Source organism: Meriones unguiculatus, chromosome 21 (assembly GCF_030254825.1).
Source record: "Meriones unguiculatus strain TT.TT164.6M chromosome 21, Bangor_MerUng_6.1, whole genome shotgun sequence".
In the NCBI taxonomy this organism is placed as follows: domain Eukaryota; kingdom Metazoa; phylum Chordata; class Mammalia; order Rodentia; family Muridae; genus Meriones; species Meriones unguiculatus.
Window position 1 is genome coordinate 35772796 of NC_083368.1, and position 72089 is coordinate 35844884.

Genomic DNA, 72089 nt, shown 5'->3' on the forward strand with positions numbered 1-72089 from the left:
AAGGACCCTCAGTGAAGCCTCCCTTCTTTAGAGCAATGTTTAAAAATGTTTCCTGTGTACATTAACATTTTTTTTCAAGATTGCATGCGTTTCTCTGGTAGAATAGCACCTGCCCTGTACCTTTAGCATGAATCCTGAGCAGTAGGGGATCTATGGTGTCTCCTTCTCCCAATTTCCTTTACTCTTAGCCATTTGAGCTTTACCTTTGTCAATGAAAGTACTGATCCCATGAGGATTCAGTGATTCCTTGTCAAATCCGTCACTGATTTCCAGCTCTTGTGCCTTTGGGTTTGGCTCATTCAGATCCATCAGGAAGATTCTCCCTGGTTTGTCTGGTGCAAAGTTTGGCATGCCTGGATATTTTAATCCCTTTAGAAATAGAGAATCAGTCTATACACACATGCATATTTAAATGACATTTTCATACAGAAGCCAAAATCTCAAAACCAAACAAAAATGTTCCAGGTTCTGCATTTCATTTTGATCTGGGGGATTTTTCACTTTGTCAGCTACAGCCATTATCTGATATGGTGAGCAGAGGTGGTCAGCAATGTCATTCCTTAGCTGTGGATACAGGAATATGTTTGAGATAAGAAGGCAGTTTTAATTTAGAAAGAATTAAGCCACAGAATGCAAAGGCAGGAGACAAGCTGTGTTACTTTTTTAGAGGCCTTTGGTCTGCCTAGGCCTTGGGGTACTCGTCTATAAAATGAAGCAACTAAAACTTATGATGGCTAAGATTCTTTCCAACCTTGATACACAATAGTTTCCTTTTCCAAAGCATAGAGAAGGGGGGTGTAGTTTAAATCCTATTGTTCTTATTCCCACACTGGTTACGTTGTCATAAACAGGATCAAGTTGGCACAGGCTGTGAGCATCATAAGGATTTCTGACATATTTTGTCCTATAGGCATATCTGAATGTTCTAACTTGAACCATTACTCCAAAGAGTACAAAAAGTTCATTCTAGTACTTTGGACAGTTACCCCTTTTACCAATGGGACCACGTTTTTATCAGTCAAAAACAGACATCCACAAGGTACGAACCTTCAACACACCCTTGCTCACTGTGTCAAACCTTGAGGTTGGTTTATTCTATACCAAGTAGTACACTATATTTCATTCTCACGTCTCTTCCCCATCGCTCCTGATTAACTCAAAATAGAGCAGCTTTTTCTTCCTTCTCTATAGCTGATTTAAATTTTCTCCTTACTACTCTGCTGTCTATCCCTGGGTCTCTTTTTGCTCTTACCCTTGCAAATGCATATACTTTTTGACCCTTCCATTGCCCCCTCACTTTGGGATGGTCAGTAATCTCTGTACATCCCCGTCCACATCTTCAAGGTTTTTTTTTTTTTTTTAAGATCTATTCATTCTTATTTTATGTATATGAGTGTTTGAGTGCATACATGCATGCATGGCTCCCACAGGGAGCCTGATGGCCTTGGAGATCAGAAGAGAGTACAGAATATCAGGAAAGTATTAGAGAAATGGGAGCTGCCATGCTGGCGCTGAGCACTGAAACAGGCTCTCTGTAAAAAGCACTGAGTGATCTTAAAGCTAAGCCGTCTCTCCAGCCTTCTTCAAGGTTTTCTTAAAATCCTCCTCCTCCAAACCTTGTGCCTCAGTGCTGTTGGGAGGAGGTTGCTGATGCCATCAGAGGAAGTGCCATTCATTCTTTAATTTTCCCCTGAAGGAGGGATGGGCTGAGCCTGACTCTCAGATTCTGTTTCTGAGCCACATCCTCTCTCCCCAAGTAAAGAACCTCTCTAAAGAGGCTATACCATTTGCTTCTATAATGGATCCTTTCTCTGTCCTTTCTTTGTCCGGCCACATCCTCCATCTATCCTATACACACCTGATTCCTCCTGTTTCCATCCCCACCTGCACCCAGTCTACAGAGACAACTGGGATTGGGATGGGGCATTTTAGTTTTCCTTAAGACCATGGCCTCTGGTAGGTCAACCAAGCTTCAGGAGATGATCGTCCCACACCAGTGAGTATATGGGCAGCACAAATTGAAAACTCTGTGTGTTATTAAAAAGAGGAAAGAGGTGGGAAGTTGGGAAGGGGTATGGATAAGGGGATTCATCTGGGAAGAATTAAGGGAGAATAGCAAGGGTGAATATGATGGAAATAAATTGTATGGAATTCTCAACATATTATTTTAAAGACTACAGGGAGACACCATCACATATGCTATGATGACTATGAAGACATGAGTGGGGCTTCTAAAGTCATTTTGAAGAATTCTTAGTACATATGTCCCAACCTCATCTTCATAGTCAACATTGGCCACTGCATTGCTTTTTCATTGACATAGACAATTCTATTTTCCACACACATATCCTAAATGCATTTCATCTCATAAAGTTTATATCCCACTGTGCTTCACTCTGAACTATAGTTTACCTCCCACTTCTCTGGAAACACTATAGCAACTTGTGTAAATTGCCTCTGATTCCTTTCTGTGAATGGCCCTTCAGTTCTTCTCTCCGGCCTCTTTTCTTGAGGATGAGACACGCTTCTGCTGTTCTACTAAATCTTTTGCCTCTTTTCCTGATTCCCTCTTCCACAGCACACCAACCCTCCATCTTGTTTTATTCTTGAATTTTTCACTAATAACATTTTTTCTGTAGCTTGGAATTTGGCTCCTTTTTCTCATTCCTCGAAATAAATATTTCCCTAACTTTACTTCATGTATGTGTTTATCTTTTTGGTTCACCTGAAGTTTCTCAGAAACATCACCCCACCTCATTACCTGATATACTACAACTCTCCTTTCTCTGGAATCAACAGTCTAACCTCTGGGATTTTGTGGACGCACATGTCAAAGCGCCTTCCTCGACAGCACTTTCTCTGGGTCCAGCTCTGCAGCCCTGGACCCTCCTTCCTTCATGTCAAAAAGTCAGAAGTAGAGTTCCAAGGCAGAATGTCTGTGTCTCTTCCTGCCTCTTGGATTTTTCTCCCTTCTGTCCTCATACCCCTTTCCTCCCTGATGCTCTTTCCTTGTAGCTTTCGTTCATACAACTTTAGTTATTTCATGCGCCCCAGTGATCCTCACATGAGCATGCTTACACACAACCTCTGGTGCTGTAGCTCACACTCCCCATCTCCTCCGCAGGTCATCTTCATGTAAACTTGTCAAAACAAGTCAAACTTTGTCCATCCAGACCCTCCATCTAGTGTATACTTATTCTTCTCAAGGCCATAAAAATCAGTTCTCAGTTCCTCTCTCTACAGCTAATCTGTCAGTAAGGTCTTCGGCTCCAAGAATAGCAATGCTAAAGGAGAAAATATTAGGGAAATGAAGCCATTTGCATGAATCATTCATTAAACAGCCTCCCACACCATAAATAGGTCTGTGTGCTGCCTTGAGCCACACACGCCATTAAAAAAAAAAAAAAAAAAAAAAAGGTGTGCGTGTGTCTCAAGGCTGCACATCTCTACCGGCACCTTGGTGTCCTGGAGACAGATGAGGACACTGCCATTCAAACAAAGAAACCGGAAGTTCTAAATACAGAGCAAGATTTGACAGAAGCAACTGAGCTTAGAGAGAAAGTGCTAAGGAAAGACTTTTGGGAAAAGGTTTAGGTTTCTGTTCATGGCATTCTGTTGGGTTAGAATTGGTGACAGTAATCCTACTGGATGCCAATAACAGCAAGCAATTCCATTTATGCCACTCATCACTGGAAGTAGCGACAGTCACTTTGAGGTGCAAGCTTCTGATTTTCCCCTATATATATTTATATTATATAAATTATATATATACATCTTGCAGGTGTGTGTGTATATTCATTGAAACCCTCTACAGTCCCCACTCATCCTCAGATTTCATATGTTCAGTATTGTGCTGGGTGCCTGGAGCGTTAATGAACACATCCGAGTCTCCAACTCATGGAGCTTAAAGTCACATGATGTTAGAACAAGAACATATCAGGAAAGGGTGGTACCCATGACAGCCCATCCATATCTCACAACAGAACCAGAGGAGGCTTGCTGGGGAATCTGAGTACCTCCACGGGGATGCTTCGCTGAGAATACAAGTTAACTGGCAAAGTGGGAGGATGGGAGAAATCTTGTAGGCAAGAAGCATGCCAAATCTCAGGGCTGGGGGTGGGGGGAGGGGAGGATCCTCTTTGTCACTTTACAAAGGCTAAGGGTATCTATTTGCATAGAATCCCCCATACTGAATCTGCAGCTTTTGAACGTTGTCCAGGGAGGCAAGAAGGTCACAGGAGAGGCCAAGGAGAACAAGACAATGAAAGCGTGAAGATTAGAAACGGGGCAAAGAGCATGGTCCTAAGCTCCACGTAGGAGTTGCTAAGTGTACAGCAGGATGAAAAGAGAGGGAATGCTTACATCTCACACAGCGCCTGGGATGAGAATGTTTCCTTCCCTTTTAGCTATATCTGAACCTCTGCTGCCAGCGGTGGCATGCAGCAGGAACAACAGACACTTCCTAACAGGAATGACATTTCCTGACTGTACGGAATAATCACTTTCGCAGGTCTGTTTGGCATAGCCCTGAAAATCAAACTTGACAACAGAAAATTGAGGTCAAGGAAAAAGAGACTTTTCCAGACAGTTTTGTTTTATCTTTGAGTTTGATGGAAAAGTAAAGAAAGACAACCTTGCCTCCCACCATTTAAAATTCAGCTGAGAGACCTCTGTACTGTATTCTGCATACTTAAGAACCTGGAAATTCAGATCAGGCTTCCTAATAGGATGCCTTGCTTCGAGCCAAAAACAAATAGACTGAAAACTCATGTATGTTAGTGGCATGGGAAAAAAAAAAACACAGAATATTTCACATGCAATTCTAGCAACAACAACAGCAACAAAATAATAATAGTAATTCTGAAATGTGGTAAATCTACTTTTTCAAACGGTTGGACCCCAAGCTCTGGACTTAGCTAGGTGGTAGAGTTCATGACTGAAATGCACACGTTCCTGGTATCAGTTTCTAAAAAAAAAAAAAACCACCACAAAAACAAAACCAACAAATCTCAGGCCCTATTCCAATAGCACACTATTGTCTTGATAGAAGCAAAGCTGTCTTCAACATGGAATAAACACATTGTTCTTTTGTTTACTGACTTGGGCGGGGTGGGGGCGTTGCTAACCTAACTTCATGGTCATTTAAGACTTGTCGAGGTAGTCCAGAGAACCAAATACAGTTTTATCTCTACTCATGGAAACACACTGAAGGAATAATGAGGAGCCCCAACTATTGATTTGAAACTCATTAGCATTTACAGAGTTCCACACGTAAGCAGGTATGGCAAGAATATTGGCTAGTGAGAAGACTACCAGCCACAGAAGTACCATCCAATAAGGCAGTGTTGGAGCTGGGAAGCAACAAGACAGATCTGGAGACCAGCCTGAGGGCCAAATGGACATCAATACACATTGACGGAGACCCTTGCCGAGCATGCAGATGACCACGGGGAGCTGCTCGCGAGAGGCAGCCAGTGTGAGGGGTGCCTGCGGTGTTCTAATTAGCCCTCCAGATTGCAGGTTGGCTTTTGTAGTTGACTGGTCTACCCAGAGGTGGGACGGACATGTAGGGGTCCATCTGGCACCTCAAGCTGGAAACTTTAATGCACTGTCCACACAGCAATTGATGTGAGCATCAGAGCAGTTGGCAAGTACTCACAGTCGAGATAAAAGCCAGCCCACTGGGGAGTATATCAATATCTTCAGAGCCATTCTCTGCAAAACACAAAACAGAAAATAATCAAAAAGACGCGCGTGCAGAGCCTTCAAAGAAGAAGTTCAATAGCCCAGACTTTTGAGTTATTTTTGCAAAATGCATTGACTATTTCAGCAATTTACTTGGGAAACTATGGTCGCTCTCAGAAACCCACAGACATAGCCACTCTATTAGAACACTTGAGTCTGTCTCTAAGCACTAAGCTCTTCTTTAGAATTCCGTTTTCAGGACGAAAGTGAACAGCAAACTGCCATATTAAACTAAATTCGTATCCTAAGTGTATTCTTTAAATTGCAGCTTGCAGGACATGGCCTGAGAAAACCTGTGTTATTCCTCACAGAGAGATTGCTCCTCACGTACTGAATGAGAATATTCAGTCAACATTGAGAAGCTTCCCTGGGAGTCTCCCAACCAAGTGTGCCCCATTCCACAACCTGCCAAGCCTAAACCTGTTCAACCACACTGAGAAATTACTGAATAGGTGTTCCGTGTGATCATCCTTGGGATAAGCTGTGGCCAATAAATTAATTAGAAAGAGTCGGGCCGGATCCCTTCCTCCTTAAGAGCCTTGAGCATATTTCTGTGTGTGTGTGTGGGGGGGGAGAATATAATGAGTGAGCACTGATGGAGGAGAGGATGGTTTCTATAGAGAGACATCCTCCTAAAATGTGGGAGTGGGGCCACTCCTGGAGATGATGGTGATATAATATGGCCAAGTAAACATCAGAGCTCAGCCAATGCTCCTCTGAGGGTGTGAGGGTGCACTCTTCCCCTTAAGCCTGGGACAACTTTGAAGTTGTCCTGACAAATGAAATGGGGTGTCCACAAAGCCATGTGACTTCTGAGGTTAACTGCCATAACTATGGCCGCCCTGGTGTCCTTCTTTTTGTCCTTCTTTTCCCCTGTGTGTTCCTTCTTCCCTCCTCTTCCTCCCCCTCTCTTTCCTATCTCACTCCCTTCTCCCCACTCTCAAAGATGTACTTTAGGAGCCACAAAGTGAACTACAGAAGTCTGGTTATTCAAAGATACAGAGCACTGGATGCAGAGAAGACGAAGGATGGTGAGAAAAGCCAGAGGATCCCAGGTGGCTTGTTACCAACCTCTAAAGACATCTTTGCTAATGCTAATGGAACAATTGGATTTTCTTCACTTAGCCCTGTCACTATTGTAAGGAAAATAACTAGAATTTTCTTTTTTCTTTTTGAGACAGGGTCTCCCTAGGTAGCCCAGAAGGGCCTAGAACTCATGAACCCTGCCTCATCCTCCTAGGTGCTAGAATTACAGGGGTGTGTCACTAGGTCAAGCATTGATGTTCGAAGTCACTAATGTGGGGCTGTCTGTTACAATAATTGGAGCACATGGGAAATGGTTACCTGGGGAAATGGATTACCAAGTTATCACTAGGCAACTGGGAGAGAATGTGGGTGGATTTGGAAAAGAAAATCAGGACAAAGCCAAAGAAAATATAAAGTTGAACCAACAGAAAGGTGAGTAACAGGTGCTGACAACCAGAGATCAGGGGAGAAACGAAGCCCCAACTAGTAATTTGAAAACCAAAGTTAAGTTAACCAGAGTTCCCCGGTCCCGAAGCATTTTGGTTCATCAACATTTACCTATCTGTGGTGCCCAGATGGCTTGAAAAACTTGATGCTATTTCCATATGGAGTGAGATACACACTGGGAAAACCCACACACCGAATCAAGTGATTTCTAGCGTCACAGGCTGGTTACTCCTCTGATATTTCTCCCACCTCTCTGATCACCCCTTCTTGGTTTCCTGTTGCCTCTCTCTCTCTTTCTCTCTCTCTCTCTCTCTCTCTCTCTCTCTCTCTGTGTGTGTGTGTGTGTGTGTGTGTGTGTGTGTGTGTGTTTGTGTGTGTGTTCTGAATACAGATAAGGTCTTTCTGCCCTTGCCTGTTTGTCAAGCAACAGCGCAGTCCCACGCTCTCGGTCTCTGCCCACCTGCTCTCGATTCTCTAATCTGCATCAAGTCCTTCCTGCAAGTTCAGACTTTGTGCACTCACCCAGTGCTGAACATTCCACCTGGTTTCTCATGCTCAACGGGGTCTGAACAGATCTGTTTGTTTCTTTTCCGTTTTCCGATGACAATGAATGACTCTTCTATCCTCAGGTACCCAGAGGAGGGAACTTAGAGCTATGGTTGCCACCTCCCTTTTGTTTCATTCCCAAAGCCTTCACTCGTTTGTCAGACAGCTACTCTCAAGTTTCTACAATAGTTTCTTCATTGGCCAGCTTCGCCCTCCTATCCCATTGTCTGTGCTGACAGTCAGGTTTCCAAATTGACAAGTTGCCCCTATTGTGCCCCTACTTAAAGCCTCCTAGAGGCTCGCTAGAGCTACTTGTATAAATCTTACAATCCTTGGTGTAGATCCAAATCCATCCACTTGGGCCCAGGCTCAATCCCCCTTGAGCCTACCCTCCAGGGTCCATTCTAGTTATGCTTCAGGACAGGTACATCCTTGACGAGTTTATGAACCATGATAGAGTCATTCATTTGTACACATGCACGCACACACACACACACACACACACACACACACACACACGGTCCTCCTCTCCTTCCTGGTTTAGGCTTTTCTCACATCACCCTTACCCCTAATGGGCCGGCCGCTGGGCACAGGGCCACTGCTTCAGCTTTTCAAAGCTCTCACAAGTTTACCATCTGTCTTTATATGTAAGTACTGTTGCCTGTGGGTAACTCCACTGTGACATTTTTCACACTGTGCTCTGTGTCTGCTGGTTAATTTCCTATTAGCTTGAAAGCTTTCTGGGAACAAGGCCTGGGTTTCATTCCATGTTGGATTCTGCATAATACCTGGCTTTTCATTGTGGACACTCTTAATGCAAGCTGTTTAACTGAACAAGAAACCATGTTAGTAATTTGAAGTTTGTCTCACTTTGGAGTGAAATGATAGGAGTTTAATATCCGAGTACAGATGTACTAGTAATTTGATTGGTAATTTGATTAGGAGATTTCAACTTCACAATGACATGAAAACACGTTTGGGAGGAATGTTACCCTTGATTCTGACTTCTGATCTTCACAGCTCTCTTTTGAGCCCTGTCAGCAATGGTTGCTTCCAGTGGTGAGGAGAAATGTGGACTCTCTGGAGAGGATGCTCTGAGCAGCCCACCTAGGAATGCCCCGTGAGTTAGGAGTGTGAAATGCATTTTTGCCTTACAGTATTTTCAACACAGGGGGCCACAACCCACATGGCAGTTCAGCTTCTTGGTTAACAGCTATACCAGAAATTCTGAGTTGTATGCTTTCTGCTTTGGCTCCTTTTCTCTCCCAAATACCATTTTACATACCTCCCATGACAGCATCACCCTCACCTAACATGCAGTGTTCAGGGGTCCTGTTGTTTTGTTGTTGTTGTTTTGTTTTGCATCCTTCCCCACCTCCAAAAGCACATAGGAGCTGGGGCTTTGTCCTCCAAGGTTGAAAAGCAGCATCAGCTGGACTGACAGCACTTCCACCCTCCTGCAGCCCTGACTATATGGAGTCTATATGACCAGTAGACTGAGCATCTCAACAGCAAGGAAAGCAGTGAGAGTGTGAGCTACAGGGCCCTGTGTTCTGAGTGCCCCCTCATCTATCTCCCGTCAGTCTGCACACAGCTGGTCAAAACTCCCAGCCACCTCTCTCTGTACGAAGTACCGATAATGTTTCAACCAATCAACCCCACTCTGACTTGCCATCACATTGATAATTTCTTCCTTTCCTCAATCATTTCCTGTAAGAACCCCGAGACAGTGTCACTCCAGAGGTTTACTGTATGTAATACCATTATTACCATGTCATCCCTTGGGGGTGAGTTTCTGACTTCTAGCTAGATGAAGTTCACCATGAAGTGACAGCAGAGCTTAGAGTCTGGGAAGGTACAGAAAGAAAGAAAAGCTGAAAGGTAGCAAATACAAACCTGCAAACTCGATAATCCTGCTCTCAGCGAGCCAGAATGCAGCAAACTCGTATTTCAAGTGGAGCTTTAGTTAGATGCCAAAAGATGCTTCATTAACTTCCTTGTTAAAATTATTCTCAGTCCTCATAAGCTTGGGAAAAGGGCAAAGTTAGTACAAAAGGAGCGAAGCAAGGAAGCATTTCTGAAGGAAGAATGATTTTACCTTTCAATCTTTCCTGTAAGAAACCTGCAGAGCACACTTAAACCTCAGCACTTGGGAATATGAGGCAGGAGGATTGCCATGAGTTAAGGGCCAGCCATGGCTATACAGCAAGACTGTATATAAACAAGATCAAAGGAGGAAGGAAAGGAAAAATAAACATACAAAAAGGAAGAGGTTTTGTTTTTGTTTTTGTTTTTTCCCACTGACAAATTAACTTCAAAACTTTGATCTTAGTTTAGGCTGGTAGCACAGGCCTATAATCCCAGTTACTTTCAGGGCCCAGGCAGGAAGGTGACAAACTCAGGGCATGACTGAGCTATAAATTGAGTTCAAAGCTAGTGTTTAAGGCTAGCCTGAGCAACTTTACAAGACCCTGAGTTCTAAAAAATAGTGAGCTAAAGATATAGCTTAAGCATAGGGTGCTTGCCTAAATATGCATGAGGCTTGGGTTTGAGCTCCAGCAAACCAAACGTGTACACACATACACACACACACACACACACACACACACACACACAAATAAACAGGTCAAATAATTTATATAACAAAGAACAAACAAAATCCCATCTACTTGTCAAGAAAATAGCTTCCCTTGGCTATGAACCTGCTCTACTCGGCTGAACATCCTCCAGTGCCCCTCCATTGTTATATAAAACCTTCTCCCATCAAACAGTTAGGGCTCATGACTTCATGTCTTCTCAGCTATCTCTATTTAAGTATCTAGTTGCCTTCTTTTGGTCAATTAGTAATATCCTAGCTTTTTGCATTTTCCGTTGCAATAGGACTTTTCTGGAATGATATGTCTGTAATATATGTGCTGTCAGTGGATAAGAAATTACATAACAGCATTATCAACAGAGACTGCAGATACATGGAAGAAAACCATCCCAACCCCAATCTAGGTAAACATCTGGGCCGTTGGGCAACTTACTTTATCCTCCTATGCAAAGTGCATACTTTAGAGATCTGTGACTATAGAGTAGGTGCTTGCAAAGGAGGTACCATCACTCTCCTAGGCTCACGCCTTTGAAATGGGAACTTCAGAGGGTTTGTTGTTGCTGCCTCTGCTTGTTTTGCTTTGGTTTTTGGCTTTACATAATCACCAGCATTTGTCTTATTAACAAATGACCTGCAATCATCCTAACAGGGTCAGTTCTTCCAATATAAAATATAAACATGTGACAGATGCAAAACATGTCATTTTTCTTTCATCTCTTCTAAGCCTATTATACTACGTGGGTAATCAGGGTATTGACCTATGGCATACAATATTAACACTAGCTTTAGTTTTTCAAATTTAGTTGACTTATATAATTTGAGAATTGGACCAGACATCAAAAATCCTGTAATCTAATTATTCATCTAAACTGCTTGGCAGGCTTATGTTTTAAGAGATATAGGTGCAGTGAGCATGAGGTGATTCTTAATCTGTGGGTCACAGCCCTGTTGACAAACCTCTATCTCCAAAAATATTTATATTACAAGTCATAACAGTAGAAAAAAATGCAGCTATGAAGCAGCAACAAAAACAATTTTATTGGTGGAGGTCACCACAACAAGAATTATATTAAGAGTCTCAGCATTGGGAAGGTTGCGAAACCCTGCTTTAAATAGTAAACAAGTGAATGTCACATTGCCTTATTTTTAATATTAAATTTAAGTCTGGCTCATTTTAAACAATGTTTTTGTTTTAGTTTGCTGTTGGCTTGTGTGTGTGTGTGTGTGTGTGTGTGTGTGTGTCTTTGGTTGTTGATTAGGACTTGAATGGAGGGCCTCCTTTTATAATACTCGGAAACTGAACCTGAGTTACTATTGTCTGTTAAGTCTTTTACCATATCCTAAGTGGTTTGTCTTGAAATGAAGCAGAATGGAACCTCCCACAAATTCCCTGTAGCCCCTTTACATATTGAAGATTCTGTCATTCCTGAGTCACACACAAGGCCCTTGCTTAAGCTGGTCCAGGCGCAGCTTCTCTGAAGATTCCTTGTGAGCCTCTATCTGATGCGTGCTCCTTCCCAGAATGCTGTGAGGTGGTGGACAGGGCCCGCTAATCTCAGAAATCCTCCCCACTCCCAGCACAATTTCTTGAACACTAGTTTCTAAGATACCCAGGTTAACTAGGGGTTGTTTCATTCTTCTGGTCTCCACCAGGCAGCATAAACCCTTTCCAAGCATGTGGCACAGGGCTGGCGATACAGCTCAGTTGATACAGTACTTGCCTAGCCTTACTGAAGCCTGGAGTTCTATTCCAGGTGTCACCACACAAACTGGATGCCACAGAGTACCCCTATGATCCCAGTGCTTGGGAAGTAGAAGCAAGAGGATAAGAAGTTTGGGTTCATTTTTTGCCGTGTATGGTGTTCAAAGCCAGCCTGAAATACTTGAGAAACTGTCTCAAAGCAAAAACAAAAACAAAAACAAAACAAAAAACAACAACAAAGAAAAGACAAATTAGGAGGTAAAAGAGTAAAAAAAGAAAGAAAAAAACCAAGGGAGTTCTTTTCTGTTTTTTTTTTTTTTCAATATTGTAGCAAAAAAGAAAACACAAATTCACATCAGAAAATAAGCTCTTATCTCATGTCAATAAACAAAGTCTTTGACCCTAGGGAGTTTACAATCTGATAAGGAAAGAGAACTGCCAGTTCAGAAATAAATTATGTGGTAGGTGTGGAGTCAATGTGAGTTTCAGAGTGCTGTGGGAGTGAGGAGGAGAGAGATGAAACTGTGGCTGACTCCGGGGAGCACCCATGGGGGAGAAAATGGCCTAACAAAGATGAGAGAGACAGTCCTTTCCCATCCCTCCGGACAGTGAGCAGACTCTAGCTGGCTTTTCATTTTACGTTCTAAAGGTAAAACTGCAGGCTCGCAGCCCAAGCACAACACTGTGGCAGGGCCAACCAGGTGAAGTCAGCAGGCACAGCTGCCCGCTGGTCTCCCGTGGAAGCAGGAGGGACAAAAAGGAAACCGATGGTCCTAAGAGTTTTAACTAAGCCCCCAGAGCATGATGGGCCTCGCTGGAGGAAAGGCCGGGGGTTGGGGAACACCAGAGGAAATGGCAGGGGTCTGAAGTCAAGGTCTGCCCCTACATGAGCAAAACTGGCCTCAGGGATGGGGAGAGAAGACCTCCAGTTTGAGAAGCTGGAGATGGCCTGCAGAGTTGAGATGAATAGTTTTGAAAGACAGGTGGGCTGAAAGTCTGAATATATAGGAGAAGTGCTTGCCAGAAAATGTTGAAGGAAAGGGTACTCAAAGCCAAGATTGTCAAGAAAGGGAGGGAGAGAGAGAGAGAGAGAGAGGCAGTCATCAAGTAGTAAGTGAAATCCATCAGCTAATGGAGAAACGGGCTGCTGAGAAGAGCCTTCGAGATGCTGGTCTGTGGAAGCTCCATGGAGACTATGCTCGGAGACTCTGGCCACAGTCATGTGAGGAAGCCACACCACGGCGTAACGGGGGTTAAATAAATTTGGTAGACTCAGGGGAACGATGACCAAGACATGTGCTGTTGCCTCCTCTTGGTCCTGTCACATACTTACCGAGTCCCTCGATCAGGTGGCAGTTCTGCGGTTCTGTAGGCTTTAGTCCTCGAGATGTAGTAACTCTGTCTCTGTAGAAGATACAAGTCAATGTGAGGAAACCAACATGGAGGTGAAAGCACCCACACCCTCTTGGTAAGCGTCTGAACAGACATGAAGTTTGCGGTCACTTTCCTGTTGTGAAAATTCTGATGCCTCTTTTTATGTACGGCATAACAGATAGGTAGGCAGCGCCTTTGGCTTCTAGTTATGTAATAGGTTTCATATGAGCACTGTGCCCACACAGGCTAACTGCGCAGTTATTGCTGGAAGAACAAAGCATAATTCCATACCCAAGATAAGACCTCACTTAATGCTAGGTGGAACTGAACAATACTGTTAATTTATAAGAACAAAGCAGCATTACGCCATTCTCTTAAGTATTATCTAACTCTGCCCTTTTCCTCTTCATCTCTTGTTTTCTTTTGACCTCCTGCCTCCAGCAGGGAGAGGGAAAAAAAAAATCCAAATTTCTGTGATGTCTTCAAAGAGCTAAACTGTTAACTTTTGTTCTCTCTTTGTTCTTGTAAACAAAGCTTACGCTGATGACATACCTTACAAATATGTACTTCATCGACCCGAGCACCATTAAAGCCATTAGCCCTAACTACTCTTCAGCACAGCATTCTAATTTTTGCAGTGGAACAGTCTTCTAAATACCGGGTAGAACTTAAAACGTCTATCACACTATATTCAAGAAGACTATGGTTAGGCTTCTCCTTGGACCATTTATCAGGAAGGACTCTTGGGGGCTGCAGCTAGAACTCAGCAAAGGGCCGTTTGTCACCCTAGCTGCGCCAGACCCAGCCAGGTGTGTGTAGCGCCCACCCTGAAATTTACTATTTGACGATTCTGTCACTTGTTTGGGGAACAACGAGCCCCCTCAAGCTGGACTAGAAAGCGTTGCCAACAGACATCAAGCATCTGAACAGATTGCAGCACCAAACCTCTGAGACCAGTCTCTCCTTAGAGAAAGAATAAAAACAACACTATGACAAGCAAAGGCCTTAGCCCCACCTAGGAATAAAGCTTAAAAAAAATATATGAAAACTTTTTTTTTTTTTTAAGTTCTTTCAGACCAGACTGACTTTGTTTCAGACAATTCTGGGGCGGATGTCCCTGTTGGATCTTCTACTTCAAAGTGTCAACCGCTGCCCAAGCCAATTCCTGTTCACGGGCTGTAACCCAGCACTTCAGTGTCTGACTCAGCTACAAACATACAGCTGCTACTTTGGTCCCCTCCCCCAAGTTCAGCACTTACAGAGGACTTTGGTATTTCACAAGGGCAACATAGCGGAAGACCTGGAAAACGTACACAACCTTGTGGGTTTCCTACCCTGGCAGTCTAGAGAAGCAAGCAACTGTCCCCCTTCCTAATGAGTGGAGGGGGGAAGTTCGCTGGGTGGCACTAAGATTGAAGTTCCAAAACTGCCTCTTTCCAGCCGCTAGGAAACTGGGAGCGGATTGTCCCTGACCTAAGTTGGACGAGAAAGGAAAGAAGGCAGAAGACATCTCCACGGAGATGTCCACTCACCTAAAAGTCAGCAGTCTCTCTCCTATTAAGGCCAAGGTGGCCCCCAGCAAGGTCAGCGCCACTAGCTTCCCCATGCTGCCTGGGTCCCCTGACGCAGGGAGCCCAACCCTTAGCTGGGGCTGTTTCCCCGGGGCGGATGCAGCGGCCCCGCCCACTGATCAGTCCCATGCGCCCCGCCCGCCTGCAACTCCTGGCAGGTACTCCGTACCCTCGTACCCTCGTACACAGTGTTGGGGGCGGGGGTCTCCGCTCTCTTGCTCCAAGGCTCAAAGCCACTTGTCTGCTTGACTGTCAAGGAAATGTGTTGCTCTTTGGATTCAAGTTTTGCTCTTTGGATTCAAGCCCACCTTTACGGGCCGTGGTTCAAGGCCACTTTAGAGTGCAGATTCCAAGGCTGCCTCTACGCCTGGAGTTCAAGGACACATTTCTGCCTAGGATTCAGACCTCATAAGGCGCTAGTCCAGATCAAGACCGCTGACCTCTGGCTAAGGTCAGCCGAGCTCTGAGCTGCTGCGGTTTGAGCTCACAAGTTGGTTTCTTAAAGCCACAGATCTTAACAAATCTCAGCTCCACCAGCTGACAGAGGTGGGAGAGCTTTTGGGTTCTGGCAGGCTAGATGCAGGAGGAGAAACTGCTCCTGAAACGTCCCAAAGGAGAGAAAACGCTGAAAGCCAAGCTCTTCGATTCATCCTGCCCCAGGAATTGGAGCTCTGGACTTTGGCTCCAGATCTCCTTGGTGCCTTCAAGGTGCTGGACCTGGTTGAGAATTCAAGTCCATCTCTCTGGCAACTTGAAGGATGAGGTGAATGAAATAAAAGGGACGTAGTTTTCCATGGGAGATTCTTGCTCTTCTTTCCTGAGGACTTCAGGTCCTTCTGGTAAGAGCACACTTTCCTCTCAGGTAAACAATAGTGTTGAAGAGTCTGAAGATGGCGGGACACTTGAGGTGAGAGAACATTGCACCTTCAAGTGTCATCTATTTTTATTTACTAACAAGAAGTAGTAGCAGTAGAATTTAATTTTGTTTTTGTTTTTTTTAAAGAGACTTTTTTAAAATATGGAGGTTTTTTTGTTATTGTTTTGGTTTGGTTTTTGTTTTTTTTTCTAGACAGGATTTTCTGTGTAGCCTTGACTATCCTGGACTCAGTTTATAGACCAGGCTGGCCTCGAACTCACAGAGATCCTCCTGCCTCTGCCTATTCCAAGTGCTGGGATTACAGTCATGCGCAATCTCGCCTGGCTGAAATATGAAGATTTTATAGGGTGAAGAATATCAAGGGAAGTATCCCTTGACCTACAGAATACCTAAATACAACATTGGGTGCTGAATAGATGGCTCAGCAGTGGTAACGAACACTCACTGTTCTTGCAGAGGAACTGGGTGCCAGAAAAATGTTATGACATGAGTTTTTTTTTCTCAAAAAATAGCTTAGTACCAGGCAATGCTCATTTTGCCCAGCATACAGTGAGCCAATCACTTTAAGTCTTTCAAGAGAATATTCTCAAGCAAGCCAAAAAGAGAAAAGACAGACCCAGGTCTTGAACCCACCTTCCTGAGGCGAGGACTTGAGGCTGTTTATAGGATAAAGAAGCAGGTGGAAGCCACTTGGAAGTAAGACCATCAATAGTCAATGCATGGATCTGTCCTTATGACCCTCTATGGAGCACATGACATTGCAGTCTTTAGCAGCGTCTGAGGGTGGAGTTCAGGGCTGCCCCCAGCAGAAGTTCTGAAGACTTGATGTCCAGCTCGTGATTAGGACAACCATTTTCATCAGAGATGTCACCCACAAAAATATTCTTGGTATCCAGGCGGTTTTCAGTGTTAGTGAGTTATAGCATCATCTTGGGGAAGTCAGCTGAGCACTCATGTGGTTAGGATTGGAGGACTGAACGTTCAAAGCCAGGCTGGGACTAGATATGAGTAAGATCCTGCTTTTCGTTTTTGCTTTTAAGTGAAGCTCGTGGATTTGAGGGGAGCAGCAGCATTCTCTCGGATCCCATCCTCTCAATATGTTGGCTGTCTAAAGTTTTATTTTGCTTTCTGCTCTAGTAAGAGGCACAGTTCCTTGAGCTATCAAGCTCTACTGAGAATTATAGACCTGGGAGCAAAGGTCACTAATGGAGCACTTGCCTAGAGTACACGAGGCCCTAAGTTCCATCTCTAATACATTAAAAAAAAAAAAAAAAAAACAAACCTGAAAATGTTTACTATTAAAAATTTGCAATGGAAAAAAATTATGTTTTATACAGGCTAAGAATTCCAGGTCTGGAGTGATTATTCAGCAGTTAAGAGTACACACAGTTCTTGCATAGGACCCTGGTTTGATGCCCAGCACCAAAAGGCAGCTTACAACCCTCTGTAACTCCAGGCCAGGGGGATCCGATGTTTTTTTCTGGTCTCCATAGACACTGTATACCTCTGGTACACATATATACATGCACAAAACACACACACACATTTTTAAACAAAAAGAATTCCTACTCATAAGAAAAAAGCGAACATCCTTCAAGAAGACTAAAAACAAGAAAATCCAGTGAAACAATAGAACTCCTTTACATATCTAAGAGGGTGCTTTTATATAATTGAGTAAATTATAATTATATAATTATACAATATATTGTATTATATAATTAATTAATATAAAATCTCAATGTTTATTCCTGGCTGGCCTGGAACTCACAGACAGCCACCTGCCTCTGCCTCGCAATTGCCAAGATTAAAAAAGTGCCCCACAACACCCAGCTAACAAGGAGTTTAAATTCACTTGTAATAAGAGAATGAAAATTAAACGCATTGGAAGAAGCAAAAGCAAAAAGCTAAGAGTATTAATGTCACACACACACACACACACACACACACACACGCTCCACCCAGGCTTCCTCTTCTCACAGGCAGAGATTCTCTCATGAAAACTGTCAGGAATGAAGAAGGGGAGAAGCCATGGGAAGGCAGGTGAGGTGGAGTTGCTCCTCTAACTTCTTCACTGCTCTCCTGCACAGTACTCAGCAGACTAGGAAGGTGCTTGCTTCAGGACAGGACAGACTGAGCAAATCACAATCTACTGAAAAGACTTTCTTTAGATTAGTTACCAGGAGTAATTAAGCCATGTAAAACAAAACAATAATACTGCATAGCTTATTTGATTTTCCTTGCTCCCCATATTAAGTACTCAGGTGTCATTAAGCAGCTAAGGTTTTATTGAAAGGGATGAGGAATAGAAGTATAGGCTAAAGAGACAGCTGGGTGGACAGTGTTTGAAAGAGTTTCCAAACTGGAATATCCACCCCACATAAAAACTGGGCATGGCTGCATGCTCCCGTAGCCCCAGTGCTAGCGGAAACACAGACCTTCAGATTCATGAAGACACCGTCTTAGGGCAAGGAAATGGAGAATAGAGGAAGGCACCTAAATGTCCTCCTCTAACCTCTGCGGATACACGCATGGAAACACACACACACACCACACACACCACACACACACACACACACACAAAGACAGTGCTGCCCTTAGTAATGCCAAACCCCAACTGTAGTTTCTGTCATTTGGGGCAATGAAGACCAAATGACCCCATCATTCCGCTCAGCATATGATCATAAAAACGTCGTCATAAATTATTACACATTGTACTTGCTGTTTGATAAGACAATCTCTCCTACCTATTTTAATACCTCAAATCAGGGTTTATTGAATCATTCCTTGCTTGCCTAAGGTAAACAAGGCATGCACTTATTAATGCTCACCCCTTTTGGCATGATTGGAATTTTGAATAAGTGTAACGAACAACAACTTTGCTTGATGCCTATTGTAGTCTGGTATTTCTTACGAATGTGCCTTTTTAGATAGCTAGCCATTGGTAACATCTCCTAAAATTGAAAACATCCCCTTCTCTAGATTGTACCCTTAAGTAAACAATATTTAATCTTGCCTTATTCGTCTGTGACCTAACATTTTCCCCTTGGATAATAGAAACAGCAGGAAACATTAATTTCCTTGGTCCTGAAGCACACCCCCAGTTCATTCTTAACAGAATGAATTGAAAAAATCGAAAACAATAAGTAACAGAAAAAGTATAAACACAAATACAGGCTAAATGAACCAGAGCCCAAGTTTAAGAATACTGCTGCAATTTCCATTTTAAAGCCATTAAATCATTCAACAAAACACAGAACTCAAATTGGAATATTAGAAACACACACACACACACACACACACACACACACAAAACAGAATACAGTGTTTACCACAGGAAAAAGGGTAACTATGAAGCTCAGGTTCTTTGGCTGCAGCTTCATGTAATTGCTAGTGGCCTAGGGTCCAGCATTAGAAACAGATTGATAGTCAACCCTTAGGAGGTGTGTGACCTTGACCGACTGTGAAATGTTAACAATGATACAATATTGACGTCTGCTCCCTCTAGGCTGCAATTAAGATTAAGTGAATAATGAGAGGACCACTTCCCAATTGCTGGACTTTTGATAACTAACTGCCAAGAGTCTTAATGGTAACCGTGGAAGATGCGGGGGAGGGGAGTGAAACAAAAAGCTTTGATAAGTGACAATGGCGATTTATGTGGAAGTCCTTTGTCATTAAAAAAAAAAAGACACAGGTGACAACAGAAAGGAACATGTAAGTCTCTCTTAGGACTCAAAAAGGCTTTTTGGAGATGGAGTGAAAAGAGCCTCCTGTGGTTTTGGCACCTGGACCCTGACCCTGCAGCTGCCGCCTGACCAGGCAGGCCTGGACAGCTGGCTGACCACATCTCTCCTGGATTTTGGTCACAGCTGCGTTCACAGAGCAGGTAAGACATAAGATGCCAACTCCAAGCCTTTACCTCCTCTCTGTAGCGAAGGTGGGCTTCTATTTAGGAACAGAACCTATGGGAGATGCCTTAAGGATTGAAAGTTTGAAGGCTGTGTGATGTAGGTGGGTGGGTGTCTCTGAATTTGAGGTCACCTTGGTCTACAGAGCGAGTTCCAGGGCAGCCAGTTGAGCATAATGAGATTCTATGTCAAATGAAAGAATAAATAAAAATGTGAGCTGTTATTTTATTTCATTTCATTTTATTCAGTTGTTTTACTTTATTTTTCCAACAAAGAGCCCCTTTCCATTGAGCTTTTCTGAGAAATTAACATGGCTATTCCTTCCTGTCCAACTGAATCCCCTGGGAGTCACCTCCCTCCCGATCTCCTCCTGAGAATCTCCTTCACGTATTAAACCCCAACAAAAACCTGGATTTCTATTAGTCTTTAATACAATTCTAAGTTATAAAACAGTAAACAAAGGTGGAAGTACAAAACATTGAAATGCCGTCTATCAGTAGTCCTGAACACACACAGTGGTCACATCCCTGGGACTGAGGCCGCTGACATTTTCATAACATGATCTGTTTCAATGGACTCCGACATGGTGGAGGCACTGAGGTAAAAGCCCCTCTGTGCAAAATGCATTCACTTCGAAGGAAAGCAGCTTTCTTCTTTCTCTCCGGATCAGTGTTAAATAAAATAAAATTTTCTTCTGCTGCTAAAAGTGCATCAGAATTATGGGGCCTTTTCTTATTGAAGTAAAAGTGAGCTATGTATATGGTACATTCCTAGGTCATTACTGATGGTTAAATTCCCTCAGAATTAGCAATTCATCAAAAGATTATTTTGTTAGAACTTATTGCACTTGTGGTGCCAAAACAAACAAATAAAAACGCCAATTCAGAGGTCACAGTACAAGGCTCTCTGGTATAAAGTGCCTACAAGAAGTTTCCTGTCATAGACGGTTGCCACGGAACTTCCCTGGAGGACAGACCCGTTGTTGATATACACTGTAGTCACTGATGGCCTCTCCGATAGAATGTTCTGGATTCGAAGAACCTACGCAAGAGATACAAAGTGTTAATAAAGAACCCACACACCCACGCCGCCCAGGCCCCAGGAATTCCGTGTCTTCCTCAATGACACCTGATTAAGAAGGCATGCTGCTGCGAGCAGCAGTCACCAATCTCCTTAATGCTTAAATTAAAGTGCTTTCTCCAGCCTTCAAAGGGAGGACCTTTTAAGGCGCCTCGTCAAGCCATGCCAACACAGGATTTTGTGTGATTACAGCAATTCAACATCAATGGAAACAGGCTCCCACTACTGTGCCCACTTTGACGCTGTCTCAACGCGTGTACAAAACTCATGCCATGTGGAGAGTTGACAATAAACCAGGTATTTTTAAGATCGCCGCGATACCACAGGAACAGGACCCGAGTCTTTATCAGAATTACTTCTGACTAGTTATCACCATAATTTAATGCACCAAAAGATTGCTTTTCTCAAAGCATTTGAACAATGTAATACTCTGCCAATTATTGGCTTAAAGCAATTACAAAACCACCTCGCAGGTTTATTGTATTATCGGTCTAAAAGAACTAACAAATCATCCTAGTGACAGTTTATTCCATTATTAGTTCAAGGGACTTGAATAATTAAGGTTGAAAAACTCAAAATATAAAAACCTCTGACGAGGGAGGATGGTTCGGGTCATACACGAAGAGCTTCTGGCCATTAGGGTGACAGCCGACCCAGATGTCGCCCGACGAAGGATCAATGGATATATTGTCTACAAGCGTGCCTAACTGCAGAACCTTGGAAAGAAATAATGTCAATATCTATGATGCAAGCAACTTGATTAAATAATTTAGAGCTAACCTTTCCTGCTCCCATGCATGTGGGGACATTACACCCCCCTGCACCTGCCCTTTCAACACCGACATTGCTCAAAATAAATTTAATGAACTGGCGTGGGGTCATTCTTCATCTTCTCTGAAAGTAAGAAAACTAGGGTGTAATCCAGCTGTCCAAATGATGATGATGATAATAATAATAATAATAATAATAAACCCCTTTTGTTTTAAAAGATTCCCAACCATCACTTAGCTTAAGGAAGTCCATCAAAGCAAGACAGGAAATTCTTAACTTAGTAAGTATTTTGTTGGCAGAAAATAATAATGAAGGGCAACCCAATTTCTACCTTCATTTATTATTGAAAAAAAAATGAATGTTCATAAATCTTCATTTGAAAACTCAACTCTTTTCCATTGTGAAAAGTCTTCCTGGGATTCATTAGATGTCCTCAGTACATCAGGGAACAGTCCTAAACCTGATGCTAATATCACTCAGTCCACTGCTGGCTGCAAGCTCTGTCCATCCTAGTGACAGATGCCAATGAAGTTGTCTTGTTGGACAGGTGAGATCTAAGAACATGGACTAGCTGCTCTGTCTGGGCCCAGGTTATGTTTTCAGTGTGATAGTCTTATAGTTAGCCTCACTATAATACTGCAAAGAGCCATCAATTAACATCCACACAGGAAACTAAATATTTACCTTTAATTGAGTTAAATTCATATTAGGTTGTTTTTCCAAAACATGGATTTCATGAGCTAATAGGTCAGCAACATAGACATACCTGTTCAGAAAGGACACTGGTTAGCACATTCTGCCAACACAAATGACTTAACACAGCAGAAAAGAGAAAGTCCTGAAACCTGTTTAGGAATTCATAGAGATGCCCTGGAGAAATGCCTGAGAAAGGACAACTTTTAATTAAAAAAAAAAAAAAATAAGCCTTCAAAATCAGTTCAGTGGTACTATAACAATCATGGGTATTAAATTTGTTTTCAAGTGATTTGTAAAAAAAGAAAAAAAAAACAATTGAGTATAAAGTTCACAATATTTGCCATTGAAATAACAAAAGAATATAATTTAATATTTTTAACATGTTCATATAAAATTATATGGGATGAAATACTTTAAATATTTCTTAGTTTGCATTGATATTTAGTAAAATATTAGTACACAGAGAGTCTTAGTATTAAGATAAGTATTTATCCAAAATTGTGTGTCTATATACCTAAGGGGAAGTGAGTGAGGTTAACTCAGGAAATTGGAAGCCAGTATTCCATTGAAGCTGTGTCACTGAGCAGTCTTCCTCTGTGAGGCCAGAATACCAGACTGTGTAAGAGCCACACAGGGAAGGGACACAACTTTGCTCTTAAAACATTTCCAACACATGCACCAGTTCAAACTGGTTTGTGCACATGAACCACCTGAGTCAGTACCATTCCTAGCACCATGAAAAACACTTCAGGTGTAGAGACTGGAGAAATGGCAGGGTGCTAAAATGCTCTCAAAGAACGGGGCGCTTGCACAAGAACAGGAGAATGAAGCTTTCTGAAAGCAAGTGAGCCAAGGCAAAGGGGTATGAGCAACAGAGGGGTGTCAGCAACCTAAAGCGATCTTGTCTTATGGCAAGTGTGGAAACAGGAAAGGGAGGGTGGAACTTCTCCATTACAGCAAGTCTGACCTTTCCTCCCCTGACCTGACAGGGACCTGGATTCTACTACACGCTGGGAATAAAGAAAGCAACTTGATGACTGAGCTCCTGATGAATGGGTTGGCTGAGTTCAGCTGACTGGGGCTGTTCTTTCCAGCTGGTGCTGTGGTGGGCACCTGGAGCCAGATATTGGGATGGCATAACTGGCCACAAAAGGACATCAGTGTCCAGAGTACAAAAGATGGAGGTAGGTTGCTAGCAAACTGCAACAAACACAAAAATATGCTAGAAGTGGGAAAAATACAGCTCTAACTGGATAGGGCTGACTGGGCCAGTTGGACAATGGGGTTTGAATGATCAATATTTGTTTTCTGTACTAAAAAGGAAAGGGACAATTTGCATCTAAAAACAAGGAAGCTTATCAAAGAAGGTCAAATTCATAACACATTATATTTGTGGTAGTTTCACTCATTCAGTTCAGTAAGGCAGAAAAAAAAAACAACCTAAGAATATAATAACCTTTCTTCTCCGTCGTGATTGTGCACATAAAAATAAGAAAAGGATTTTGTAAACAACTCAGCAACGTATTTTAAGGCTATCATCAAAAGGATTCACAACGTGTCTATTCATATGGGTTCATTCTACAGAAATTTTAGGCAAGCATTCAAATGAAGTAATGGTTATCTTTCCTGGGACTTGAACCCAGATCTATAGAAGTCCAAACTCCTCAAGTTAAACCATTGTGCATTGATGCTGGCTTAGGGAGTTCTTACTTTAGAATGTTAACTGGGCATATTGTGGTGGAAAATGAGAAGCAGAAAATGTTTTGAGACAGGAGGTAAATAAGCAAATTACAAATTCATCAACAGAGAAACGGTTAAGCCAGTTCAAAGTCATCCTTATGATGGAACAATACAGTCAACAGAATGACATTAATTAATAATTTAAGATTTTGTTTTGAAGGAGGAGTTTTAAAACCTGGCATTTTTGCTTTTTGTCCTATACATAAAATGTCAACTCAGTCTATCCTAGTGTTATTTAGTATGCAAACTAAATCGTTATACTTAAATTAAAAATGGTGTATCAAAACTGCCTGGATTTGTTTATCAAGACAGTTTACTTAGGCGTGCAGATACTACATGAGGGACTGTGTACTTTTTGTCGGGTGAAATATTGATCCCATTGGCTGAATCGAATCCTTCTGCCACCAGCTTGACTTCTTCCGGGCTGTAGTACACAACATTTGCCCAGCGTAGGTTCAAGTATGTCTCCAAATACTTCAAGAAAGGATCCGTGAAGTAGTGGTCATTGGTGGCGTAGAAGTGGGACGGCCCAACGGCTACGATGTCATTCACACTGAAAGAGAAAAATATCACCGGAGAGGGAATCAACAGCCTTATTGTCTCCATGTAGATTAGGTGAGTGTTCACAGCCTTCCCCCGCCCCCAAGAAAAGGGACACCCTAACCAGGTGATGATGCCGAACCACAGGCAATGTGCTACAGAGGCAACTGCAAGAGTACCAAGCAATCAGAGGGCAAGGCCTTTTGGCAATTGTGGCAGGATCCTTTTTTAGGAGGAAAGAGATCTAGCCAGATGCAGTGGCACACACAGAAATCCCGGAACTTGGGAAGCAGAGGAAGGAAGAACCTGAGTTCAAGCTCAACCAGAACTACACACACACGCAAACACACATACACACACATTGTGTGTATGTGTATATACAAATTTGGTCACAGCATCTTCTGTTGGCCAGGCTGGCTTGGGATTCACTGTGTAGCTGATGGCAACCTTGAATTCCTCATTCCCTGCCTCTATCACCCAAGTCCCGCTAATACAGGTGTGGGCCATCATGACCAGCTAAATGCATGTTTTCCGATGCAAGCATTACAGGCTTTAACAGCTGCCTATAAAGACAGAGCTGCTCGGGTGTGGAACTGGACAGGGCCCAGCTGTCACGAGGCTGTCAGTCACACTTAGCCCGCCTTCATTTATTCTGCTGCCGGACTTTCCCGAGGTCCCTTGCTTAGTCATTAGTCAAACTAAGGTTGACTGTTCAATTTCTACCTGACTCAAAAAGCTGCCAACCTGGGAATGAACAGGCATTCAATAAACACTTGCAGAGAGACAGGTGATGGAATGGTCAGAGAACACAGTGCTTCCAGTGAGAGATTGATATGCTAAAAAACAATTACCATTTCCAACCAGTTAGGCAAAGCTGTTATTAAATTGAAATTCCAATTATCTTATGCAAAAATTTCTGAAAGAGCTGCTTTCTTCTCTGTCAAATGAAAAATTCAGAGCTACAAGAAAGGCTTTTTTTTTTTATTTCTGAAAAAGCTCCACAATTCAGAAGGTGCCTGACTGGCATTCCGTGCTCCTGTTTATTATGAAGAGCATTTTGGGGAAGAATGATTGGACATTACATGCTTATAACCTAGACGGGGAAGTAAAGATTAAAAAATATCTATCAAGTTTAAGCTTAAAGCGGCAGTCTAGTGCAAGCTGGGCTGGAAGGGATCCAGGAGTCTCCTTTAATTTTGTACTCTCCCTCACTGTCATTTGTGTAGTAGTGGTCCGCTTCCATATTGGATGTTCAATTCTGCAGGGATATTAGCCCACCGCCATCATGAGTGTGCTTTGTATAAAGCATGTAAGCCCCACAAAAGACAAGCTATTCGTCCAGGGAAGGCCAGGTACTTGAGTGCTAAGTTATTTGAGATGACAATGAAGGCCATAAAAAGTGGTAGGGTTTATCTTCTGGTCTCAAAGCGGGCCTGAAGAGGGATACCTTGAAGGCTGGTGTTTCATCATTTCTCAAGAAAGTTGGTTCAAAACACTGATTATTATAATGAGTGTCATTGGCCATACTTCTGATCTACACAGAAACTACACACGCACACACACACACACACACACACACCACACAGACACTCCTACTACATATGTACGTGGAAATGCCAGAGATAACCAGGCAAATGAGATCAAAGAGGAAAGTACCTTGGGAGGAGCTCGTGCTTAATTGTCTTCAGGTGCAACAGAGAATTTTCTTCTTCTTCAAATTTAAAAATTTCCACTGTATTCTTGAATTCTGGGTGGTTGACAACAAAGAGATAAACCGTATCATCTGAAAGATGGAGAGAACACAGAGTTACTTCGTAAGATACACACTGGACCTGTGGGCAGGCAGTGACACGTGAATACCAAGGGCATGTGAAGGTTGAAGGCCTAAGCTGTTCAACGACCTAACACATTCTTCTTGCTGGCGCTTCCCACGACCATTGACCTGGTGTTAATTCTGATCACTGGTCCCCTGACATTTAAGAAGGAGTGGTCCCCACTCCACTTACAGAACTCGTACATTTACAGAATCGTTTGGAGATATTACTTTTGTGTGTGTGTGTGTTCAGTGATCACAGGTATATGAAAAGGGCAGGAAATCTAAGCATCCCTTTGATTGTTAACCGTTACACATTTCAAAATGCAGCTTGGGAGACATGTGTAGAAGCTGTTGGTAGGAAGAACACAGGCTTGTTTCACTAGGTCACTGTCTCCTTCAGGTGTGTGTGTGTGTGTGTGTGTGTGTGTGTGTGTGTGCGCACGCGTGCTATTTTCCACAGCCACCCATGAGGCACTGTGTGTTTCTGCCCCTCAGCAGCTCACCAGCTCTTACCGCCATCTATGAACGTGCTAATGCCATGTGGGTTAAATGAAGCCAAATCAAAGCCCCAGCTAACTCTTAACTCCAGTGCCCTTGGTCTTTCTTCTCTGAGATCCATCATCAGTATCCCTCCAGGCTTATCTGGTGCAAAGCTGTGGAGCCCTGGAAACTTGAGGCCCTTTGGAAAGAGTTGGAGGAAAAAAAAAATTAAACACAAAGGCTTCAGTACCTTCCTGAATGGTGTCTACAGTACATGAATGATTAGTAGCCACTTAGTTAAAGTTGGTCCCATTGAGCCACAAATACAAAGAAAAAGGTGGGAAAGACAGCTGGGAATGCAAAAGACACAGAACAAAAGAAGAAATGAGAGTTGGGAGCTGGAAATTGAACAATAATCTTTGTTGAGCTCTGACAGATGATGGAGGCGTTTGTTCTCTTGAAGGGATACCAAAGGGGTGGTAGACTGAGAAATCCCAGGCAAAGCTGAGGATGAGGAGAAGGGACAGTCATCTATGATATGTGGAAACCCTCACAACCCAGGCCTGCACTCTGCTAGAGTCTGCAAGGCTTGAAAACTGCTCAGCAAAACCGGTTGGTGTTCCCTCCAAAGGACATCCTTCGCACAGACAGCGATGGGTACTGCAGTCCATTTCTCCATGGCCGCCCCCATTGACATTCAGGGCCAGGAAAACAGCTCTTTTGCTTCCGCCCTTCCTTCCTGATCATCCATGTTCCCTCTGCATCCAGCCTTTGGCAGATTGTGACACACCTTTAACCACAACCCTTATGCTTCCCAACTCAGTCTGATTTACAAGGGGAGATTTAGGATGGCTTGAAGGCCCTGTGTGATGGGCCTTTCCCATCCTTCCTCCATCCCATGCCCATCTCTCTCCTCACCCCATGCCTTTCTTCCATGCCTACAATGGCTTAAGCAACCTGGTTTCATGATCCTCCATGATGAGCTAATGTGTTCTTCAGCCAGGGTTTACTCCCAGACCTACCTGCCCAGAAATGCTTCCCTCCAGAGATGCAGGGCTCGTACCTTCCCAGCAAGTCCCCCTGCAAGTGCAGTAGCCATCTGACCTGACCTATCCTATCCATCTCTCTCTCTCTCTAGCTTACCTTCCTCCATCACCCCTTTACCACTCAAATACAATACATACTGATACCTCAGTGAGAACTATTTTGTAGGCAGCACTGCACAGGCCAAGGTAAATTCCATTAGGCTGCTGAGGAGGCCACCACTGCCCTCTGCCCAGCTGTGCACTGTTCTTGCTTGTCCACAAGTCTTTTCTCAACACATGGGCAAGACTCACACTCTCACCCGAACTAGAGAGATCTCATTTCCGTTTCCAAATGACAGCCTGATGCCACACACAACAGAATCATTATTCTCCACTGCCCCATCTCTATGTCACCATCAGACACATCTTGACCAGACTGGTGGGAACACAAGCTAGGACTCCTGTCTATTTTCTACTAGATCCCAGGATCTGGAGCATGGCAAACAACCCATCCTTTCTCCCATCTAACTATGGTGCCTCTTTTACCTTGTCCTGGGGCATCACTTTCATACTAGTCTCTATTTTGTTCCTTTGATGTCTCACATATATTCAGGTACCAATGTCTTCCCTCTAACATGCTACTCCTCAGTCACCACTGGAGTCCCTGTGTCTGAGTGCAGCCCAGTTAATTACTTGGTCTTTCGTACAGTATGGGGAAAGCCCTGGATTTGATATGTTCACTTTGAACCCAAATCTTCTCTTACCAGTGTTAGCATTTAGGCAGCCTGCTTCTCAGTTGCCTAGTAACCTGTGATGTCATCGTGTGTCGCCCATCAGGTGTGTGGCAGATGCATACACACCTGGCACTGTTCAGCTGCGCAGGAGCAATAAATGGACCCCTGCCTCTTACCTCTTGTTCTTTTGCTCTCTCCTTCTCTCCTGATCTCCGTCCTTTCTCTGTCAGGACGCCCCCTCCCACAACATGTCTCTCTCTTTTCCCCTCCTTCCCTCTCTCTCTCCATCCAATAAACCTCTTTCATATAATAACTGTTGTGTTCATCATTTTTTAAAAATAATAACAACCAGCACAGCTCTTAGTTGACTCTCTAGGCTGTTTGAAAAACCAGAGGCCCACATTAAATGAAAACAACAATCATTTTTGTCTTCTGACTTCTACTTTACATTCCTTTTCTTTTATTGCATTAGGTTATTAGGAATTCCGGGGGACTGGCAATATTTGCGGGGCATAGAGCCTCCCCATCTCATTAACATTAATGGGAACATAGCTCATGTTTTGCCATTAAGAGTGATGTTTGGCGAACTCAGTGGCTGGCTCTTTGATCACTTCCTCCTGGGGTGGGGGAAGCCTTACCAGGCCACAAAGGAAGCCAATGCAGACAGTCCTGATGAGACCTGATAGGCTAGGGTCAGATGGAAGGAGAGGGGGACTTCCCCTATCAGTGTACTGGGGAAGGGTCATGGGAAGAGATGGGGGGGAGGAGGGAGCTACAGCTGGGATACAGAGTGAATAAACTGTAATAAATAAAAAAAAAATTTTTAAAGGATGATGTTTGGTGGTAGTTACTGTGAATTCCTCTTATTTCTAGTTTGCTTGGAACTTTTAATCAAGAGTGAGTATTGAATTATTTTTAAGAGCTTTCATGGCATTTGCAGAGATGACCTGGATTGTCTGGCTAACTATAAAATGCAGAATCCTCCTTTTTTTTTCTTAAGGTGATAATAAACTTTATGTGAGTTCACTGCTGCATTCAGTTTACTATATTTTGTGTAAATTTAAGGACGCAATAAAAACGGGAAGACATGCTATGCAAAAAAAAAAATGGACGTAAGAGGAAAATCTTAATTTCTAACAACTGTCGACTTTCACGCTGGATGGCCCAATGAGTAGAATGAACCACAGCTAGGACAGTGCTTCATGACAGCCCTGGATCAGCAGTTAATAATCCTCTTTCTTTACATATGTCTCTCACCAATAGTGCGGCTCCATCACCAGGCAGCACTGCTTGAGGGCGCTCCCTATTTCAGTATTTCTCTGCTTCAAATTTTTGTTTTGTTTTTAATTGCATCAAAACACAAATAACATACAACTCACCGCCGTCGTGATTTTAAGGACGCAGTCCGGCAATGCTCCATACACTCACCTTGCTGTTTAAACCCCTGCTCTGATCTACTCTGTGTCATCTTGTTAGTGATCAAGTAGGACGTTAGTTTTGTGATGCCTCCTAAGCCCATTCCTTGGGAATAGGGTGGTCTAGGATAGTTCCAGTGTTAGGAATCAATGCTAGCCACCCTCAGTCCCGAGATGTAAGACCTACCCATTTAGAAGGGTGTGTATATACTGGAGAGTGTTAGATACTGTGCTTCAGCACAAATCAAATAACCAAATGGCTGATAACCGAAAAAAAACTGTTGCCATGGATCCCTCATAAGCCTATCAGCTTAAATGATGGGGATCTGAGTGTTTAGGATGTCTTATTGCTCCTTATTCAAATTCATTCATTAAATAGCTAAGTTCTAAATTTCCAAGAACACCTCATTACAAAAACAGACACACCTCACCACCATCACCAAAACCCACAATGCCACTCTCTCCTTTATACGGGATCTTGGCATCTCTAACAATAAGGAGTTCTGGCCAGCCTTCCTGTGTTCCTTCTCTATAGACACATGCTTCATAACAAACTGAGAGTTCTACTGTGCACGCACCCTGATCCATCTCTGCACAGGCGATTAAAAGTTTCCTTTAAAACTGTCTAATTTTAGAATTAGATATAAATGCTACGGTTCCTCCTGAAGACCACAGCAGTTATTTTTGCACTGGTGATCACATCTAACTCCCTAGAGGCCTTCCTATGAGAACCATCAGGAACCTGAGGAGTGCCCAGCCCTTGGTCTTTTCCATGTTGAACTCTCTCACCTTTCTATTAAGTCTGGTAACTGTTTTTATTAGTGTTGTGACTCTCTTCTAACATATTTCCAAGTTTCTCCATCTCCCTCCTGAGTCTCAGAGCCCGGCATAAGTGGCTGCTGAGAAGGGACAAAATAACTACAGGCGGGCTGTGGAGTCAGGTCGTCAAGAGAAACAATAAGGACAAGGTGAAAGGCCCTGACTATTGCCCAAGCCAGGAAAATGGGGTCAGAGGCAGTCAATCGCCTTCCATCTATACACCCTCTGTGCCAGGATCACACAGGCAATGAGTCTGAAAGCCTTTCTACTGGACACTCAGAAGGTCGGTTATTCAACAGCATATAGAAATTCTTAGCAAAAAGAGAAGTCTATGAATAAACCTAGTTGCTAAGTTTTCACTTGTGATGGGCTACTCAGAGGCAAGCATGGGCCTTCGTTTGGGAAAATTGGTATATATGAAATTAAGTAGCACTTATCACTATGAAACTGAATTGCCTAAAATGGAACATATAGTGGGAAGGAAGGACTCTGTATTGTCAGAGGGCAATTTGTGAAGTAAGCTCTCTGTGGGCTCTAGAGATTAAACTCACTTCATGCTGTCAGGCTTGGAGACAAGAGCCTTTAGCTCCTGGGCCATCTTTCCAGGCCTCACCACTTTATTTTATTTTTGAGCAAGGATCTCTCAGTGAACTTGGAGTTCATTGACCTGTGAGCCTCTCCAGTTCTGTCATTACAAACACCCACTGCTGTGTTCTTTTTTGGTTTTGTTTTGGACACAGGTTCAGGGGATGGAAATCCAGAATGTCATGCTTGCGTAATTAGTACCATACCAACTAAGCCACCTCACCAAGCCTCAGATACCTTTTAAAATAACACCTTAAAAAGAAAAAAAAAAAAACACAAACAAAAAAACAATTTGAACTGGGACATTCTAGGGCTACTTAACTGGGAGGGAAGGGATTCAGTTTGCAAAAACTCTTAATCTCTACACTCAGAAAAGCTCAAGGACATTTCCCGATCCATCCCGGCCTGTCTTTTTCTGAGAATTTACTTGGAGAAGTGAGGAATTTAAAATCTGTTTCTACTTACTGAGCTTAAATGAATGGCCTGGTCTGTCCCTGGCTGCACGCAGGATGGTACTTACCACACTAAAGAAAGCCAGGCCATTGGGAAGAATGTCAATGTCCTCAGCGCCAGTTTCTGCAAGTTCAAGGGATAGATAAATGTCACTATCAAACTCTGCTATTGGTTTAAGACAGCATAACTGTGGCTTTGTTTACTTTATCTGAGTGTCTATTTCTTCAGGGATGGATCCAATTTCTTTTTCAAGGCACCATTGTTTTTAATAAACGTCAGTCTAAACCCTTTCCTACAGTGAACTTCTGACTTTAAATGCTAGATATTTTGTGTTTACTCAAATCAAAGTCAAGTTATCACCACATTTCCAAGCACGACACCGAACAAGCTGACATCTGCACACTTCTAGGGTAAACATCCAGATGTCTGTGTAGAAGTAATTGACAACAGGGGAATATTACTTCCACAAGGAAGGGCCCACAGTCATTTAACCATGCAAATCTTCCATCTCCCTCTCTGCTCATTCAGTCTGAAGCAAAAAGACATTTTTCTCATTAACAGTGAGAAAACACCTGGGATTACATATTCCCTCTCCAAAAAAGAAAAAGAAAACGAAAAGAAACAGTGGCTATTTGTTCTCATAAGCAAACAAAACTTCCAAATTAATCTTAGAAGTATAGAAAAACTAGCAAAAAAAAAATCAATGAAAAATACCATACCATGGACCTATGGCCACTGTAGCTCCTGACGCCAGTCTCTGGGCCAAGCTACAATTACTATTGATTGTTATCGACTGTCCGTGGCACTGTCCACACAGCATAGCAAATAATTAGGCGGGAGACCTTCCCCACGGCCTCACTGTACACATTTTGCAGACAGATAATAGAGATCCAAACACAAGAAAAGGATAAAAATGGCTTATATTAAGCCAAATCATGACACATTCTTTCAGTCCACGAGATCCAATCTTCCTCCTTAAGACCACTCCAAAGGTTATGGCTGAGAATATTTCTATGCTGTCAAAACCAAAAAGCGTTTATGTCATCACTTGGTCTTAATTCATAACTCTGCCTGTGGGTGTTTTTTTTACCCCTAAAGCCCTTGTTCTGTCAGACAGAGAGCACAACATAACTAAGACTACAAGGATGTTTACTTCATAACAGTAGCCATTCTGCCGGGTCGTCAGAAGGGAGGCCTGTCCAGAGATGCTAAAGCGTGTTCTGGTGGTGGGGAGGATTCCTGGGTCCCTGGAGGGCCACAGACGGGTTCAAAGAACCTGTGAACCCGCTGAAGTTCGATGTTCTGAAAAATGTCTTGTGTACTTAAAGAGGAGAACTTTTTTGTGACAAGAGTTCCTGGTTTGCGGCAGACCCATGAAAGGAACTGTGCTGACCCCAAATGTTTAAGAATCACCAGATGTCCTGGTATGTTCAACTTCTGACACTGGATGCCATGTTATCATTACCATCTACAAAGTCCGTGCTTGAGTAGAAAAAAAACAGCAACAACAAAAAGCAAAACAAACAAAAAGAAACCTCTTACAATGTTTAAATAAATTTAGGAGTTCAGAAGTTAGTTGTCATTGGCCACAGGTGGCCCACAACCATGTCACACAGACACACACAGACACACACACAATGCTAGCCTGGGTATTGCTTCCTGGGTCCATGTAGTAGAAACTCAATTAATTAAATTTGTCCCTTAAAAATTATTTAATAAAATTTAAATTGAACATGTACATATAAAAAAAGGGTAGCAATAACATCACCAGTTTCTTGAGAGGGAGAATGATGAGTGACTTTTGTTTTCTACTTTCTTCTTTATGCTTTTCACATTTTCTATAGGCTACAGGGATAGCTTTATAAGAGCCTATTCATGCCTGGTTGTGTCGGCCTAAATGGCATGCATAGGTAAACAAACAAATAACTCATAAGAAAGATATAATTTTCTACAAATAACAGTATCGTATTAATAACTAAGAAGGCAACTTTAAAAGATACTTCATTTCAGCCACATTGTGCTCCCCTCCCCCTCTTTTTTTCTGTTTAATCCTATGGTCCAACTCTAGTGAGGAAATTGAATTTCATGTCTTGCTCATTTTGGAATGTTGTCAAGATCTGCGTACCGAGGTTCATGTCTATAGCTAATATCACAGCAGGCTTTCATCATCGCCCATCACCCTTCAGTGACTCCAAGCGCAATCATTTCTGCAGGAAGAAGCTTTCTCCCTCCTCTGGTTGAACAGCAGTATCAGTAGTACCAGCTGCTAATGTGACCCAGTGCTTACAAACTGTGAGCTATTTATAAGTAATTTTCATTATTTCACAACAATGAGAAGTAGAATTGTTTCCTCACACGCTAGGTATTAAAGAAAGGAGCCTTTGAAAGGTTAAGCAAATTGCAAATAAATCAATCAGTCTCTGCTTGGGAAGGTGAGACTGAAGGCTTTTGGTCTGTCCTACAAGTATTAGCCTATCATTTCCTGAACTTTCTGTTAGAACCACAGAATGGTTCTCCCTGGAAGCAACACACTTGGACATCAAGATCTCTCAAGTGGTTAGAGCTTGCCACACAGCCTAACTATCTGGGTCTGAGTCCTGGGACCAACAGAACCTACTCCCCAAAGTTGTCTTTTCACTTCCAGACAGTGATAAATTAATATGAATGAATGAATGAATAATGAATGAATACATTTCACTTTGTAAATTCAGTCGTGGACAGTTTCAAATTTGGGTTTTACTCCCAAAATTTTTGCTTTAGTGTCTTTCACTAAAATCATCAACAATTCAAATCTTGAACCTTTCTCTAAAACCGCCTTTAAAACCCTTTCTCGAGAAATTCTTCTCATTGGTCACCTCTGCTTTTGACCCTTCGTCTTACTTCAGCAATTGTCTATCTACGTGAGAGAAGGCCAGCTGTTCCCTGGTCTTACACTCCCCGGTTCTTGTTATTTCAGCAACTGTCTATCATCTGTGTCAGGGAAGGCCGGTGGTTTTATGCTCCCCACACTCTCCTCCTCCCTTCAGAGGGAGAGACACATGCAACACGGCTGCCACAATTTCTTGCGACATTAATGACCACGTATATAAGTTCAGGTCAACAGGACATGAGGATAAAAGATCTACAGAACTACTGGGAAAAAGTAAGATAAAAAAAATCTGTGTGCACTCTTTCCCACCCTATCCTGTGTTGAAATGGCAATAAATGGGGTTGTAATCTTGGACAAAAATGGAAGCAATGTGTTGGAGACAGTCTTATTACTTCATTAACCTTTGCTCCTGGATAACGACATGAAAACAGTCATGTGATCACTCTGAGCCTTTTGCTAGACACTTTTTTCACTCAGGTTCATCTGAAATTCTCAAAATAGACCTTGAATTTATGGTGTTCCTTCTGCCTCTGCCTCCCGTTTCTGGATTACAGGCCTATACCATCACACCTTAACTCTTTCTAAATTTTTGATTCACTACTCTGGCACATATGTCAATTAGTCAGAAAAAAAAGATAACACATTAAAAATAATTTACAAGTTATCTGAACTCTTTGGGCTTCAGATTCTCATGTGTCATAAAGAGAAAAAAGGAAATGTCAATCTGTGTCTCATGGATTTGGGCTTGCTTGTGTGTGTGTGTGTGTGTGTGTGTGTGTCTATATATATATATTAGAATGTAGATTAGATGGTAAAAGTTCTAGACCTGAAACTAACTCAGAAGAGAGGGGAAGAGCAGGGTGGTGGGAAAGCAGCTGAGAAATTAAAAACTTTGTCTTAGTCCATAATTCTGAATGCCTAGCATTTTAAAAATAAAATTGTTTTGAATCGTAAGCCAAGCTCAACCTAACCAGTTCTCGGCATCATACTTTTTATTATGTAGATGCTGCTATTGTACTAAATTGTCAGTCTGTGAAAGCCTGCCTATCATATAAACCGGGGGGGGGGGGGGGAGGGGATTTAAAAATACAATAAGTCGTAAACTAATTTCCTTCACCACAGAAAAGATGCATATTGTCTGCTAAGGAGTTAACGTCTATTACCGATTAAGCCAGAAAACCATTATAATATGAGAACACTGAAAAGTTACCAAGAGTTCGTTCGCTTCCAGTGATGACAAAGGCAGCACTGTAGTGTGTGTATGTGTGTGTGTGTGTGTGAGAGAGAGACACACAGAGAGAGATCATGTGTAGGATGTCCAGAGCACTAGCAGGAGTGACTCTCCGCTCTTGAACAACTTAGTATCATGTGTCAAGTGCACAACCACTAAAATTTCTCCAAGTAGCTCATCCTTACCCTTGTGTGTGCCGAGAAAAAGGCGAATTTGTGTATGTGGGGGCGCTGGTCCAGCACACTTTTTCTTGTAATCAAAGACTACTGGGTAAGCAACAGCTGTCAATATTTATATCCACAAGTTTTATTAACCATTAGAGGCTGCAAACATGGCACTCAACAAATGTTCATATGGTATGTTCTAACCACAGGGCAAAAGCAGAACAGAACGGGGGAAGGAAAGCACAACTGTAATTAGACCTAAAAAATGTATCCCAAATGTGCTTCTAATCACTCATCTTCTCCGCTCTGTTGGCTGCCGAAGAGCCTCCAAGGCACTGAACACTTCAGGAGAGGGGGCAGAGGTGACATTTCTCCTCCTTCTCTCCAGTTCCAGACAGCAGCTCACACATATCACAACAGAAAGGTCGCAAACACAGACAGACGCCTGTTCAGAATACAAATGCTCCTGGGTTTGTTTTCTTCAGAGGCACGCTCCATCCCAGTGAGCCGCAACAGCAGTACATTTGGCAGTTTGTCCAGTAATGTGTCTGAGTGTGCCCTATTATCTTCCCTGAGACTGAAAACCACAGAAGGTGGTCTGCAGAGAGCCAAGGGCTGTTTAATAATGTGACAATTATTAACTCGATAGCAAAAGTAACCAAAGAGTTCAGTGACCCAGCCTCCCACTCTTGTCTAACACCCTTCAGAGACGTCTCTTGGCTGTAGCCACACCAGTTCTGAGGCCCTTTTTTATTTTCCTGTCAGGAGGCAGGATAGATTAAGTTGCTGGATTACTTGGCACTTCACCAAAACCTTCATTTCTAGAAATGGCTGCAGAAAAAAAAAAAAAAAAAAGCAGAAATCAAGTTAACCTGGCTTTTAAGCCTGAGTCTGGGTGCTCCTCTTAAATGTCTAGAGGACTGTAAGAAGAAAGAAGGAGGAGGAGGAGGAGGAGGAGGAAGAGGAAGAGGAAGAGGAAGAAGAAGAAGAAGAAGAAGAAGAAGAAGAAGAAGAAGAAGAAGAAGAAGAAGAAGCTCCATAAGAACCATCCAGGTAGAAGGAGCTAGGACTAGGAAAATACAAAACGCCAATGAAGAAAAGGGAAAGGGACAGAACTCATGAGACAGATAGAAAGAACAGAGGGCTGGCAGGAGATCTGCAGAGAAACTCTTTGGTAAGCCAGATAATCTGCTTTTGCTCAAGTAACCTTTTGTTGTTCGCACTAAGTGCAGTTATAAATAGGTGGAGTTATCAATCTTGCCAACCTGATGGTAATTCAGTGATGATTCCTCTCTGTTAAGGATCTATTCAAAGACATGCAAATGCAAGAGCAATGGTAATCACTGATTTGTCTAAGATACCCATCAGTGAAATGAAGAGAAAACCCAAAACACAGGAAAACCTGTGTAGTGACTGTTCATCCGACAAGGGGTTAATATGCAGAACTCGTAAGTAACTCAGATAAACCAACAGCAACACCCAACCAAACACCAAAATACAGTCCAACTGAAAAACGGGCAAATGTCCCAAATAAACATATATCCAAAAAAAAAAAAAAAAAAGACATGCAAAGACATGCAAAGAGCCAACCAAAAAGTTGAATATCTAATTATTAGAGAAGGACAGTAGGATAGAGCTCACCCATTAGAATGACTATAACTAAAAAGACCAAAAGCTTACAAATGTTGGTAAGGATGTGGAAAGGGGGGAAATCTTACCTCCTGTTGCTGCTGTGGGGTGTGTGTGTGTGTGTGTGTGTGTGTGTGTGTGTGTTGGGTGTAAACAGTATAGTCATTGTAGATACAGGGAATCTTAACACTGAATCAAACTACCTACGATCTAGCAATCCCTCTACTGGGTAGATATGCAAGATGCAAGGAGATAACGTCATTAAATCAGAGGAATACCTGCATGACTGTGCTTATTGCAGCACTATTCGCAACAGTGAAGCCAGAATCAACCAAGATGTCCACCCATGGATAACTAGACATGAAATAAATTGGCAGTCCCCATTTGTAGTTATATTAGAATATCATTCTGCTATAAAAGGGTGAAATTTTGAGCCAACTGCGGGGTCGCTTACTTTAGAATCACAGCACTCAAGAGGCTGAGGCAGGAAGATTCTGAGTTTGAGGACAGATTGAGCTATACCACAACTGCAAGGCCAACGTTAGCTACACCATGAGATGTTTCCAAAAGCAAAAGTAAACAAAAAACTCCTATACAACAGCAACAACAACAAAAAGCGAAGAACAATAGCCTCTCGCTTGCAGCAACATGGCTAGATTGGACAATATTATATTGTCAGAACTACCAGGCTCAGAAGAATATATGGAAACCTGTTCTTACTCAGTTGTGGGAGCTTAAAAAATGTTTGCCACACAGTAACAGAGAGTAGAACAGAGGTGACTAGATGCCAGGAAAGTCTGAAGATGCTCAGCATCTATTAGAAACAGTATCTGAGTAGAGGGAAACCTGACTCATTTAATTATTACGCGTTGCATATATCAAATTATATGCATGCCTATACACATTACACCGATCAAATTATAATACTGTACTCAAATAAAACATATTTAGTATTTAAACATGAAAAGAAAATAATCAGAACTCTATATGTTTGATATAGTTAACAAACAAGGTTTTGTTTGATGTTTCTTATATGTTCTAAAGCAGGAGAAAGTTAGTTATATTACTTGAAGTTTGTGTTTCATTGTGTTTCACTAGGCTCTGCTACTTATATGTGGCATATTAAAAATTAATGAGTTTTTTTTAAAAATTGTGTTTTTAAAAAATAAACTACAGTCACCCAGCTTTAACACTGATAGACTGTACTGTGCTTCCTGCTGCTAAGAGTGTTAATGGCTTTCATGTAAATATTTACAAATGTGGCATAACTTTGCAGACAGAGGTAGCTCTATAATATCTTTGATATAAAAAGAATGGAAAGCTCATGCACAATTCCCCTTGTGGGGAGGTTGGAAGGTCAGTCAGTTACCTGTTTTCCCAATTTGGTCTTTAGTTCAATATTTGTTCAATCACTATAGTTCAATATTTGTTCAATTTAGTCCAATATTTAGTCTAATATTTGTTTCATTTTTCTCCCCTCCCTATTTCTCTTTCCCTCTTTTTTTATTCTCCCTTTTCCCTTCTTTTTTTTCCTTTTCTCTCTTCTGCTCAAATAAACAAAAACAAGCAAACAACAACAACAACAAAAACAAAACAGAAACCCTCACAGACAAAAAAGACCTTGCCTGTAGCAGCACTCACATGGCAGTTGAGTATTTTTCACTCCTACCATATTTATGTTGATATATTCCGGACACTCTATGATGACTATACCAGTGGACAAGCCCTTTCCTATGTCCTGACCATGCGCTGTGCTGTTCAACATCAGCCACTCTTTCAATTCTAAACTATTAGGTGCCTCAAGCAAAATAAATACCCCAGGCCTTTTTGGCTTCTGAGGTAGTATATGGAATGGCCTCTACTAAATTAATATGATCGAGATGAGATTCTTCTGGGAAATGCTCTGTAATCTGGACCAGAAATTATAAGGTAGGAGATTCTAATTAGCAACTGAGTGGGTAGACAACTGTGGCACCTTCTACAACAGACACTTTTTGAGCCTTAAAGCTCATCATACTTGTAGTACAAGCACTCTTGAGGTAGAAGCAGATTTCTCTAAATTCAGGGTCAGCCTGAACTACACAGGAAGTTCTAGCTTAGCCTGGCATGCACTGTAAGTCATCGCTAATGTTTTCCTTTTTATTTATTCCTCTCTCATATATTACATCTCAGCTTCAGTGCTTGCTCATCCCTGCCCCTGATACATTACTGAACTTTATACTCCAGATGGTTAAAATGATAAGCTCTGCATTTTATACACATCGTTTTAAAAACTTTAAAAAAGCAACAAGCCTTACAATATAACTACAGAGTAAACTAACCTGGGCCCCCTATGGGAGTTCACAGAGACTGACCCACCAACCAAAGAGCATGCATGGGCTGGCTCTAGACCTTCTACACATATGTAGCAGATGTGCAGTTTGGTCATCATGTGGGTCCCCTAACAATGGGAGTAGAGGCCGTCTCTGACTCTGTTACCTGCCTTTGGATCCTTTTCCCCTAGCTGGGCTGCCTAGTCTGGCCTCAGTGGGAGAGGATGCGCTTAGTCCTGCTGAGACTCAAGGTGCTAGGGTGAGCTGGTACCCTTTGGGGGCCTTCCCTTCTCTGAGAACAAAAAAAAGGGGGGAGGGGGGAGGGGGCATGAGGTGGGACTGAGAGTCAAGGAGGGAGGGGGCTGGAATAAGTCTGTGAAGTGAATAGACTATATATATGCATATATGAATAAGCACTTTAAAAAATACCAAATTGTACATTAAAAGGGAGACTCAAGAAATAAATCATAGAACATGAAAATATTAAAAACAATAAGCAGTTTGAGGCCAGCCTGGTTGATACAGTGAGTTCCAGGCTGTCGTCAGGGCTACATAGTGAGACTGTCTCAAACAACAAATAAAGAAAACGACAGCAATAAGAGAAACCCTGAGGCAGGACTAAGGGAAGGGCTCCGTTTGTAAAGTGCAGGCTTCGCAAACTCAAAGACCTGAGCTGGATCCTGGCTGGGCAAATGAGAGATACTCTCGCAAAACAAGATGAAGAAAACAAGGTGGATAGCACCTAAGAAACATTAGCTGACATTGTCCTGTAGCCTCCACGCCTACACACACGGACACTTCCCACCATGCGTGAAAGCATGTGTACACACATGCACACACACACACACACCTGTATACACAGGGACACGTGCTCACCGGAGAAGGAGAACTACATGTGCAAAGTCATAGAGCTGCTCATAGCACTCAGGGGTAAGAAGAATAAGGCAGGAGGAACAACAGCTCCTTAAGATGTCAACTGTGACAATAGTTCATGGGTATATTTGCCTGCATAGGCACTAACTGTGTCAGGGGCAATGAAAATGTTTTATCTCTAGAGTTATTTCCATGGGGAAAAAAATGGAATTTGCTGACGATAGTGTTACTTGCCACTTTAGATTTCATTTGAACATATAATGTTCAAATGAACTTTTCACATACAGTAGTGTGCAGCTGTTAAAAAGGAAGGTAATTATGTGGATATAAATGGCCAAAGTATAGCGTTAAGTGAAAACACCGATTTGAAAATATTCAAAGTTTATTTAACAGTGTTACTGGCTATAAGGAGCAGGACGCTTCTGTGTAATGCAGATTTTAATTTGCTTGAAATAAAAAAATACATATATATCATCCAACTGCCTTTCCCATGGCCAAATGCTGTCATGTAAATGCTGGAAGGGGCATGCTGTTACTCGCTTCCACATTACATCTCCCAGAGTAGATCCCTGAAAAAAGATCCCAAGAGTTCTAAAGTCTAAAAACCTTCAGTCTAATGGCAAAGTCAACAATAGCAGTAACTAGTAAGAAGAGCAAGCTTTGCCCCTGCTCATATGTGTTCTGACATCTGAACCATCTCTACTCACACCCAGAGCCGCCTTCTTAAAAAGCCAGCATTTCTATCACCCACTGATAAGTTAATAGAAACTACTAATAGCCTACTAAGTCCTACGGACTTTGGTAGATGGCAAAGGTAAAAACCAACAAGACAAGGACTCTGCCCTGAGGGAAACTGCAGACAGAGATGGTGGAGAGGCCCTCAGAGTCTGTGCATATCTGTCATTGTCTGCTGCCTACCCGAGATGCTCTTAAAAGAAAGGGGAGACAGAAAGACCTGGAGGGGACAGAAGCTACACAAGGAGAAGCAACAAAACCAAAAACTCTGGGCACAGAGGTCTTTTCTGAGACTGATACTCCAACCAAGGACCATGCATAGAGATAACCTAGAACCCCTGCCCAGATGTAGCCCATAGCAGCTCAGTGTTCAAGTGGGCTTCCTAGTAAGGGGAACTGGGACTGTCTCTGACATGCACTCTGTGGCTGGCTCTTTGATCACCTCCCCCCGTGGGGGAAACAGCCTTACCAAGCCACAGAGGAGGACAATGCAGACAGTCCTGATGAGACCAGATAGGCTAGGGTCAGATGAAAGGGGAGGAGGACCTTCCCTATCAGTGGACTTGTAGAGCATCATGGGAGGAGAAGAGGGAGGGACGGTGGGATTAGGAGATGAGCAAGGGGGCTACAGCTGGGATGCAAAGTGAATAAAAGGTGTTTGATATAAAAAAGAAAACTAAAAAAAATAATAATAATTAAAAAAGCTGCCGCCAAGAGTCAGGCACCATGGTGCATCCTACATAGGGCCTCTGTGTTCACAACTGAGACAACTGAATAAGAAGACCGTGTTGCTTGTATGTTTGAATGCTTGGTCCCCAGTTAGAGAAACTGGTTGGGAAAGATTAGGAGGTGGGGCTTTGTTGGAGTGGGTGTGGCCTTGTTGGACTAGGTGTGTCACTGGGGGTGGGCTTTGAGGCTCCAAAATCAGGCCCAGTCTTTCTTCTGCCTGTGTGGAGAGGCTGTGCTATCTCAGCTACTGTCTGCCTGCTTCTGAGCTCCTGGCCACGATGGTCGTGAACTAACTCCCTGAAACTGTAAGGAAACCTCCAATGAAAAGCTTTCTCTTACAGGTTGCCTTGCAAATGATTTGTCTTCACAGCATCAAAACAGCAACGGCAGCTGTGTTTGTTTCCAGTAAATAGGAGCGTCAACTATAAATCAGGGTCAAGACCCGATGTTGGTGACAGGATGGTGTGCAACAACAATACTCTTCCTGCTTATGTAGAATTTACCATCCTTCCACATTCCCACCACTGAGACACCAGAACACAGTCTGCTAGGGGCGTGTGAAGTTTCAACGACACAAACAGAACGCACACAAGTCCCTAAGAGAACCAAAAAATAATCAAACAATAAACACATATACGATTCATCAGTCTAAGAGAGGAAAAAAGAAAAATACAGGAAGCCTAAGATCACAGGGGATGGGCCAGAGAGTCCCTGCTGATGGAGTGATCTGTACTAATAATTGCTGAATGATAGTAAGGGCATATCCTGTGCTTCCAGCCAGCACCAGAAGGTCCCACGAACAGCAAACACCTTCTCATACGTACCTATTCCTTTAATGAGGTGGCAGTTTGGAAGGTCCACAGATTCCACCTCTCTGGAGGCTTTAAGTCGACCTCTGTTGGGAAACAAAGAAAATCTATTTGTGTAGGCGTTCTCTGATTCATCTCGGAAGGGTTTTTAAGAGGCATACAGCAAGCCATAAAGCGGATGGAAGAGAGGGAGTGAAAACGAGGGTAGGAACATGCAAAGCACAAGAAACAACATTAATCGTAGAGAGGGTTCTGTTCTCCATACGGGCAGGGATAAAAGATAGAGCTGTGGACTCAAGAGGTAACACACGCATGCAATTTCCTGGGCAAATATAAACGGAGCACCAGCTCACTCTTCTTGTAGCTCGGTCCTGGGAAGGGAGCGCAGGTGTCAAGCCAGAAGCCCAGCTTTCTACTGAGGATCCAAAGAGCACAGTGAGCCTCCCACTGTGAAAAGAAATCGGCAAGAGAAAAGGGTTGGATGGAGGGGACCAGTGAGAAGGCGCATGGGTAAAGGTTCATGCGGCCAAGCCTCATCCCCGGAGTTCCATCCACAGGACCCACGTGATGAAAGACGAAAACACGCCCACAGGTTGTCCTCTGCCTCTATGCTGTTCTCCTTCTCACCCCAACACGCATACATAGTACAGATATGAATACAATTTTCAGAAGAAAGAAGGGCTGCGGAGATGGCTCCATTGGCAAAGTCTTCCCTGACTCACACAGAGCCCTAAGTTTGAGCCTCATCACATAAAATCCAGTGTGGTAGCGAACTGCATCAATGCCCCCAGCACTCAGGAGGTGGAGGCAGGAGCATCAGAAGTTCAAGGCCATCCTTGAGTACGCCGAGAGATCAGAACCAGCTTGTGAGACCTGCATGTCTCAAGTACTAAAACTATTTAAAAGAAAATAGGGATTTCTCAGAGCCTGTGGATAATCGTGTGTGTGTGTGTGTGTGTGTGTTAGGAAGGTACCAGGGGGTCTAGGAACATGTGTGAGGTCAGGTCAGAGGACAATATTGTAGATTTGGTTCTCTCCTTTCACCTTTACATGGGTTCTGAGGATAGAATTCACCATGTCAAGCTTGTACTGTAACCACTCTACCTTCTGAGCCATTTTTCTGGTGCCAAAATAAAAATAATACGATCAAAGAGCATTACATTCCTTGAAATACAACCATAAAGCAAATAAATACTATGTGGCTATGTACATGCAATAAAAATGCATTAAATAAATAAAATTTTAAAACTAATGTAATACAGTATGATAAATCTTAGTCCCACATGTCCCTAGAACAATTTAAAAGGCAAATTACAACAGCAAAAAGAAGCATAAATAATTGAAGCAGCTGTAGCAAGAACAGTACTGATAAAAAATGATGCCAGTAGTCATAGTGATCAAAGGAAGAAATAGTAAAAATATCTATAATTTGGTGCGGGTCTAAGTTGACCACTGCTTTAGGTGACATACCTCAGTGAGTTGGTTCAGTTTTTCGGCTAACCCCACCAACTGGGTACCAACAGTCCCCATCTTACATGTGATAAGACCAACTCAGAGAGAGAGGAGCAAGGTTCCTTGCAACTGTCTGGCAGCCTTCGCTCTTCTCATGGTACTTTTCTCACATAGGTATGAAGAGATCTGGATTCTTGGGTTATCAATAGCATAGCCACGACCCCTGGCAGGCCTGTGGCTCTCCTCAGGTCTCAATCTTCCTCACAGATACACTGAGGCTCAACCTAGAAAACTTCCAGACTCCAGCAACGTGTAGATACATCTAAACAATGGGTTCTAGTAAGCGTCCTGGGTTGGCCTCAATGCCACTTCTATACAACTTGCTACTAGGGACAGTGAGAATGCTCACCCACCTTTCTGGATGACCATGAAGTCAATAAACTACATGACTAAATGTAATCTGTTCCAGGCAACAGGTTCAGATACACTTGAATGGCCTAGCGTGAGGCACTTGCTTCAGAGCAAACATAGGTGACTGAAGAGGGCCATCTTCAGCTGGGTCAGTTGCACCATGACATCTTTATGGATGCAGTCTACCTACGAGTAATACTCACTCAAAAGCCAAGTGCGACTTTACTTAATCAAATAATTTTCACCCGATCTTCTTTATTACAAAAGGAGAAGGAGATTAACTTAAATCCTCTGTAGCCCAGCTGTCCCAGGAAGTAACTGCTAGCTATTTTCCCTGGAAGGCCTCTCTGCCCCCGATAGCCAGCGGGATTCTATAGACTCCAGATTTGATGGCTCCCCAGAACCAGTATCATTTTCACTTCTCACCCTTCTCCCACTCCTTCCCACTGTGGAGGGGGGATGACCCCTGCCGCTTTTGTATCTAGGTGTCCCCAAAAGAGTTCAGTTTCGAAAACATTTGTTCCTAATGGGGAAAACCCCAAGAGAACCAGCCACCAGCCCATCCTTCCCCACAGCTGAAACACATGTACAGTGCTGGGCGCATCAACAGCCATCCTGCACTCTTGAGAAGGCTGAGGACCTAAAGTCAAGAGTGAAGGGTTAAACCATGCAAATATACAAATATTTGCTTCATTGCTTAACTCCCATGCGATTGTCTCAGCACAAAAAAAGTAAAGTGACTAGTCCAGGGTACCGGGGAAACAGAGCTTTCAATGGATTTGGGCTATCTTGCTACTAATCATAAACCCCTAACAGTCATTAACTGGAAATCAATCTCTTTTTTTATTCTGGAGAGAGCAGTGCCCACCCAGACTGGCTCCAGACACAGGGCGGGTAGCAATAAGATAGGCAACACAGTGGTGCAAATGCCTGACAGGGAGCCCTTTCTCTTGCCTTTAAATTAAAAAAAAAAAAAAAAAAAAAAAAAATTGACAGGGCTTTATCTTCTGTGTAACCACATACATAAAAGGGGGCTTTTATCTACCATGCACAGACTTACAAAACCCTTTGGAACTCACCCCTTTGGCTACTGTAATGCTTCCACTAGGTAGCTGGAATTTGTGATTCGTCATGGAAACCTGGGGAATTTTGCTCATTCGCAGAGAAGCCAGGAAGCGTGTGTGGAACTGGGCCACAGTGTACTGCGGAGCTGGCCTAGAGCGCAGGAATTCCCTGGTCTCGCCAGCCAATCTCTCCAGAAGTCAATTATTTACATGTGAATTAGTGAAAGGAAGCTGTCTATCTAAGAAGACAGGGAAGGCAGAAAAGTAAAAGGGCATTTCCCCCAAGTGTCAATAAATGTACCTTTTTCAGTTGAGGATCAGCTGTTGGAAACTTGCCTAAGGCACACAAAGCCCTGATTTGTAATCCCGGGACTACAAAGGAAATGAGGAAATTGGAAGCCAGCCTGGGCTACAAGAAACCCTGTCTGTCGGTCCTTCTTTCTGTCTTTCCTTCCTTCCTTTCATCCTTCCTTCCTCCCTCTCTCCCTCCCTCCCTTCCTTCCTTCCTCCCTCTCTCCCTCCCTTCCTTCGTTGACTTATTTATTGCTTAACACAAATAAGTTTTAATGTATTTAATGTATTTGTATGCACGTATGATGTGATGTGTGTGGCAGTGTGTGTCTGCATGTGTACCTTCGAGTGTGGAGGCCAGAGGTCAGTCTCAGTTGTCTACCTCAACAGCTGTCCACATAATTATTATTTTGTTTTTGAAAGAAGATCTCCTGCTAAACTTGGAGCTCACTGATTGGCTAAAGTGACTGGCCAATGAGCTTCCGCGATATACCTGTCTCTCCTCCTCACTCCAGCCCTGGGCTGACAGATGGACACTCACGTGGGTGGCTTTTCTGTGGATGTTGGGGATCTGAACTCAAGTCCTCATGCCTGCCCAGTGCCCACTTTACCGACTTTATCCATCTCCCTGAGCCCAGATGTTCTATATTTTGAATAAAGTATATAGTAGTCTCACGATAAATGACAAGGAGCAAGGTGGAAAAAAACCATAAGTAAAAAGAGTGCCCCTTCTGAAGTGGTCAGAAGAAAACTCTGGAACTTCTGGTTAGGGCTATGATAAAAGGCATCAGCCACAGAGATGGCTCAGGGGACAGGAGTTAGTTACTTGCCACTCAGTCTTGAAGATCTGAGTCTTATTTCTAGAACCTAAGGTAGATAGAGAAAACTTGCTCCCAGAAGTGGTCCTCTGACCATATTCACACATGCATACACACCCACATAATAATGAAAGCAATAAAGTAAAGTTTTGAAGGTACAAGCTTCAAGGAAACTGCGGAGGCTTATGTCTTGGGGTTCCTGCCCACGCTTTGTTCTCAAGTGTTCTCAAGTTTCACCACTCGTCCAAGTCTGTCTTTGCAACCTACTTCTACTTTCTCCTCTATTGCTCAAGAAGGGAGGGGCAGAAAGGGTGGCAGTGGAGTGGCACCCTCCCCTGGGAAACCGAGCCAGCTACAGCTCAGTGGGAGAAAAGACAACTTCAATGACATTTATCCATCGGGGACAAACTTAACGAAAATTTATCCATGGTTTATTTCAAACTCAAGTGGAAATTTAAGTGGGCATCCTGGGAGAGGGAAACAGCTTGACAGCCAGTGTCCCGTCTTTAATAATTGAATAAACAGTTAGAAGGCACCAGTTAGAGCAAAAAGAGCAGCTCAAAGCAGCGGCCTTTTCTCCTTCCTCTGAAAAGCCTTTCCTGCAGGGAGCTTAGAGCATGCTGCTTTTTGAAGTAGACTCTGGCGGCGGTCTGAGAGGAGAAGGTTGCATTTGATCATGTCACCACACTGCAGGCAGGAGGGACTGGCATTGCTGAGGTCACGTGGTCATCCTATGCCAAGTAGAGGGTGCCCACTTCAATCTGCCAATGACGTCTCAAACTGATGCATATACCAAAAATCCATTATATGTACACTATGCTAAAGAGTGGAGGGTGCTGCCGACATGGCTTACTTGGGAAAGCACTTCCTGCACAAACACCCATGTGAAAATTGTACACAATAGCTCGGATCTCAAATCCCAGTCCTGGGGAGGCAGAGACAGGAGGATCCATGGAGTGTGCTGGGGATCCCAGTCTAGCTGCATCAGTAGGTCCTGGCTCAACGAGAGACCCAGTTTCAGAAAGCAATTGAGGAAGACACTCAGTGTTCACCTTCCGTCTTCATATAAACATACACACACACAAATACACACATGCACAAACATATATGTAGCATGCACACACACACACACACACACACACACACACACACACACACACGGTTCTCTCTTTATCTAGAATTCAGACTTAACTGGAAGACCGGATTGTCTGGGGGAGGTTGGGGGAGCTCTAACTGTATAATGTTTGCCCTCACCTCCACATTCTTATATCACCCCATCCAGAGCTTCAGCTAGCCAATGAACTGACCAAGTCGACAGCTACAAAATCACTGTTCACAGAAGTTTAGCTTAGTCAGGGCTTTGTAAACAAAGTTTGCACCTAGTTTTAAATTAGCTACCCTCTGCATTCAGCACATGCGTGTGTGCGTGAATGTGTGTGTGAAATGTATGTGTGCATGCAACCATGGGCATACATATAGAAATCAGATGAGGACGTTGGGTGTCCCCCCCATTGCTCTCCACTGTATCATCTAGGGACAATCTGGGGTCACCGGCACTCATGGCCCTGTTTGATTTTTAGTGTGTCCTTTGGACTTAAACACAGGCCATCGTATTTACATCACAAGACCTCTTACTAGCCATCTCCCCAGCCATACCCATTGTGAACTGTCATTTACTCTTTCTTAATTTGTAACTATCCTTGACCTTCAAAGGGACTTAAAATTTGGACCGCAGGGTTAATAAGCAAAGAGGGAAAGTTGACTGAGAAAATTTCAGCTTGCGTAAACACTGATGATTTGACCATTGGCGAGGGCTGAATGCATTCAGGAATTTTCATATCCTGTTTTTAATACTGAAAGCCGAACAGAGCCCACAAACTCACCGAGCTGCTAAGACCTCAGAGAACACAGGAAACAAAACCAGGGGACTACAGCAAAGCAGACAGCTTCTGCCAAGTGAAACAAGCAACCCACGGAGTGGGAAGATGCATTTGCGATATACATTTGATAGTAGCCAAGATATGAAAGAAACTCGCTCGTTAGCCAAATAAAGCAAAGCAGGCAAAGAAAAAGCCAACAAACCAGTTTCCAACAAAGCAAAAGCCCTGAGCAGAGACTTCTTAGAAGACAAATGACGGCCAATGTGCCTGTGAAGAAATAATCAACATCTCTAGTCATCAGGAAAATCAAGTCAAACAAACTCTTCAAAAGATACCATCTCACTCCAGTTAGAACGACGATGCCAAAAAGAGATAGAACAGCAATGAGCACGTCTCTACACTAGAGCTTGAACACATGGTCCCACACACGCTGGCACTCTACCACCGAGCTACACACCCTGTTCAGAAAGAGAACCTCAATTTACTGTGGGTGTAATGAAAAGCACTAGGCCACTGTGAAAACAAGATGGAGATGTCTTAAAATTTGTTAAAGTAGAAGTGCTACAAATGATCCAGCGGTCCCAGCCCTGGGTATATATACCTACAGGGAATGAAGCCTGGGCTGATGAAACACTTGCATTCCAACAGTTTCTCAGCACTATACGTAACAGCCCTCAAATGGAACCTCCCTATGCACCCATGAACCGAAAGATGTGCACGATGGATGCAGTGGAATTCTATTCAGGGAGGTAAGAGAAGGAGAGAAGCTTGGTGTTGCTTGTGTGCAATCCCAGCACTCAGGAGACTGAGACAAGAAGACTTTCATGGCACAGATGCCAGCTGGGGCCAGGCAGAGGCCCTGTCATTAAGGAGCCAGGAAAGAAGGAGACAAGGGAGGAAAACTGGAAAATTCATAGATAACTGTGAAAGTTATTAATAGAAGAGGTTAGCCAAGGCAGGGGATGAGCCAGTGGTGGCAGGGATATTGACCAAAGGGTACAACACTATAAAACTGTGGTTAGAATATAGGCATATTCTAATAGGCATATATTGATTACAGCTAACCACAGTGTATGCTTTGAACTAGGAAGAATAGAGTTTTAATATTCTTAGCCCCCCCAATAAAACAGCGAGTGTTTAAGTTGACTGCTGTGCTGATCATCACGACCTCATTACATATATATGTTAATGTTTCAACCTTATATGTTGATACATATATTGTGTTAACGTTTTAACATAATGTTAACCTGTCAATGTCTACTGAGCCCGTAAGTACCTACATTTATTATATACGATCCAAAACAAAACATGACCCAAGTCCATCCAATGCATGGCTGTTCCGCAGGAGAGGAGCATTTCCATGATGCGATAGTGAAGCAACATTGCCACTCCCTGCCACCGGCATAAGCATCCCTCCTTGCTCCAACGCTCCCCACCCCCCACCCCAATTTCCACCCTGCCTTATCAGCAAATGAAGCAGGGGACAGTGGAATTGCCTTCCGAGCTTTGGATTTTGTCTCTCATTTCTGGGGATGCAGTCTGGGTCTCCTTTATCATTTCCCAACAGCTGTGATGCTGTGACCGCTTTGCCCACCGTCTAGTTAGGGAGCTCTCCACACCGATGACGGCCCACGATGCGTACTACGGCATGGGGATTACCAGGAGGGGTGACCTTCGTGGTTTGATTTTGTAGTGTGATGCTGGCGCTGGAACTCCAGGCTTCATGCACGCTGGGCAAGTGCTCTGTCACCGGGCTACCCTGCCGATCATGATGAAAAAGCTAAACCTCAAAGAAAAGAAAACCCTGTGTGTCAGGAGTCAGGACGGTGCAGCGCCTTCCTTACAGCAGAAGTCAGGAGACCAAGGAACCTGTATTTCAGGCCAGACTGAGCTATAAAATGGAGGATGCACAGTGAGACTTCATCCCAGAGCCAAGAATTAACTGAAAAGAAAAAAGAAAAAAAAAAAAAAAGCACCCCCAAACCCTAAGGCCCAGGCAACTGAATTACAGTGTTTCACGTGGTGCGCCCTGGACATCAGGGCTCCGGGAGATGCTAACATCCAGGCTATGTTGCTCTGCCCCTCCGGCTCATTTGAGCCCACTGCGAAATAACCAAGGACCACCAAGGCTTCCATTCTGCCCGTCAGAGAGAGGCCCAACTTCTCAGCAGCCTTCAGACCCGCCCTGCCCTTCTCATCTGACTTCACAGCTGCCTCCAGAACACCTTCAGGGGACTTGTCTTTTCTCTCCAACCCTTTAAAAGAGTTCCATTTCCCTGTCTTGGATAGCTAGTTCCGACACAGGACTTCACTGTGCCTACTGCTGAACAGGTGCTCAACTGCCCTGTAACTCTCTTGCAAGAAGTTTTTAAAGTTTGAATCAGTAACGTGAAAGCATGGATGTCCACCTAGAAGGTTTTCGCTGTAGGTAAAAGCTGACAGTCGCTCGCTCTGCTCCTGGAGCTCTGGTGAATAAAGAAGGAAATGATGTAAGAACAGTAGCTGTCTCTCTCAAGAGTATTTCGATCTCCAGCGCCAAGACTGGGGCGCCCAAGTTTCCCCAACTATTATGCCGGGGAGGGATGGGTTCCGGCTGCGGAGAACAGCACCAGTGACCTGAAATAAAGCTGCATAATTAGAGCGTCCACGCCTGAGTAATGGTTTTGTTTTCAAATTAAAGCGCTGGGTTTGCCCTTGGGAAATCTGCAAAGCTCTCGTTTGTCAGCCCAGGCAGTGGAACCTCGCCACCAGCAAAGGCTGGGAAACTTTTCACAAAGTGTCTAGGTCGTGGTGGCGGCGGCCTTGAAGGAGCACCAGTAAGGACTGAAAGTTCTTCCCTCCATCCGGTCCCTCGAGCTGCAGAAGCTCTACGGCCGGTCTGCCTCCCCCGTCCCCACCCCCCAAAGCAGTTCGGCCATCCCAGACTGGGGACCCGCGGCGACCCAAGACCCTTGGCGGCACCTACCTGAGCGCCAGGAACCGCTCTCCCAGCAGCGCCAGCCCGATGCCTAGCAAACTCAGAGCCAGCAGCCGGCTCATGGCGCGGGACCGGCCCGCCGTGAGGCTCGGGCCTGCCGGGGCAGCTCCGGACGCTAGGCCAGCTCCCCGCCCCGAGCGCACGGCCGCGCCCGATCCCCGCCCCGAGCGCCGGCTCTGCAGCCCAGGCTCCGCCCGGCGCCGCGACCTCGGAGCACACCCGCACATGCCCGCCCGGGAACCCAACTGAACTTGACTCTGTTCGCAAGCACCCCGCCAATCATCGCGCAGCTGCACCTGCTCATCTGCCTGAAAACTTCAGGGTGGAGTTTTCTTGTTTTAGTTAAGTTTGGAGTTTGCTTTTGTTGTTTTGGTCTGGTGTTTTAGGGGGATTCACCTCCCCCCCACCGCCCTTCTTGTTTATTTTTGATTTTTAGAAGCTGGGAAACAAACCCAGGACCTTGTCCTTATTAGGCAAATACTGAGCCACATCTACACTCATAGAATAGTTTTGTGGTTGGATATATATATATATATATATATATGCAGATATACATACGAATATATGTATGTGTCTAATATTTTTATATCCAAATGCAGAATATAGTAGATATTAATATTAAATAATACAGAAAGTATATTAAATATTATATATTAAGTAGAACTATATTAAAATTGTATTTTTAAAATTTTTTCTTATTGTTTTAGGACAAGGTCTCACGTACTCCGGGCTGGCACTGGACTTCTGCCTTCATATGCCATCTTCTTGGGCCACTCATGGCCCTGCCTGGAGTGATATGCTTTGGCTTTGTTTTTGTTTTTTCATATGCGTGGGTGTTTTGTTTCTACGTATACATGTGCGCCACATCCATGCCTGGTGTCCTCAGGGCTCAAAAAGGGTTGTCCAATACTCCTGGAAGTATAGCCAATGTTCTTAGTGCTGAGCGAGCTCTCTCTTGTTGTATTTCTTTTCCTGTAGGGAAAAAGCATGGCTCTGGACAGGCCTTATAAAAAGTTAAGGCTGAAATTACCTGCTTTTCTATGATCGGTTATGCTAGACTAAAATCCCACAAACTCAGAACTCATTGGAGTATTAGTAAATTTTCTCTTCTTCCCCTCTTTTCCTTCTAATACTCTTATTTATATACACTTGTATTTTGATACTCCTGAGGAAATAAAGAGTGTAAAGAGGGAGTGCACTCATTGAGTTTGGGTCGGCTACCGAGTGTAACTGAGGTGATCTGAAATCAGTTTCCAATTGTTTCAAGTGTTTAATTGCCACCTGCAACATGTTTGCTGAAGTTAGAATCAGTCAGTTCCCAGGGAGCATCATTCTTTGACAGTGTTTTATTATTGCAGCCCAGGCTGACCTTGGATTTGAGGCTTTCTTGCCCTACCCTCATGAGGATTACCAGCATATGCTGGCACATCAGGCCAAACTTCTGTTTTGTAATCAGCCATCAAGGAAAGCCAGGTGTGAGCTTGTAGCTGGCCCCCCACCAAAGGGAAAACAAAAACAGCTCCCTGCCCCACACATCTGTGACCAGCCCTAAGGGACCCTGGGCTGAATCCAATGGCCGATGTATAGATAGCAAAACAATTGTCCTTTCAAAGTCTCAGAGGCTGTATCTTTTATGCATCTCCACTATATATACCTTTGCAAAACAATGTTTGCTAGAGCACACATTTAGATGTGGGATTGCCAAAAAAACCAATTGCACTGAAATGTGGTTATGAGTTTGTGCCACAGAAATATAATAATGCCACATCCCTTCACATCCTGACTTGGGAGACACCTTGTACCTTTAACGGCACCCCTGTGTTAGGTAAGATCTTTAACACATCAGCTAAGAAAAATCTAGAAGTGTTCTTTCAACCGAAGATAAAGGGCCAGGACTAGTAACTGATTGAAATCTCACAATGAGCCTGAGGCAGACTGGAAAATATTAGTTTTAAAACTGATCTGGACTAGAGAAAAGACTGTTTAAAGGAAAACACCTCAAATGAGGATACACATGTTATTTTAAGATACTTGTAACAACTGTCCTGAAATATAAAGCTGTTACTTCCTGTGGTAACAAGGTTTCCTTAGTGCTTTTTTACCTTCTTAAGAAGGAAATGAGAAATTTCCTTTGAAATCAAGTTGTTTTTTTCCTTCATTCAAACTTATCAACAGCTCTGACTTTCCTTCCTTCCTTCCTTCCTTCCTTCCTTCCTTCCTTCCTTCCTTCCTTCCTTCCTTCCTTCCTTCTTTTTTTCCTTCCCTCCCTCCTCTCTCTCTCCTTTTTTCCTCCCTCCTTACTTCTTTGTTTTTCTTCCCTTTCCAAACATCCTGCCTCTAAAATATACCCTTAGATCCTTCTAAGTCATCAGTGAACCTCATAGGTGAAGAAATCTGACCTGTAGTCAGGCTTATGGCTGACTGGATAGGCAGGTTTGGAATTCTGCCGTCTGTGGCATGAATCATCAAGGACAGGAAGCTTGCAAATGCGATCACAATTTAGGAAGGTGTGGTACTATTGCCTAAGTCCCTGGCTTAAGTTTGAGAGTTTGTTCAAGGATTCCTGGGTAGTCTGGAAGGTACATGAAAATATGCCTCCTCTACAGTGAGGCAGGACCCAGGCAAAACACCTTCCTACCTATCCCACAGTGAAGTTTTCCCAGTTCTGTGCTATTCTGTGGCTAGGGAGACACCAATGTATAAGTAGATCATTACATTGTTTCTCACCAAGCCCAGACTTGCCTTCAAAGTGTCTCCCAACAACAGCTGGGAAACAAAAATCCACTGGCTGACTTCAGTCAGCCTAGAGTCAGCCTGTTGATGACTCGTTGCTCTGGGAACAGCATTCTGGGATTCAGCACATCTCTCAGATAATAGGAGAGAACTCATGCTTTCCTTCTTTAGTTTGAAAGACTGTTTTTAGTTATGTGCATTTGTGTACCCATATGTGCAGACATCCATGGAGGCCAGAGGAGATCACTGGATCCCCTGGAATGGAGTTACAGGTACTCGGGAGCCACCCAACCTGTATGCTGTGATGGAGTGCCAAGTCTCTGCAAGAGCAGCAAGTGCTCTTAAGCACTGAATCATTCCACCCCAGCTCTTCTTTGATTCTGTTGATATAGCCAGTGAAGGTAGCACCATTCTGTACTCCTCCTGTGAACAGTACTGTTCACGACAATCTCTTCCTGGCTGTTGCAAGGTAGAGTAGTTTCTCTTGAAGAAGTTCCCGTAATGGTACACAACCCATTGGGCTAACCGCCACCATTTCTTGTAAGAGATGTTTTTGGTTTTGATTTTGTTTTTTGTTGTGGTGGCGGTGGTTCAGATATCAGAAAACCAGCTCTTCCACTCCAAGAATGCTAGATGAATTATTGAGTTTCTTGAATAATTAAATACCTTTACAGATGTTTAGGGATGCTAAGGCAATATCAAGAATATAACCACCTGGATTCTGACTACTGAATAGCTGAGTTACTCAAAACAAATAAAACTTGTCTCCAAACCTGCTTGTGTATGGATGATCTGATGCTCCGCACAGAACAGTGTTTCTCAATGGTGAGTCAGGTTTGTAACGAGAACTTTGCTGTTTTTAAGCAAAATTTCAAAAACAACAACACTGATTTATCAATGCTTTTCAGCTTTGTGTAGGGAAGGACAGGTTTTGTTGTTGTTGCTGTTGCCTTTGTAAAACACAATGGAAGTGAATTACTAAGGAATAAAGCAGAATCTCAGGCATTGAACATGCAGGCTGAAATCTTTCATCTGGTACAACAGACATAAAATTATTTTGTCCCATTTCCATAACAGTCCCTAAACATTCACCCTCAATTCCCCGTGGTTATCTCACTGTGGACCAGCAAACAATGGGTTCACACAATGAAATGGTCTTGACAGTCCTAGCAGCACACTGCCTTTCTTGACCATACTTCCAGCATTGGGCGCCATTGTGGCTTTTGTGGTCCTTTGCAGAGTACTGTCCTGTGTACGATACTTGAAGTTTGTGGAGAGGGCCTCATGATTATGATCATTTTAAGTAATAGGTGACAGGAGTGAGTTATTCAAGCAACCTTTTGTTCTTTCCTTTTCTTTCCTGTGCTTCAAAAATGGGGACAGATGTTTGTGTGAGTGGGTATGTGATTCATGTGCGAGCCCACGCGCACACACACACACACACACACATACATCCATTGATAAGATATTACAAAGAGGTGGTTATTACAGCAAGAGAAACATTTGTCTTCTTGGTACTTTTTTTGAGCGCTTCATAGAGGGTAAAGAATATCTCTCCCCAGCCAAGCTGTTTCAATATGTTCCAATATGTTAAAAACATAAAGTCCATGTGATTGGGTCTCTGACTCTATCCTTAACACCAGAAAAAAAATAAGGGAAGAAAACAAAAAATGTCATAACAGAAGCATGGGTACATCATATTTTAAAGTGTTGGTAGTCAACAAATTAATAGGCTCGTACTGTTACTATCTAGGGGTTTGGATCAGGTCCATTTTCTCTGCTAATCAAAGAATTAAAAGGAAGGAAAAGTTTTGGGTGTAATGGGTAGTGGAAAGTCTCAAAAATGGGAGCAGAATCAGCTGGTGGAGAAAGGCTTTTATTCCGGGTAAGGACAGACAGACAGACACAAACACATACACACATACATAAGAGCAAGAGCCTCTACAAAGTAGAAGGGAAACTCCAGAGCTCCGAATCTGGTCTCTTTTTAAGGGCTGAGAGTCTTAAAGTTTTTTGAGGTGTCTCTTTCCCCTCCAAGAAAGACAGGGGGGCTGGCAGGCTCACAACTGGGATACATATGTTGTGATCTGTCCTTGAATTTGTGAGACCAGTCCACAAATTCTACAGGCAGGAGAAAAAGCACCCCCTCCCCAAAAGAAAAAGCCCACCACGCCCACCTTTGCCTCTGGTCAGGAGTGTGAGGAGGAAACCTGGAAGTTGCCATCTTTCTTACCCATCTGTGGCCCCTCTCTCCACCTGCCTATCAAGGACTTTGACTCCTAGTCACTCAATAACAGGTTGAAAAAAAAATAAACTTGCTTATAGGAGTCAAAACCCTCTATAAAGATAAAATGCAATGTACTATGCTGGTCATGGAATAATTATTTCTTGGAATTACTTATTCCTGCTGAGGAGTAGCCCAGCTATGGATCCCAAGTTTTAAATTAATATTTTTAGCTTTATGATACATGTGCAGAAATTAATTTAATTAAGTTAATTAAAAAATTAATTAGAAATCTGAAAGTCAGCCTTTAAGGTTTTTGAGAACTTGAAGGTTAGGCCAGGCAGTACACCTGACTCCCAAGACTCAAGCCAAATTCTTCATGTCTGCTCATACCTTTTTCTCTTTCCAGAATTTTCAACTCTACAAACCCCCAAACTCTACCTGAGGTAAACTTCATATTCTCTTATTCTAGGAGGGAAATATAAGTATTTGTCTTCATGTGTTCTGGGGAACACAGTTTCTATTGTTCAGAGCTATGCTGTTCATCACCACTCAAAAAAAATATGGACACTGCCTTTCAAAGTCTTTAATGAAAAGAACTCAGTGACAGGGCAGCTGAAGCAACAGCTACAGAATTACTTCCCAAGCACTTCCTATTTCATTTACTACCTCACTTAATTAGATAGTATTACTGTCTCTCATTTCTAAGTGACAGAAAGGAGGCCCAAGATTAAGAATCGTGACTAAGGTTCTGCATCTGGAACGTGGTGGATCAAATATAAATAAATGTCTTAGGGTTACTATGTCAGTGATGAAACGCCTTGACCAAAAGCAACTTAGGAAAGAAAGGGATTATTTGGTTGCTGAATTGCTGCTGAATTGCTCTGTCTGCTTTCTTACAGAACTCAGGAGCACCAGCCCAGGGGAGCCCCCCCTACAATGGGCTGAGCCCCTTCTTATCAACCACTAGTCAAGAAAATGCCTTACAAACTTGTCCACAGACCAATCTTGTGGAGACATTTTCTCCATTGAGCCTCCCTCCTCTCTGAAGACTCTGGGTTCTGCCCAATTGACATAAAACTAGCCAGCACAATAAGGATATTAATTTTCAGACCCTATTCCAACCTTGTTATAATGTTTGTTATCTGTGGTAAAAGCAGACAAGAATGAACAAGAAATGAGAGCTGCAGAACATGATTTCCTGTCAGCGTAGCATGGGGGGGCTTACAGCGAGGCTTCTTGTATGTTCCTCTGCCTGCTTTCCTTAATTTACTTGCCAGTATTATGTTCTGTGTCTCCAAGTAGACATTCACTGTTACAGGGAGATGGGGAAAGGAGAGCGAGACAGACAGAGACAGAGAGACACAGAGAGAGAGACACACACATACACACACAGAAAAAGACAGAAACAGAGAAAGCAGACTTCTTTCCAGATTCCTTTTCAGATATTAAAACCTTTGGTCTTTACCATGCCTGTGATGCAAAGCTGCTGAAAACTTTTACGGGATTGCAACAAATGTTTGTCAAAGGTGAATAAAGGAAGAAGCAAGCAAACAAACCCCCAAAACCCATCATATGTGATGACATGTGAGAAACTGGAGATCACAGACTTAACTGAAACAAGCCAGGCACAGAACAGCTAATACTGTACGAGCTCAGTTAGATGTGAAATCATGCAACAGTTGGATGAAAGAGTAGAATGGAGGTTATCAGAAGCTAGGGTGAAGAGAAAGGACACTAGGGGAAAGGTTAATTTGTGGGTCCTAAGGTACAGTTGAATAGGAGCAAGATTTTCTGCTGTGCTGTTATATAATAGGGTGATTTTAGATAACAATTGCATATGGTAAGTCTCAGACCACTTAAGGACACGTGTGCTTGTTGAGAGCTGATTATCCTGACCCTAAGTAAATGTTACACATGTATGCACATACCAGAAAACCACCTGGTACCTCATTAACATACAATTATTACATTTCTATGGGACAGTTTAAAAATAATTTGTTTTTTTTTTAAGAGTAGTAACTTCAATGAGCCAAAAAATTTTTTTTAGAATATATGTCTTATCTTGAATCAGGTTATGCCTTCCTGCAGCCTTCTCTGGGACAGACAGTTAAGAAGCATTTTGCTGTGACTTAACAGCCCTCAATTTACGGTGTCTGGCTCTCCCAGGGTCCTTGCTGTGTATGCTGGAGTAAACTAAACCATAAATTGTGAAACTCGTTGCCACTCCTGAAAGGTTATAAGGAGCCCTAACTTTCCAACTTTCTATTGTTCTGGATGAAATGTGCCAGGGGGATTTTGTCCAGAGATAGAGGCTGCTCTCTGAAGAGGATACTCTGGCTGCTTTTTCTAAGTTATCCCATTCATGGCAGCATATTCTCTCTCTCTCTCCAAGCACACATACACACATCCTTCTTACTGAAACTCTAGGCTTTAACAGGAAGCATCTCCAGTCCTGCAGGATCGTTGATCTCCAAAATTGGGAACTGTAAAACCCTGTTTCTTTGGTGTAGTTGAGCCCTATCACACACCTTTAATTCAAGACCTTTCTATTTATTGTAAACAGGGGATTATGGTATGGTTTACCCACCCCTAGCACACACCTTTAATCCAAGAGTTGTCTGTATACCCCATCTAATAAAGTTAGCCCTAGGTCAAGAGGAGAAGCTAGAAACCAGCTGACAGGCATTAAAGAGTAGGAGGGACTTTGAGTTGAGGGGTATTTAAGACAGCATGCTAGCAAGCCTTTGGCCTTGTTGTTTTTTTGGCCTTTGGCTCCTGGACTGTCAGCTGAGCTAGTGAGCCTTTTGGGTTTTGTTTTGTTTTGTTTTGTTTTTCCACCCAGACCTGAGCTAAGAAGGAAGGTCAGCTGGTTACTTTCTCTGCCTTTCTGAGCTAGCAGGTTTTCACCCCAGCATCTGGCTCCTGAGTCTTTATTGGTAAAATAAAACGGTTGGAATTTTCCTTCAAACAACAAGTCCCCTTTAAGGACCCCTTATGCTTAGGTCCCCTTATACTATATTTTATATGGTATAAGAGCCCCTTATACTATATTGTTTCTGTCTAATGTCACCCTCCACTCCCCCCCCCCCATATGGTCCCCTCATGGTGTTGAAGCCCTTTCATTACAATAAACTTCACTGAAGTGGATTTTCTGAAAGCTTCCTATGTGGACAGACTACGAGGATATTTGTCTTATCATCTTTTATAACAAAGCTAATTTTATGGACAGAAAAGAAAAAAAAAGGCAGAGGATAGCCTGAACAAAAAGTGGAGTCATTTCAAAGTTATTTTCTCTCTAAGCAAACTAGGTGCTCTGTTAACATAGGACAACTTCGGGGTTTTTTTCCTAGTGTTATGTTAAAGGCTGATGGCCAGATGTGGTGGTACCCATCTGTAACTTCAGTGTTCACGAGGCTAAGGGTTATGTGTTTGAGGTCAGCTTGGTCTTTGCAATAGTGACATGTTGTCTGAAAGGGGAGAAAAGAAAGAAGGCTGAGGGAACTTCATTGTCAGTCTAGTTGAAACTGGTCTGGCCAGTTGGAAAATTTGTTATCCTCTAAGGCCGATTTATCTGGGAGTATTTGATAACACCATTGTTTCAGCTTGGGGACTTGAACTTCAGTTTAGACAGTGACTCTTGGACTTTTTAGCTCTGTTGGAGCTCGAGTGCAGGAGGTTAGTCTAAAACAATAGTCTCCTGCTTGATATTCACATTATTTTATTTATTAATTTTGTGTGTTCATGTGGGGGAGGGGGAGGCTGAGGAAGTCAGAAGAGAACTTGAAGGAGTCCATTCTCTCTTCCCACATGGGTACTGAGGACTGAACCCAGCCTGTCAGGCCTTGAGGCAAGCTTCTTTAATCACTGCTCCATCTTGGCCACCCAAGATGTGTTTTTGTCTGATTTTTCATTTTTATTTTTTTCTTGTTCTGGGAATTGAACTGAGGACCTCTCACATGTCAGATGAGCTCTACCCGTAAGCTGTATTCTCCTACTGTATTATTTTATTGAAACGTTTTCCCCATCTCTCACTTTAATATTCCCCAGCTTTCAAAACTCCTTACAACCCCAGGTAGCATTCCATATAGAACCCCCCGGTCTGTTTACCATCTCTAAATAGTCTCTCCTGCTTTTTGTATCATCACTACCAGGGCACATCCTATCTGTCCTGGAAGGGTCTAGGTCCTAGCTGATATGACATTCCCTTTTACACCAGGCTAACAGGTTTCTCGGTGGCTTTGGCGCTCACAAGTCGAACATTTAGCAGTTCTCTTCATCTTATGCTTCAGTTGAGTGTCCTTCCCTCATTTAACATAGCCTGTTCTCTGCCTCCTGCTTCTGATTATGGAAGACTTGGCCACTGCCAGGGGGAAACTCAAGTTCATGTTGGGTCTTAGTCTCATTAAAAGAAATAACCCGAAAATAGACTCAGAAGGAAACTCAGGGACAATTTTTATTAAAGTTTGAAATGCAAACAACAACAAAAAACAGCACGGGCAAACTGAAAATCCCAGCAGCCACCAGAAGGAGGGGAGATGGAGGGAAAAACAAAAACATGCTTTTAAAAGCCCAAAAGTGTCGGGGAAAGCCTTCTTGGACACACTGAGCTTCAGGTTTAGGGCACAGGGCACCCAGTTCCAGGCTTTTGCGTTCTAGCCCAAAGAACTACCCTAGTGTAAGATATCTTATATCTAAATTGTCCCTTTGTATTTCTGGGAGGTTGGATCTGGGACCCCTCCTCCATATACACACAACCTTATATGTGATGAAAGTCAATTTCCCTTATATAAAATGGCGCATTATTTGCCTACAGCTTATACACATCTTTCTGTGAGCCTTTGCAATCATCTACACATTACTGATAATACCCAATGTCATGTAAGCACTGTACAAATAGCTGCACTGTATTGCTAAGGGGATAATGATGGAAAAAAAACCAAAAGTCTGTTTGTGTTCAATATTTACAGTATTTTTTTCCTCTAGATATTTTGTATTCGTAGTTGATCAGATTCCTACAGGTAGGGCCCACAGTTATAGAGGGCCAGCTGTGTGCATGAGGCCCACAGAGTATTGTAGGTACAATACTTCCTTACATTCTGAGGTTTGTTCTTATCTAGTGAGAATTAGTGAAACACTCTTCTGGTAATGTGTTTAAGTCGTTGAGAGTGGTCTAGAAGATGCATTGACTCCTCCCTCGGATACTAAGCGTGGTTGTTCTGATAAACAACTGACTTATACAGACAGACTGTTGGACAGTGCCCAGCTTGTCATAGCACATAAAGGAAAGGACCCATTCTCATCTCACCCATGCACCTCCCCCGTCCCCCACTATTAGGGTTGTAGGACTGAGCCAAAACCCACTGAAGGAAACTGGTGAGAAACAGGTAAGGTGGCCAGGAAGCAGGGCCTGGGCTTGCGGACAGTATCTGGGGAAAGGGGAGTCTGACTGGAACCTGGAAGGCATCAACTGCTGGGTGAAGAATAGAGGCCGGGCTCCTGAAGGGGCAGTGTGGTCAGAGAACTCAGCCCAGCAGAGACTCTCGGCTAAGGCTCTGATAGGAAGACAGGAAACTGCTCTTTCAGTTCCTGCTCTGGTTTCCGGCCCCCATGCTCTTTGCTAGTGAACTATTGATAAACAGTCCAGAAGGGAGTTCTGATGTGTGTTAACAGGTGGGACTTTAAGAGATTACACACAGTTAACTTTGAAACGCTACTTTTGGAGACTCATTTCTGCCTTTCATTTGCTTTTTCTGACAGGAAGTGTTTTACTCTTTGCCATCTCATTTTTAAGCTTGGTGTTTTTGTTTGTGTTTGTTTGTTTGTTTGGTTGGTTTTCCTTTATGTGTATTTCACAGAAGCTGTGGGGCCTGAATTCCCTGCCAGCCTTTAGGGGAAGGTCAGTTCACTCTTGGCTTGAGAAGGTGTAGGCCTTTTTCTTATCTCAAACACAGAGTTCTTTTCATCTGTGCTGACTTAATTCTTTTCCCCTTTAAAGAGCACGGCCTTCTGCATGCTTTAGCACTCATGGCTAACACAGAGCCACCCTCTGGGCTTTGCATTCTTTGTGGCTGACAATTTACATGGCAGCTTCTGGCATATTAACCAGATCTTCAACTTCTGAGATTCTCTCTCTCTCTCTTTCTCTCTCTGTCTGTTTCTGTCTCTTTAATGATGCCAGGCATAGTGGCACACACCATTTAATTTAATTTAATTTTTCATGACAGGGTTTCTCTGTGTAGCCTTGGCTGTCCTGGACTCACTTTGTAAACTAGGCTGGTCTTGAACTCATATAGATCCACTTGCTTCTGTCTCCCGAGTGCTGGGATCACAGGCGTACACCAACAGGCACAGCTGGTTCCCCTTCCCTTTAATATGTGTATTTAAACTTGCTCAAGTCCCATATCTCTTGTTACAGGTCCCAATTTCTTCAAGGGTTCCCTAGCATGGAGTTTAGTTGGCTCTACCTCTTCTCTTCCCTCTCCTTCCCTTACCTTCCTTTCCCCCTTCCCCTTCTTCCTTCTTCCTTCTGTCTCTCCTCCTTCCTTGCCCTCTTTTCTCATTTGCTGTTTGTTTGTTTATAGGCAGAATCTCACTATATAGCCCTGGCTCGCCTGTGTAACTCACTATGTGAAAAACTGAAATTCTCTTCATTTCTCTTGACGTTCAGAGAACAGTGACAGAGTTCCATCAGCCTTTCCTTGACTAAGTCCCTTGTAGCTAACTTGACTATGTGGGAGAAAATATTTTCTTTCTCAGGCTGGGCTTTGTGGCTCAGTGGTAGAGCACTAGCTTATTGGATGTAAAACCCAGTACCTCAAATTCTCGAGTTTCTGATTTCCAGGGGGCAGTAGGGCTATCTCTGGTGCAGAGCAAGTTTTTGTTGTTGTTGTTTTTTTGTTTTTGTTTGTTTGTTTTTTAAGCAGGGATTTGCAGCACAGAATCTGGTAAATCCTATAGACATTGCTTATTAAGGGAAACAATGTTTCATTTCTTAAGAAAACAAAGTGTCTATTACAAGTGTCTTTGTTTTGATTTGTTTTTCCAAGCACAAGGTCTTGATTCAAACACACATGTTTAAAAAAACCATCCCAATTTGGTTCTGAGATAGCTTTTAGATAGGCTGTCCCTCTGTTCAGCCTTCTCTTCTGGACCGTGTCCAAAGCCTGCATTTCACAACCAATCTGCCTGCAGGGTTTCACTGGCAAACAACCTCGAGCTTAGTTTCTCTAGAGAAATTCTGTCTTTAGTTCTCTGAGAATGGTAAGTTTGCTTCTGACTGTCCTTGGGAAATTTGGTCTTGTGTGACAATAGCTCCTCACCACAGTGTCCTCTTTGAACACTCTTTCTCCCCTCGTTGCAGTTCCTTAAGCCATTGTAAAATGTTTCAGCCACTTTTGGTCTTATGCATTAGGCAAAGATCTTGAGCAGGACAGTGGCTAGGAATGGTAGTGCAGGGAGAATAAGCTTTCTGTCCATTAAAGAACCAAGGGTAACTGTCTCTGTCACACATGTGTTTTGGATAAAAGACGAAGAGAGAAGAATGTTGACCCTGCTGGTTGAATGTACAATGGGCACACATAAGTTAATAAAGGAATTTCTTTGTTGTTACTTATACAAGTAATACATGAACGCTTGGACGCTGAAAAACATTTAAAGGCTACTGATAAAATTAAAGTTTGTTAAACATTTTTAGGGCAAAACATTATCACAGGTTTCTGTTTTATTTTGTCACGTGTGGCCCAGACTGCTCTGGTACTGCTAAGGATGCTCTTGAATGCCACGTCTTGCAGCCCCCATGTGCCCCCCAAGTGTTGGGATTATGGGTATATATGCCCATACCCAATTCCACATGTATTATTTTCTTATGTTACATTTTATTTTGTTATAATCATTTAAATCTTATATAATTGTCTTTGTATAATTATACTCACATATAGGTAAATACATTGGATTTTTAAAATATTTTGTTAATATTCTAGACTATAAAACTTTAAGTTTTTATATCTCAGGTAAAACTAACAATCTTGTAATTCTTTTTATGAGAGTATTAAAACTTTAACAATTGTGTGTAAAACATTTTTAAATAATGTTAAGCCTAATTCATAAGCACAGTTATCTAGATTTCTTTGTGTTAAATTGTGTTCATGAAACTAATATTTCCTTTTTAAATTCTACATTTATCAAACAATATTTTCCTGAGTATTTAGGTAGTTCATATATTAAATAAATTACATTTATTAAAGAGATTATTCTTAAGTTCCTCAATATTTCTGTGACGTTTATGGAGCAAACATACTAATTTAAAATCACTGACTTCAATGAAATATATGATAATACATTTAAAATTAAAACCAAAAGACTATTATCCAAGTAAGGTACTGTTCTACTGGACCAAATTATACTAATTACTGGAATAGAACATCCAAGTGTCTAGTTTAAAAATATTTATTTTTATTATTACTAACTTATGCATCTGTCTATAGGTTTGTGTACATAAATACAGGTGCTTCGGGAGCTCAGGAAAATGGTGTTAGATGTCCTGCAGCAGGAGTTACAGGCAGCTTTGAGCTGCCTGATGTGGGTGCTGGGAATAGAACTCAGAGCTTTGCAAGAGCAGGGTGTTCCCTTAATTCACTGAGCCACCTCTCCAGACCAGATGTGTAAATTTTAAACATCAGGTTGCTAGTACAGTTACATATCTTAATCTTGATATTTATGTAAGCAAGACAAATTTTGGGATTTATGGGTGGTGTTAACCTCCCTTCACTGGAACTTCTACCTGACTACAGAATGTGGCCACTTTAGGCTCCATAACCTCTACTACTAGAATTCTTAGTTAGGGTCACCCCCATAAATTTTCAGCAACCTACCTTGTCACAGAGATACACCCTCCAACTGATTTCCATTCTCTTGATATGTCCTCCCCCACCCCACCTCCCACGCCATTATCCTCTCCCTCTCCCATCTGTGAAGTGGAAGTTTCTGGTTTCTTTGAAGACTCAGTTTTGTCATGTGATGTTTTCCTGGAAGCTGGCTTGTGAGAGGGGCATGACTGTCCAGTTGAGAACATCTGTAGATGGGCTCTGAGGAGAGGAGATATATAGAGGTCCAGGCACAGTGGGGTGTCACTGTTTGGCTCAACATCGCTGCACTGATCTTCATGATTTGACACTTGACTTGCAGCCTTGTCTGACCTGTCCTTATCTTCTGAATCGTGCTGCTTGGTGTTGCTGTTGGCTGTGGCCTTCAGACTGGACCGCTGGTATCCTGATGACTGAGTTTGCTAATCCCCTAGAGACCCAGGGGACCTAATCAGCAGGAAGTAGATAAAAGAGGACTGTAGCTCTTTTCCTTACTAATCTCCTACCTAAGGTCAGGTGGTTGGAAGGAAGGTAAAGGTGTTTAAGGACACTAAATTAAGTAGGCTTGGTGAAAAAAAATCTAAGCCTACACACCTAGTTAGCCCCCTCCATCTACATCAGATGTCTGTTTTGTTTCCTGTACTGAGTGAGACTTAGCATCTTCCCTTGGGTCTTTTTTGGCTTCTTTGGGTCTGTGGATTGTAGGTAACATGGTTATCCTGTACTTTGTGACTAATATCCACTTATAAGTAAGAATATACCATGCGTGTCTTTCTGGGCTTACATGGCCTCATTCAGGATGATCTTTTCTAGTTCTATCCATTTGCCTGAAAATTGTATGATTTCTTTGTTTTTAATAGCTGAGTAGTATTCAATTGTATAGACATAATACATTTTCTTTATCCATTCTTCAGTTCAGAGACATCTAGGTTTCTAGTTTCTGGATATTACAAATAAAGCTGCTACGAACATAGCTGAGCAAGTGTCCTTGTGGTAAGGCACAACATCTTTTGGGTATATGCCCAGGAGTGGTATAGCTAGGTCTTGAGATATATCTAGTCTCAATTTTCTGAGAAAACTCCAAATTGATTTCCACAATGGTTGTACAAATTTGCACTCCCAACAGCAATGGAAGAGGGTTCCCCTTGTTCCACATCCTTGCCAGTATGTGCTGTCACTTGAATTTTTGACCTGAGCCATTCCAATGGGTGTAAGATAGAATATCAGAGTTGTATTGATTTGCATTTCCCTGATAACTTGAAATGTTAAATGTGAAGGGCATTTAACATTTCTTTAAGTGCTTCTCAGCCATTCAAGATTCCTCTGTCGAGAATTTTCTGATTAGTTATACTCCATTTTTTTTCAAATTTTATTTATTATGTATACAGTGTTCTGCCTACATGCCAGGAGAAGGCACCAGACCTCATTATAGATGGTTGTGAGCCATCATGCGGTTGCTGGGAATTGAACTCAGGACCTTTGGAAGAGCAGCCAGTGCTCTTAACCTCTGAGCAATCTCTCCAACCCCCTTATACCCTATTTTTCAATTGGGCCATTTCATTTGGTTTGTTGGCGTTTAATGTTTTGAGTTCTTTATAGATTTTGGATATTAGCCCTCTTTCAGATGTAGTGTTGGTGAGGATTTTTTTTTTTTTATTCTGTAGCTGTCTTTCTGTCCTACAGCATTCTTTGCCTTTCCAGAAGCTTTTTGGTTTCATAAGGTCCCATTTATTAATTGCTGATCTTAGTGCCTGAGCTGTTGGTGTTCAGGAATTTATCTCCTGAAATAATGATTTCAGGGCTTTCCCCCACTTTCTCTTCTACTAGATTTAGTGTATCTAGTTTTATGTTGAGGTCTTTGAGCTTCTTAGACTTGAGTTTTTTTCAGGGTGATAAATGTATATCTATTTGCATTCTTCTACATGTAGACATCCAGTTAGAGCAGCACCATTTGTTGAAGATGCTGTCTTTTTTCTATTGTATGGTTTTGAATTCTTCGTCAAAATTCAGATGTCTGTAGGTGTGTGGATATTAGACTCAACTCCATGATCAACCTGTCTGCTTTTATGCCAATACCTTGCAGTTTTTATTACTCTTTCTCATAGAACAACTTGAAATCAAGGATGGTGATATCTCCAGAAGTTCTTTTATTGTACAGAATTGTTTTATTTAGTTTTTTATTTTTCCATAGAAAGTTGAAGATTATTATTTCAAGGTTTGTAAAGAATTGTGTTGGAGATTTGGTGGGAATTGCATTGGATCTGTAGATTATTTTTGGTAAGATGGTCCTTTATATTATGTTAATCTTCCATCTTCTGATCCATAAGCATGGGAGATCTTTCTATCTTCTGATATACTCTTCAATTTCTTTCTTCGGAGACTACTTGATCATAATGTATGATGTTTTTGTTGTGGTTTTGGTTTTGTTTTTTGAATATTTTATTGAGTATTTTTGCATCAATGTTCAAAAGGGAAATTGGTCTGAAATTATCTTTCTTTGTTGGGTCTTTGTGTGGTTTAGGTGTTAGGGTGACTGTGGTCTCATAAAATAAGTTTGGCAATGTTCTTTCTGTTTCTGTTTTGTGGAATAGTTTGAGAAGTATTAGCCTTTCTTTGAAGGTCTGGTAGAATTGTGCACTAAAACCTTCTGGCCCTGGACCTTTTCCTTTTTTTCTTTTCTTTTTCTTTTTCTCTTTTTTCTTTTTTGGTGGGGTGGCTTTTAATGACTGCTTCTATTTCCTTAGGGTTAAAAGTCTATTTAGATTGTTTGCCTGATCTTGATTTAACATTAGTAAGTGGTATATTTAATAGGAGTGGAAACAGTCGATACCTTCGTCTTCTTTTTTACCTTGGTGGGAATGCCTTGAGTTTTCTCTCCATTTAGCATCACACTGAATATAGTTTTATGATGTACAGCCTCTAATACAGTAAGAAATGCTCCCTCCATCTCTAACCTATTCATGACTTTCAACAAAAAAGGATGCTGGATTTTTTTACAAAGACCTTTGCTGTGTCTGATGAGATGATTGTGTGATTTTCCTGTCTCAAAATATATTTATATGATGAATAACACTCATTGACAGTTGGATGTAAAACCATCTATGCATGTCTGGAATGAAGCCATTTGATCATAATAGAATAAAATTAGTTTGGTGGTCATGAATAATCTTTTTGATTATTTGTTTCCCAGCATTTTATTGAGAATTTTTGCATCTATGTTTATCAAGAAGATTGGTCTGCGTCTTTATTTGATGACACTACCACCCCACCTACCAACTGCCACCAGAATCCATCAGTTGTGAAGAGCTACACTTCAGCATTTTTAACACAGTTTTAAGGACTCTCTTCAATTGCTTCCTGTCTGGACTGTTTCTTTATGGAGGTGGGGGCAGAGGAGAGGTTGTCATAGAGGTCTTTGATGTTTCTCATTCGCAGTCATGACTCTGATGTCATAGATACCACTGCAAAAGAAGCTTCCTTTCCCACAGCAGCTGGCAGCAGCATAGATCGCGGACTTGCATATGGCTTCTGGCTACAACAGGGACCATGGCTGTCAACATGGCCTTCAGCCTCTCTTCATTTCTGATTTTATTAGTTTGGATCTTCTCTCTCATTTTTTTCAATTTTGTTTATCTTTCATGTCTAAAATTATTTGGTTTTTTAATGTGTATGTGTGGGTGGAGGATGGGTGTTTTTGCTTGCCAATACAGTGTCCATGGAAGCCAAAAGAGTATGTCAGATCCCTTGGAACTAGAGTTACAGGAAGTTGTGGATGCTATGAAAGAATAAAAAGGGCTTTTAATTGCTGAGCCATCCCCTTCTCTATCTTTTCGAATCTTTGATTCTTTTTTCATATTTTTTTTTATTTTTATGTTACTATTTTCATCTTTTATATTGGTTATGTCTTTCTGTCTACCACTTTTGGATTTAATTTGTTCTTGTTTTTCCAAACCTTTAAGTTACTGATTTGAGATATCTTAAATTAAAAAAATTAACTTATTTGCTGTATGTGTTTGGGTGTTTTTTCTGCATGTATGATGCCAGGAGGCCATAAAAGGGCATCAGGTCCCCTGGGACTGGACTTAGAAGTGGTTGTGAGCTGAAAATATAACTGTGGTCTTCTGGAAGACTAGGGAGTGTTCTTAACTTTATAGTCACTTTTCCAACCCAAAGTTTTTTAATGAAGCTTTAGTACCAGAGCTATAAAATTTCCTCTTAACTGCTTTTATTGTGTCACATAGATTCTGGCATGCTGTCTTTTAAATTACACCCTAGGAATGTTTTTCTTTGACCTAGTTATCATCCAAGAGTGTGTTATTTAGCCTCTTCAAGTTTGTGTACTTTCTGGAGAGGTTCTTGCTGTTAATGTGCGGCAGCTTTATTCCACTGTGCTGAAAGAGCACACAGGACGTTATTATCTCAGTTTGCCCACAGTTCTTGAGACTTGCTTTCTGTCCTAATAGGTTGGACCGGTTTTGGAGATTGTGCCATGGATGGAGAAGAATGTGTATTAACAATTTGGATGGAGCATCCTGTCAATATTCGTTAGGTCCAACTTGTTGCTTATGTCATTTAACTCCGTGGTTTCTCATTTAATTTTTGACCTAATCACCTTTCCATTGGTGAGAGAGTGGGATGCTAGGTCACCTGCTATCACTTTGTTGAGGTTGATCAGTGGTTTTGGACCTAGTAGTATTGTGTGCATGCTTGTTTGATGCATGCATGTTCTTAACTGTGTTGTTCTTTTGAGTAGGAAGACTCCTGCATCTCTTCTGTCTAGCTTTGTTTTGAAATCTATTTTGTCAGTTCACTGTTCCCAGTGCCATTTGTTTGAGTAAATTTTTTTCATCTTTTTACCCTAAGGTTGTTTCTATTATTCATGGTATGACATCTTTCTTGGAGGTAACAAAAGATGGATCCTGTTTCCTAATCCAATCTGCTGGTCTGTATCTTTTTATTGAGGAGCTGAGACTTCCGTATTTATTATTGAAAGATAGGTTTTAACATGCCATTTGTTGATTTTGTGTTGTTTTCTTTTGACCAATTGTCATGATTTTATTTATTTTTTTCCCTGTGACCTCTTGCATATGTTTATCCTTCTCAGACTAAAATATTTTTTACCCTCTGTAGAGTTAACAAGTTCCTTTAGTTTGTTTTCAGCATGAAGAGTTTTGGCTTCCCCTTTAATTTTAATAGATAATTTCACTGGTTATAATAATTTGGGCTGACAGTTGTGAGCTTTCAGAATTTGGAATACATCTTTCCAGGTGCTTTTGGCTTTACAAGTCTCTGTCAATGAGGTGCTATTCTGATGGACTTGCCTTTATAAGTGACTTGACTTTTCCCTCTTGTAGATCTCATTATCCTTTATTGATCTTTATTTTTAATATGTTTTTCCTATAATATATCTTAGGAAAGTGTATTTTCTGACCCTGTCTATTTGGTGCAGAGAAAACCACTCTGGGTGGAATCTGTTTCTCTAGATTTAGAAATTTTTATTATATAACTGTAGAAAATTCATTCTATACCTTTCATATGGTACTTTTATTCTTCCATGCCTATGATCTGAAGGTTTAGGACACTTTTAATAGTGTCCTAAAGGTCTCCTGTGTTCTGTTCACATATTTGTTTTTAAATGTATTGTTGCCTTTTATTAATCCATCTCCTCCTTCTTGTCTTTCAGCCCTGATACCCTGTTTCCCACATGACATATTCTGTTGGTAAAACTGTACACAGAAGCCTTTATTTGGTTTATTGAATTTTTCATTTGAAGCATCATTTCAATTTGCCTTTTCTTCAGTAATTCTATTTCCTCATTCAATTCAACTTTCATAACTTGTGTTGACTTTTCCACTTCACTCTCACTATTTTAGTTCTCTTGGATCACATTATCAAGGGGTCCCTTATCTGTTGTCACTGAGAGATAGGAGGATCCAAAAAAAAATTAAAAAGCTTTTATTCTATATATTCACTTATGTTCTATGAAGAGGGCAGAAGTGGAGTTCAGGGGACATCATTCAGGGACTCACTCTCCCCTTCCACCATATGGATTCTGGGAATTCTATTAGATCTCCAAGC

General features: G+C 42.4%; 2 protein-coding genes across 3 annotated transcripts in view; both read right to left on the reverse strand.

Moving 5' to 3' along the window:
- Positions 1–15124, reverse strand: part of Pon3 (paraoxonase 3) — a 43720-nt gene extending 28596 nt beyond the window's left edge. The window contains exons 1-4 of one of the 2 annotated variants that reach the window (XM_060374184.1): positions 14969–15124; positions 13396–13466; positions 5660–5715; positions 204–369 (exon numbers count right to left, since the gene is read on the reverse strand). In XM_060374184.1, coding sequence (XP_060230167.1) covers positions 204–369; positions 5660–5715; positions 13396–13466; positions 14969–15042 — 367 coding nt within the window. In that variant the 5' untranslated portion in view covers positions 15043–15124. The remainder of the gene's footprint in view (positions 1–203; positions 370–5659; positions 5716–13395; positions 13467–14968) is intronic. The other variant, XM_021655162.2, reaches the window with a different exon arrangement.
- A 4888-nt stretch (positions 15125–20012) lies between these two features.
- On the reverse strand, positions 20013–52355 carry Pon2 (paraoxonase 2). The gene is made up of 9 exons (XM_021655165.2): positions 52179–52355; positions 43313–43383; positions 32014–32069; positions 26949–27114; positions 26276–26402; positions 24432–24632; positions 22328–22409; positions 21460–21588; positions 20013–20833 (listed from the first exon to the last, which is right to left on the reverse strand). Exons 1-9 carry the CDS (start codon positions 52250–52252, stop codon positions 20675–20677), a joined length of 1065 nt encoding a protein of 354 aa, XP_021510840.1. The 5' UTR covers positions 52253–52355; the 3' UTR covers positions 20013–20674.
- Positions 52356–72089: the final 19734 nt, after the last annotated feature.

Excerpts from the sequence above, each read along its gene's own strand:
- Pon2 (XM_021655165.2), bottom strand. The coding sequence starts at position 52,252 with ATGAGCCGGCTGCTGGCTCTGAGTTTGCTAGGCATCGGGCTGGCGCTG. Across the intron at positions 27,115-32,013 it reads GCCTGGCTTTCTTTAGTGTG|GGCCTCAAGTTTCCAGGGCT; the intron begins GTAAGTACCATC and ends CTCTTTCCAAAG. Across the intron at positions 24,633-26,275 it reads AAGCACGAGCTCCTCCCAAG|TGTGAATGACATCGTAGCCG; the intron begins GTACTTTCCTCT and ends TTTCTCTTTCAG.